Genomic DNA, 72089 nt, shown 5'->3' on the forward strand with positions numbered 1-72089 from the left:
TTGAGAGACACACAGAGCTGAGAGATTCGGAAGGTACAAAGACCGAGGTTGGAGCTAGCACCATCCACAATGGCGTGCAAACTACACACACACACACACTAACACTCACACGGAGGCGCACACACAAGGCGTTTGGCTGTGAGGAGCCCTCAGGTGCATGGACTGGAGTGGGGTGACGCTAAACTGAAAGGTTCGCCTGCAGACGAGAACTGACACAATAACAAGCCGCTGTTACTTTCTAGCTCTTCTTCTTCTTCCTCCTCAATACGTTTACGGCAAGATTGCCCCTCCCCCTTCCCCCCCCCCCCCCCCCCCCCCCCCCCCGAGGATGTAGAACCCCTTTTCCCGCCACTCTTTTACTTTTCTCTCCTGCTCCCCTCTGCCTGTATACACTGTGCAATGCATCCGTCCAGTACACAAAGACACGCCCACTGTCTCAGTGTGTGACGCCATCTCCTCTAGTGACTCAGTATGTACTGTAAAGAATGTGTACATAGCACACTCTGCATCCCCAGCCCCAACTTCCTCTTGCCTTACAGCTTCCTGCCACATAGAGGTCCTTGCGTCGTTGTGTCAAACTTTATAGTGTTAAACTACTTGTAGTCAAACCCCGCCCCCATCTATTCTCCAGCCAATCCGCTGCCAAACCATCCTGCCTCCCATATTTAAGCCAATCAACAATTCCAAACTCCGAATCCCTCCCGGTTTTTTGTTTGTTTTATTTAATATTTAAAAAAAATAAGACAAATGTATGGTGTTGGTTTTTGATGTTGTACCTTGTAACTGTAAAAAAGAAACCTCATAGGTATGATAACAATGAGAGCACGATAGCAACGGATGGACCAAAATGTTTTGATGTGGAATTGAAAAAGGAAATACAAAATGGAGGACATGGAGGAAGTTAAAATTGAAAGTTTGACACGAGTGCTTTTATGGAATTATAAAGATAGACAGTATATTCAAGTACAATCAGAAAAAAGATCATAATCGGATTCTGTTTGAAGTTGAAAGGGTTGATACAAATATGTGATAGAGTTCGGTATTGCTACTAAAACACCCGATCTAAGTGTTTATGTTAACCTAAAGCTGACTGAATGGGGAAAGGGAGAAAGCTGGAGCTCAGAAACCCCTCCAAGCGACACAAAGCTAATTAGCCTAGCAACTCATGAGTGGTATTGAAGGACGTCCTCTGTGGAGCAATCAAAATGAAGGATTACATTGGCTTCAAAGGTGCCAAGGAATACAAACACTTATGATGACGAGGAGAATGGAGCGGGAAGCCATTATGAAGAGACTGACCAGGACGACGGTGACTACGAAGACGACAATAGCAATGACCATATGCTTTGTTTCTATACGATCATGTAAAAACTAAACTGAAAACAATATGATTTTTATTTATGTATGTGAGATACAATACCAGGAGTTTTGTGTGTCCAGTCCTAACCTGCCCTCTCCTCTGTATACACACAAACCCAGGCACACACATTTTACTTTTTACACGATCAATGGGGACATTTCTCTCACACAAACCTTGGGAATAAGACATTTGATCTCTATGACATCGGTGAGGGTGGGGAAAAGGGGGCTCTGTTTTGAGTCGAAGACACCTTGGATACAGCAGTTAAGGTTCCTATAAAATGGAAACATACAATTCCCCACAATTGTAAGGACGTTGTATTCCGTGCCACCTGTGATGATAGCATTATGGCACCTAAGACTGTGAACAGGATAATGTCCCTCCCTACTCTAACACATCATGAAGGGAACACAAGTACAGTTCCAATATTAGGTTCAAGTACTGCCTCTTTGGACCATTGTACATTTTAACATTTTAACTACCACGGCTGGACATTAAACGGTCAGAACGGGACATCCCTTACAAATATGTTAGCATTGGGATTTTTTTAAAGATCTGTCCATTGTGTCGAGGTCTATGGTACGTGTGGTGGCAGCGTAGATACATTTATTTCCATGTTTTAGAAAAAAAATAATCTTTAATTTTTATTGAGTTTTGTTATTTATTGTTTTTCAAAACTTTATCATGTCGTATTTCATCCAATTCAAAATTGCAACTGAAAAATGTATGTTGAACATCTGTTTCCATGGATACAGCTTTTTTAAACGTCCTCATAATGACGAGAGACCAACCTTGCAATCTATGTCCAAAAATGGAAAGAAATGCCAAATTTTTATCTAGAAGTTACATTTCCTGAACAAACAATGTTATATGTAAACACCATAGCATGGACATAGCATTTTTGTGTTAAACGTTTGTACGGTAACAACAATCTAGTTTTTTGTTATATTTTTGATTTTCTTTTGGGGGAGTGGGTATTAGTTTGTCCCTTACGCATGTTGTGTGTATACCAATGTAATGTGTGTGGATGTTCGTACCACGCCCAATTTATTACATGACTGACTCCACTTTGTAACCATCACCACTTTAGTTTGGAGAAAGGTGAGAGAGAGAGCGCAATCCCAAGGTCTGCTCATCATACATATTTCAAGCTACCAATCCACGGCTATGGCATCGCTACCAGTTCACGCTCTGTTACGTACATTTTCAACACCGATGTGACGCACTTGGTCATAGCGGGGGGCGGGCGGGGGGGATGCTTGGCCGCGAGCTACGACCATGTCTTGCCAAGACGTATGTGTTTTATTAATGCGTAAGAATGAGGGGGTTGCGTGTAGTGGAGAGGTCTCTGGTGCGGTCTTTGAACTAGATACAAACTAGCGCCATGGTAATTTTGCAAGCATGTGGGGCTTTTAGCTAGCATGGAGAGACTTTAGTAATTAACTATTATTGCTGAGCATGGTTCTGAAGATCTGTCATGTGTACAATTCTTGGCACTAGAGTTCTGGAACTCGCCAGTCAGGATCTGTCTGTAGAGATTTGAGCTCCAAGTGCTAGCATAGCCAACCAGATACAATATTTGTTTACTATCATTTAGTAAGCTATAGTTTTTAACTAAAACACACACTAAGCAATATTGTGTTCCATCCCATGGGGATGGGTAACAGAGACTGAACATCATACACATTACTCAAGCTTCACACAATGTCAACGTTTTTCCACCAATAGGAAACCACAACCAGACATGAAGAGGCTTGCTGAGATTAAAACTCTGTGCTATTTTAAGGAATCACTACGGGGGCTCAGTACATGCCCTGATGAGTGTGCACATACATGCCAGCACATCTCACTCCGGCCCAGTGAGAAGAAATGGAAACCATATCTGTAACCATTTTCTTTTTTCCTCCTGTTGCTTAGCGACCATTTGTCTCAACAAGCCATTATCTTTTTGACTGTTGAGGGTGCATGTGTGTGTTTGTGTGTGCGTATGAGCGCTATGTTGTTTTAGCACTATTTAACTTTGACGTTAATGTGTCCCTTCTCGCTGAATGACTCTATACTGCATATGCTTCGATTTGACTCATAATATGTGTGTGTAGGTTTGTCTTTTGTCTATGCATGCCCTCTGTGCATTTGCATGTCCAAGTGTGTATGTTTGTGTTTGTGTGTGTGTGTATGTATGCTTTAATCTGCTCATAAGGGCTAACTCAATGTCCTTGGATAAGTCCCATATACTGACACATGAGAGAGGGGGTGTCTGTGTATTACTATTCATTTTGCATTGTGCATCGTGCACAAGTGTGCACTGTGTGCGATGGTTGTGCATACAACAGTTCAGTACTGCGCATCGATGTGTGTGTTATTTTGAGCATCTTCTGTAATGTCCTATACACACAAACACACACACACATTATATAGATCCTATAATTGAGTTGACTCTAGGCTCCTCTCCTTTCTGTTGACCTCCTCCTCGTTCCCTCTCCACACCGTCCCTCCCTCCGTCTCACTCGCTCTCTCGACGCTCCACGCCGCAGTCGTCCCATCGCAGTGCTTCATCGTTCATCCCACCGTCCAATGTGTGTGTCTCGTTCTTTTTCGCGTCATATCATGCAAGCCCTTTTTAGAAGAGGTTAGACACCTTCACAAAGTGCTTTTTTGATATTGATTAATGGTGTTATATTGTCTTCATTATTTCAATTGTCTTTTTACTATTATTTTGTTTGTATTAGGTTGTGTCATTTTGTTTTTATTTCTGTGATGTCTCAGTTATGTTTAAAGTAAGCCCTCAGAGAGAGTATAAGTAGGTAAAGTAGATTATTTATGAATTATGATACAAAAAATGGTTCTCGCATCCACATTTTTCTATGTACCTCAGTGTATGTGCGCGCGCGTGCGTGTGTTCGTACCACTCCATCCCATCCATTGTGTCGATGCATGAAACTTACAAAAAAAACTCATCTTGGATACAGTGTTGACCTTGGAAAAATGTGTTGTAGAAGAGACTACAGTATTTTTAAAAGCGTGGAGATGAAATTGAAATGACAAAAAAAGATATAGATGTTTACGATGACCAAACTTTTTTCTGTCGTTCTCTTAAATGAAATAAAAAAGTTGACTGGGAAAAGCATATTCATTGTGTTCGGTTTCTTTGTTGAAACTCAACAGCACTTGGGCTATTTCTAAAAAGAATATTTGCATAATTTCACTGAGCATCACCAATGAAATCATCACCATGTTTCCATAATACCCAATATAATATATATCCAATTAGTCATTCATTAGTATTTAAGAAATGCTTCTTAAATGCTATATTTTTTATTCCATTCTCAGGGCCCCTCCGCCTATTTTATTAAAAAACACAATCACGACGGGCTCATACATTAAGTGTATGCTGCGGTTGGATTTGTGTCTCGCCTTTGCACCCCAGCCATTTGCACAATCAAAGACGTAAGGTTCACTTCAAGGTTTATAAATAACAATGTCCACGTCGACCGTCTTAAACAGTTTTCTGAACGGGGGACTTTACTCTGAGGGGCTCTCTTAAGGGTTACATTTGGATGCTTTACCTCATAAAGCTGGAGGCAGTTGGCATAGAAACCAAATTTTGCGTCGACTGAGGTCTTTCTTTTTAACAAAGCCGGGGCTACGAGGAACAGGGGTTTTTATAATGGTAACAATGACATGTTTAGTGTTTAAATATCAACCTCCTGACAGGTCATGCTTTAAACCCTTTTTAGTTTTAAAGCTATTGTGGACTGCAATTAATAGGGGGCTTATTTCATTCATGCGTCACTCTTTATGTATTTTGTAACGCTTCTTCAGCCTGCTTAGCCGCGGGATAAAATTGCCGCTTTTGCGATTTGCATTGTTAAACAGCAGCTCAATAAAGCATTAATATATCAAGTAAAGAGAAGGTCGCCAACTCTGTGTACTACTTTCTACTGTATTATGTTGTTGGCTGGGCTTTAAGGGTAATAAAGCATCCCAAAGTCCAAGCACAGCAACATTGCCACCTCCGGTCAGACAAGTGGCATTGCTACGTATGGCAAGTGCAATTTGATATATTTTCTCCATTTTTTTTTTACCATTTAATAAGGTTAAAAATGTATTCAATTAAATTTATACATTGCCTTAGGGAAGGTTACATAAACACCTGTCGAAACCACTTGCCTAATTGAGGAAGGGATGTTGGATGCACCCAAACATACAAATTAACAGCGCGCTTCATAATAAGTTCAGGTGTGAACGCGCGCGTGTATGTGTGTGTATGTACGTTTGTGTGAGTGTGTGTGTGTTTGTGTAAGTGTTTGTGTGTGTGTGTACGCACATTTTCTTTCAAGCATGCACGTTTTAGACAGACAGACAGGCCTGCAGAGAATAGCTCCCCCTCACCCCCTCGCCCCCTCACAAACACAGAGAAACACACACACACACACTTCTCTCACACAGACACACAAGACTATACTTCTGCCCTGTCAGTTTTCTGAGTAGTCGAATGGCAGCTGCTATTCCCACGGCAACCTGCCGGTAACCACAACGGCGTGACGCTAAAAGAAGGAGGGTAAGAGATAGTCGGGGGGGGGGGGGGGGGGGGGCGAGAGGGAGAGAGAGAGGCTGAAGTTAAAAGACAAATGTGTGAATGAGAGCAGAACATGAGATAAAATAACAACAAAAGAATGGAGGACATTCAGCCCCCGAGGAACGGACACTTCCTGTGAGACTACGGGAAGTGACACTCTACTTAACGGTAACTTTTTACACTTTAGTTGTCGTTCACAAGGAAATTCACTGCATAATCTTATTTATATGTATAAGAGGGCACAAAAAAATTGCCATTTTTATTTTTAACTATGATTAAAATGAAGGTCAAACTAGAGGAAAGCACTTATTGTGAGCATCCAACAAGAGAGATAGCACTCATCAGAAGGAGGAGAAGAGGAGGAAAGACAGACGCAAGAGAGAGAGAGAGAGAGAGAGAGAGAGAGAGAGAGAGAGAGAGAGAGAGAGAGAGAGAGAGAGAGAGAGAGAATGAGGGGGAGAGACAGAGGCAGAAACAGGATTAGAAACATCAAAGAGAGAGAAACAGGTCAGGTAGGGCGAGGGAAAGAAGAGAGTAAAAGGAAGAGGTGAAACATACGAGAGACAGCAGTGAGAGGGGAGAGAAATTCAGAGAAGAAATTCGATGAAAGTGGGAAACATAGGAAAGGTGAGTGCTCAGGGTGAGAAATGAGGTGAGAACAACACTAATGGCAGACATACCAATCATCTGTGAGTAGAGGACGGGAGAGGTTGAAAGCCTGTGGACGAAGGCAAAGCAAGGAGAGAGAGGAGGGTTGAGGTGACAGAGAAAGATTGACATAAAGAGAGGGAAAATTACAGCGAAAAAATAGGTGATTTTCTTTATTGACGTCATCTGTTGTCAGTAGTGAGCATGTATAAAGGTGAATATAGATAAGAGTCACATGTGGCATCATTTATATTAACCATATTGCAATATTCTTCATTACCTCATATAGCAATTTGTGTGCACAGTGTAAATCATATTTAGATTATTACACATTCATTGATGACATCGAAGGAACTGCTTGTAAGCTCTCCGATTGGTGAAACATTGCTTAATACTGAGCCATCAGTTAATGAATGAATTAATCTGTAAATCAGTTTAAACTAACTAACGACCCCAATTGGCTATCAACCAATACTAGTATTGGTTGATAGCCAGTGGGGGTCGTTTGTAGTGGCTGACTGCTAGATCTATCAGAAGTACATTACTTGGTCTGCATGTTTGGTTTTAGCTGGTTCCAAGGTGTTCCACAGAGGTCAGTTTGAGGCCCCTTACATTGACTAATGGACTAATCCTCATTCATAATCCTATGGGAGAGAAGACTAAAGAAGCTTTTACATACTCTCCCCGTCTACGAGGGTTTTATAAAATTATTAGAAAATTGTCTGAACTTATGATTTAGTACTTTTACTATATTGTGGTTGATTAAGTGATGATACTTGATTTAATGATTTAGGATAGAACCGTAGGTGAATGTTTATGTGCTTGAATGATCAAGCCTTTTGCCCATGCACAAAACGGACACAAAATAATGTTTTGAATTTTCTACAAACTGAGCCAAGGAAAAGCACCCTATCTATATTTGCACTCCATGTGCTCCGGGCTCCGATGTATAATGTATAAATTAGCCTAGCGCTTAATGTTCACTTGTAAAATGTCAGACTTCTCCTCCTGGCTAAATGGAACATTTTAAGACAAATATTATTAAAAACTTTCCTAGGAGGCTTGAAGTCTGAAGTACACTTACTGGAATGAGAGACACAGCGGAAGAGAGGGAGCAAGTGTGAAGTCACAGTTGTGCCAAATCAATGCAACAAGGTATCACACACACGTACTACACACTGATGGGTTGTAGCCAAACACACACTCACCTGCCTTTACACACACACACACACACACACACACACACACACACACACACACACACACACACACACACACACACACACACACACACACACACACACACACACACACACACACACACACACACACGCAGGAACAGCTGTGGCCAAGTGAGTGGCACATGTGTCTGAGAAAGATATGCCATTGCCTTGATGCTTTCTTCAACAGCGTTTTACTAAGGCACTAACCTTGACCTTGTTAAAGTATGATTATCCACCAAGCGTATGGTTGATTGTCCATTACATGCCTGATCACACATCTGGTTTGACAATCCCACATGTGGTTAAATGGGGGTCCTTTAATGCAGTACTTTACAAGTTGAGCTACAAAGTTAGTAAGGTGTTCCAAATTACAATACCTTTATTTACGATACATCAACACTGTTTTAATCACCTACTTATATATTCATCTCTACCTTTCCCTCGCCCCTTTCTTTCCTGGATAGAAAGATGACGAGTGGATAAGAGGGATGGAGAGATGGTGGGAAGTAACGAAGCAGTGATAAATTAATAAGGAACACAGAGAAGGAACCAGGAACCATGACAGGCAAAGGCCGCTGGCAGTAGGGCTCAGACCACATGCCCCGTCCAAATATCTAGAGCACTGCGTGTTCCTAGGCCACAACGTGACTCGTGATAGAGCGCCGTTTACAGACAATAAGCTCCATCAGATGGTTCTTATGTGTTGAAAGACATGCTAATGCTCCAGGCTAGCAAGAATCGGCCCGCAGGCATCAGTTGTTGCCTGGAAGGAAACAGTTGGGCTAACAACCATGAGCCTAACCTCTTTAAGCCAAACGATTGCACATGTCACAGAGACGGGGAAGGTAATCAGCAAAAATGTGTTCGTCAATCCACAATTGAAGACGTCAAAACTAGTAAATTACCAAGCCTTTCTCTGAAGGGGAGTTCTATAAATTATCCCTTACATAACAGTTACACAACGATGGGAGTAAAAAAGTATCCTAAAGTTGTTGTGGGTCGTCACCATGGGGATAACACGCCCCACTCCTTCCTATAAATCTCTCTTTTTAAATATCAGTGTTGATTTGATCTGAAACAGTGGAGTCACTGGCTCTTTAAAATGGAAAGCCAGAGGAAAAAGTATGCACTAAGGTAACTCCTCATCTTATTTCTAGTTAATTTTATCCCGTAACCTACTTTTAAGGATATTGCATTGTCTACGAAGACAGGAATGTTTAAAGAAACAATTGTTTTGAACTATAACATAATTATTTACTACTTAATTGAGTTTTACTTAATTTTAGTCTTACTCAAATCAACACAAAGTCGACACACAAAATCTTATTTCCACAAATGTTTTTTTCGTTCAATTATTTTATTTATAACTTGGACAAACAGGTATTTTTATATTATTCTAAGTTTCAAACTTATCTTAATTGGGCTCCAAAATATGAACAATTGACATACGATGCTTTAAAAATAAATATGTAAAAAGATATTTTTTACCAACCGATACTGAACTGCCATAACCTGACCTTCTACAATAGAAAAACCAAAAGAGAAACATGAAACCATTGACCTTCAAGTGAAGACCCTTATCAGATTCAACTTTATTGTCATTGGCAACCAGTAGAACGAAAAGCAGTTTAACAGTAGTGCAATCATTAAAAAGTGCTTGGAGAGATGGAGAATGTTTAAAGGAGACATATTATGGTGTTTTTTCCAACAAGTAAACATAGTATTTGAGTTCCAGAAAACATGTTTTTGAAGCTGTTTGCTGGAAATAGCTTTTAGGAAAAAATATCTTGCCTACCGCTATTCCCCTCTGCTTCAGTCCCTTCAGAATGCGCTGTTTCTGGTGTCTGTAGCTTTAATGCAAATGAGCTGCTGCCCATTGACCAATGAGCTGTCAGACTGAACCACAGCATGGAGGAGAAGGAATTGTTGCCGTTTGCGGACTCATGGGGCTCTATATCTATATTATATAATATAATAATAATAATAATATTATAGATGGGTGGGCGTCAGACGTCTATGGTACTTCAACAACAAGTAAAGACTCGTAGTGGGGAATTTCTCGGAAATGGTTGTGAGGAATTGACTCTCTATATTCCATCAACCGCGACATGGTGGAATAATGGATTATATGCCGGGAGCTGAGCTGCCGGACTGCCGCCGAGACCTACCCCGGTCAGCTCCCGGAGTACACCGCCGGAGCTACCGGACTGCCCTGGACGGCTTCGACGGTGGCCATCCGGCGCGGGTAGCTAGGCGGCAGTCCGGCAGCTCAGCTCCGGGAGTACAATCCTTTCTCATCCATGTCTCCTCCTCCGGACTGCCACCAAAGCTTCGGCTGCAGTCCGGCAGAGAAAGGGATTGTACTCCCGGGACTGAGCTGCAGGGCTGCCGCCGAGTTCCCCCCGCTTGAGCTGCTCGTCCGCTGGTCCACAAAATCTTAGCTATGCTCTGATTGGAGGGGAGTGGGAGGTAATCTTTAACTGTGCCCCCTTCCTACGTAGGAGGGGGCGCCGAAACTGACTCGCTTGTTTGGTAACTGTAGGCGGGGTACTTTGAGAAATGTATATCTCACTCAAAAAAACATGTACAGACTTTTTTTCAAGGTTTATATGCGTGTGGGAGCACCAGAGACCAAAAACAGCACCCCAAATCCCAGGAAAAGTGTTGTTTTCATAATATGTCCCCTTTGAAGGAACAATTGTTTTGAATTCAGATAATTATTTACTACCAGTTACCCAAACTAAATAGAAAGTGTTTTGGCCCACCAAAGAAATGTTTTTCATCTTTATGAGTATTTTAGGCGGAATCCACGCAGAGGAAACAAAACCATGTTTTTTTCAACAATATGACCAGTATTTCTTAAAGCACAAACTGAAATGAGATTCAAGAACCTGAACTGAAGCACACCAGCAAAATGAAGAAGTACTGGTTGGCTTGAATACCAACAGACCTCCCCCTGCAATGCATATAGCACAATATCAACACAAATGTACTATTTGGAAGACGGAAACATGTCTAAAGCCTTTCCAGTTATCACACCACATGAGCCCGCCTACTGCATCAGTACTTGGTGTTAATTAAAGCAGCATGGGCGCCCCCCTGTGGAGAAGTCTCTCCACTGCCTGTATAAGGTACAAGATAAAGTTCAATGCATCGTCCCTCATGGTCCCTCACAGAATCATACAGCAATGCACAGCCTTGGCATATACATTTGAACTTTGATACTAAATGACTGAATAATTTGCCCATCTTTATTTCCCCAGATATAAAGCAGAAAGCTCTCTGGGGCAGTATGTCTCGGAGACACTTGAGTACGTTGATGCACTAGTGCACAACTTCAGTTGACAGCAAGTGACTGGAGGCTAGAGACAAACGCGTATTATCTACACTGAAGGAAATCCCAAAGCGTGAAGGACGAACAGCCGAAGAAGCTGGCTACTGTGCTGAGGAACACTGGGGAAGGAGTAGAGGAGCTCACCAACTTCCTGGATGCTATGAAGAAGCTGGCTGTAACTTCTCTGCAGGTGTTCACAGACGGAGGAGAGGTGGTTTAGCTGTCCCTGGGGATCAGCATAGAGAGCGTGGAGGACATTATCTCAGCTGCACGGCTGGTCTGTCCTCTCCTCATGCGGTTCAAGAGATGCTGAGGTCTTCTTCCAGCCCAGCCTACACAACATGGCCGTCTTTGTTAGAAACATACATAGATACCATTGAGATATTCTGTAGGTATTACCTGGTAATTGAGGTGCAGATCGGGCAAATCGATTGAGATAGACAATAGTTCATTAGACACACTACTGAAGCACACCCTGATAAGGCATTCAGAGAAGACCAGACCAGGCGGTCTGCTGAGGGGGGAGCAAAATCAGGGTTGGCTTTGTTGTGGAAGTTAATATCAATTCGCTGACTAGCTTGTCAAAGCAAGATGGTCAAAGGACAGAATTAATCATATATGTTTAAATCATATCTGACCCACTTTGTCCAGGAAGGACAATGACTTCAGACTGATGTTCTTGTTCCAGGTGGAGTCAGTGTCTGGCTTTGTCGAACAGTTCAGCGAGTGTCATCCCAGAATGCTCCAGTTCCTTGATGACACCGAGGGCTGTGCCGTCCAGCTGGACAGGATGAAGAAGGGCTCTGAGATCTCTTAGTGTGGCTGGGAGATAGGTCGGGGCCGTTGGTGGGCTCATGACCCTTGTAGGTCTGCTTCTAGCCCTGGTGACAGTCGGGGGGTCTCTGGCTTTGACCATCGGAGGGTTTTGTCTGGAGGCTACCAGTGGAGCAGCCTCTGCGACACCACAGTAACAGAGATGGTAGTCGATGACGTACAGCAGAAGAAAGCCAGTGAAGGCCTTCAGAGCTTCATGCAGGATGTGAATGGAGTCCAGAGGTGCCTGGATGAGGTCATCAACCAGAGGGGAGAGATATTAGGAGGGGATCATTGGGATACTGCTGAAGGAGCCGCGAGAGTTGTTTCTGCAGGTGGTGGAATTGGCTTCAGTGTTCGTATGATTTTTAAAGCTAGAAAGGCTGCAAGAATTTCACGAATAGCATCACAAGCAGCAAAGTGAACCTTGGCCGCCACCAAGGTTACTGCTAGTATTGGGTTGAATGTCTTCTTCATTGGTTTTGACATCTTCACCATCTGCAAAGAGAGCAGAAATTTGGCCAGAGGGGAACAAAGTGAAGTCTGAGAGTTCATCAGAGCCAGTTCATCAGAGCAACCTAAGTCGAGTTCATCAGAGCCAGGGCTCTGATGAACTTCTGCGCTCAGAAGTGGACTGTTGGACAAGAATTCATGACTCTGGGGGCACTGGCAGGCAGAAATTAACAACAATAATAATAATGGATTGAATTTATATAGCACTTTTCTAGACACTCAAAGATGCTTTACAGTGAAGGGGGGACCTCACAAACCACCACCAGTATGTAGCACCCACTTGGGTGATGCACGGCAGCCAATCTGCACCAGAACGCTCACCACACACCAGCTTGAGGTGGAGAGTGAGGGAAATAATGAGTCAGCCAATTATACAGGAGGATGATTAGGGGGCCAGATTGAATGAGCCTGGTTGGGGTAGGACACCGGGGAAACCCCTACTCTTTGCGATAAGTGCCCTAGGATCTTTTTGACCTCAGTGAGTCAGGACCTCGGTTTTACGTCTCCTCCGAAGGACGGCTTTAAGAGAGTGGGTCCGAATTAAGAGAGTGGGAAAGATGTTCTTCAGAAGCAGTTTTGGATTTCTCCACAATCCAAGTCGATTTCGAATTTGTCAAATATACTGCAAACTAAATGAAACTCAGAAACACAAATCAGAACACGATGACATCGCTAACCTAAAAGGCCCCATCTGTTTTTAGCTGATATTTTCTAGTTTCCTCCTTTTGATGTAAATTGTCCAAATTAGCATAACTTTTTTCCCTAACCATGTGGGTTCTGTAGAAAGTGGAACTCGTACCATTTGATAGTACATTTGAGAAAATGCCTTATCCGAGGTCAAACTAAACTCTGGTTTGAGTGGGATAGTTTCAGACTGTCAAACTGTCTGAGGTGATAGGCTAGACTATGTGATATATTATATCAAGCTCAATTGAAGAGTAGACATTGGGGACATCTATTTTAACTACATTTAACAAAACGTTTCTAGCATTCAGAAACCCCATAGTCAGACCCAAAATACATTGCGATAAAAGCAAGGACGAGAAAAGTGCATTAACATGAACATATAGCCGTTGTTGAAAGACAGATGTTGTATATTAAATAACAAAAAATGGAAAGAAAAGACGGTGGGGAAAAAGTACGTATTTATTGACAGCTTTGTCATCCGGTTGAGGTGGGCCTCAGAATGAGACTACCAAGTGCATCGGACAATGAAAATCCACTGCAACAAAGTAAACTTATTTCAGCTTGGTCGTATCGATATGGAACATGAGGAATGACATAACAAACAAGAAACAGTTTAATCATTTAAATTATGGACGTGAAAATATGTGTATACTCACAAATGTCCGTGCAGTTTCAATCGGGTCTGTTTTTTAACTGGCTAGAATGGAAAACGGTTCGATTTTGAATTAGCATTGGGTCTATTTTTTTGGGCCATTCTTGATTAAATCCCAGGCTAAGTACAGAAGGGGTTTTACCTTCAATATATTTTCTCCCAGTTCTTATGGAAAAGGGTGAATCTCAAAAAGCAATCCTAAAATGCGTTTGAAATCGACATTAAAGGATGGGCGTCTGCCGCCAATACACTGGCGATGACCGAACCTAATCAAAGTGATTGTTTGGGCCGTGAGGGATTATGGGTAATGATGAGAGGCATGAAGAGGCAGGCCTCTCCAAAATGGAGTACTTAATAACTAAGTATTTAATGACAGTAGCTTGTTACAATGATGAAAAAAATAAAAAAGAGAATAAGGAAATACCACTTGACAAAATGACTGATGAAGGTGGTCTACAAGCACAGGGCGGGGATCAGTCAGACAGACAGCTAGTGCTTGTAGAGAGAAGAGAGGAACAATTCCCCCCCTTCCATAATTGGTCGTCCATCCCGTATCGTCCATACACCTCACACTCTCCATCTCTCTTGAGCACTTGTGGTCAGTAGTAAAATAAAAAAAATATTCACATGAAACTTTTTAAACTCAGGATCGAGATTTTTCAACTCAGGATCGAGACACATAAATTATTATCCTTCCCCCTTATGAACAAAACCCAAAAAGCCCAACATAGTAGTTTGAGAATATTTACAGTCTTGGAGCTTAAAAATAGAACATTAAAGAAAAGGTAAATTAAATCTAAAAGCTTTACAGAAAGCAGCGTTTGTCTCTGGCCATCACACACACACACACACACACACACACACACACACACACACACACACACACACACACACACACACACACACACACACACACACACACACACACACACACACACACACAGAGCAAACAAAGACAACAAAGAAAGCCAGACTTTGGGGTAGGGTAAAATAATTTGAAAAATAAATTATAAACAAAATACTTATAAAACGAACCATTAGTGGTCAAAACTAAACATATAATTTGCGTTTGTCAGCTTTGGTTTGTGCAGGGGTCGTAGCCAATGAGAAGCACACACACACACACATGCCAGTTTGAAGGAAAAAAAATAGGCAAACCTCCGATTCTCTCTTAAATAGTGCTTGTTATTAGTGTGGGTGAGGTTTTGAAAAGAAGATTTGTACTACACCGCCCCTTGGTGGCCCACTGGCGCAGTTGCAGTAAAAGCATTTATACTTAACAAAAAATAATAACTAAAACGTTTTAAATCGATATAAGCAGATATTTTCCCTTCCTAGAACTGATGAGTGAAATTATAATAATACCATAATCTACAAATAGACGGGTCCAGCTGTCCAGTTAGGCTCTCCTTAAATTTTAAGGCTTTGTATAATTAAAAAGGATTTGTGTTTGTGTGTTTGTGTGTCTGTGTGCGTGTGCGTGTTTGTGTGTAAGAGAGAGAGACAGAGAGGTGTGCTTCAAACTCAGGTTTGGGGCGAAAGAAATAATATAATAAAAACATACAATTAAAAAAATTAAATATAAAAAAATTAAAACTAAGTAATTATAGGCAGTCTTCGGGAGGGGTCCTTAGATACGAACATTAAAGACTCGCAAAGAGTAGTCTAACATGATGCCCGACTAAACATCCTCTCAATAAAAACAACGACAACCAAAGACAGAAAACCTCTAGTAAGTGACAGAAAATAATAAAATCATAAAAAGTAAATACACCCCATCAGTAAAGTTCATCATTAACATTATCAATATAGACCCCTGTTGAGCATGTGCATTTTGGTAAATAGATTTTCTTTTAAAACATTAACTGAAAGACATCCCGCCCTCAGATTTGCAGTGACTGGTGCACTCCGAGATGGAGTCGGCCAATGAGGTGGTGCTATTGTCCAGGCTTTGGTACCACATGGTGCAGTTGGGCGTGGAGGGGGGGGAGTTGGGGGTGGAGCAGTTGGAGGAGCGGGCGGACCCCGAGCTGGGGCTGCCGTTATTGGTCAGCGGCGAGAAGAGGGCGTCGCTACGGAGGCCCTTGCTCTTTAGCTCCGCCTGCAGGTACTGGCGGATCTCGTCAGGTAAACGCTCCACCTCTGCCTCCAGCTCCCGCTCTAGACGGCACAGGAGCTGGGGGGTGGGGGAGGGAGTGAGGGAGGGGGGAGAGAGGGGAGGTAGAAGAGAAACAGAAAGTTCTGTTGGCTGACACCAGGGCATTTGAACAGAAACAATCTACTAATATCATAAAACGTTATGCTTTTATGAAATGAGGCAAAGGAAGTCAATAGGCCGACTAGCATTTTTTCTGCTATGAAGTCCAAACACAGACATTTGATGCTCATAGCTTCAGAAACACTAACGCAAAAAAGTAATCAATTGATCCATCAGGCGAATTTATTAATTGACGCAAGTTAGTGAATTGGTAAATGATTGCTGGCTCACTATTGGCTGCTCCTCGTCTATGTGCTGCAGGACTTCCCTCTGTCTCAGGACCAGCTTATCCAGCCGATGGGCCTGGGCCTTCTCCAGCTGGAGGACAGAGGTGGAGACAGGTAGAAACAGAGAGGGGGGAGGGGGGGGGGGGGGGGTGAGAGAGGGAGAGAAAGAGGGTGAGAGAGATGCATGTCATTCACCACTAAACTTTTCCTTCCCCTCGGCACAAGTTCATTTTTAAGGTGCCATTATTAATTCCATGCCAGTTTAGTTAAACAATGTAATGACTTTGATAAAAAACCAAACATCATGATTGATGTGTGTTAAGTTACCCCACGGATCGAGGTGACAGAGTCCTGAATATGTTTCCTGTTGATTTCATTCAGCTCCCTAAAGCGAGAGAGACGGAGGCAATTAGAAAGAGGGAGAGAGAGATGCATGGAGACCAAGAGTGTGAGAGAGATAAAGACGAAAAAAGAGAGAGGGAGAGACATGAACAGCATGTTAATAAAAAGTAGATATGCCTATTGTGAATAGTTTGTATGTGTATGTACGTGTACGTGTGTGTGTGTGTTTACGTTTCGGCCTTCTCTTTGTCCCGGTTCTTGGCTTCAGTGATGCTGTTGAGTCTCTTCCTGTCCAGAATCTTCTGTAGTTCCTTCTTCTCTCTGGGGAAGACAGTGTTTTTTGTAAACATCTTATATACATCTTTTCTGAACACTTATTTGTAGATATTTATGGTGGTTTTGTTTATACTTAATATAAAATTTCATGCTTTTATTTTCACTTAATACATCCCACGATTTAACTTAATTTTTTGGATTTGATCAATCTTTCCACGCCCTTATATTTAGTTCACACATCTTTCCACGCTTTTATTTTTCTTTACTTTTCACAGGTCTCCCTGAGCTTCTTGAGCTGGGTGGCCTGGCACTCATGAGCCGTCTCCTTCAGCTTCTGGAAGGCCTGGGAGGAGCACACACACACACACACACATACTCGTTAGGACTCACCACTGACCCTCGGTGTATTGTATGCGTGTTGTATTAATTCTAGGACCATAACCTCTTGGAGTGGCAGTTGCGTGTAATTGTAGGTTATGTTCGTAATTGTGTGTATGCGTGCATTGTATTTATAGCCGCCCATTTTAGTTTAACTAGTGTGGATTTCACATGAAGGAAATGTGGAATGTGCGTCTATACGCCTACATATTTTTACTTAAAAATAAATAAAACTATAAATATAAAGTTCAGTGTTTGTAAGGGACCAAACGACTTTTGATAGCGGGTGTGGACAATCTCAAACTGGGGTGTTTGGATTTTACTTCAGGCACTCACCAAACATTTCCCCTCATTTCCTTTCTAGGGACAATTCCTTTCCACCTTCAAGGACATTATCGGTCTGGGGGATCAAACCATCGCACCCGTCTCCCCTGGCCTCAGTAAAACATCCGGTACCCATATCATTCGTCAAAAGGACTACCTTGTACTGATTAGCGTTTAGCATGAGTGAGCCGACCAGGAATGTAAACAAGAGCACTTGGGTCTCTCTGATCGAGTACTCATATGGCTTCCATGTTTGCTCTCCAAAACCTCTGTTCTGACCGCTGCACGTCGATGCCAAAAGACGAAAGCGTGTGTGAACAATGTTTCCGTTGTTTAGCTCCGTTGCACGCTACAAGCTCACCAACAGAATCTTTACAAGTTAGGAATCTCGACAAATATTTATTAATTCGTTTTAGTGTCATAGGGAGACATGGTTTAGATGGCTTGATCCCCCCCCCCCCCCCCCCCCCGACACGTATCTTCCATTAATCTGACGATTTTTACTTTATACATCTCAATGCCCGCCCCCACTTGCCACGGGCCCCCTGGTGGGTGCCCCCCCCCCCCCCCCCCCGGCCCCCAGCGCCACTGACCTCCTGGAGGTGTGTGTGCTTCCTCTCGCTCTCCAGGGCGTGCTGCTCGCGCCGCAGCTCCAGCAGGGCCTTCATCTGCCACTCCCTGAGCTGCACCGTCTGCTGCTGCAGCTCCTGCTCCAGGCTCCTTAGCTGCTTCTGGGCCGGGTCCGGGGACTCACTGGACCCCACGAGGTACCACGCACACACACAGACCGACACACACACACACACACACACACACAGAGACGGACAGAGACAGACACACACAGAGACACACAGAGACCGACACACACAGAGAGAGACACACACACACACACACACACAGACAGACACACACAGAGACGGACACACACAGAGAGAGACACACACACACACACACACACACACACACACACACACACACACAGAGAGACCGACACACACACAGAGACAGACACACACACAGACAGAGACCGACACACACAGAGACAGACAAACACAGACAGAGACCAACACACACACAGAGAGACAAACACACACACACACACACAGATCGACACACACACACAGAGACAGACAGAGACACGGAGACAGACACACAGAGGCACACAAAGAGTAACACACACACAGAAATAGACAAACACACACACAGACACACAACAAGCAGAAAAATGAATCCGTGATGGCGGTAGCATGTAGATTGAAGACATTTTGGTTGTTATTTACCATACATCCCTCCATCTGCCTCCCTCCTTTTTCGCCCCCCTCCCTCCCCTCATCCCTCCATCTTCCCTCACCTTCACTCACCTCCCTGTTCTCTAAGCGCAAACATCCCACTTCCCTTAATCTCTTGCCCCTCCCTCTGCCTCTCAGTCTCTCCCGTTAAACCCTCATCCCCGGTCAGGTTCTACTCTATCTGCCCCCCCCCCCCCCGCCTCCCCACCCTTTCTCACTTCTTCTTGATGCTGTGGTTCAGTTTCTTCTCTATCTGGCTGCGTCTCCTCATGTTTTCCGAGTGGAGCTGGCTGCACTTGCTCTTCTGCTCCTTGCTCAGGGTCCACACCTGCACACGCACACGCGCACACACACACACACACACACACACACACACACACACACACACGTTAAAAGCAATTATATTCTTTATTTATTAACCATTAAAAAAAAAAAAGAAGGTAACCAGAAATAAATAATGCCACACATGCTCCAGCCCGGGACTGTGACCCAGGGACGCAGGAGACGGTACCTTCTTGAGGTGTTTCTTGTGCAGGTCCTTCAGGTCTTTGCTCTGCTTCTTCAGCGTCTTCACGTAGCCCTTCTGCTGTCTCAGCTCCTCGGTGGGCTGCACTAGCACCTCTAAACACACACACACACACACACACGCAACCACGCGTCCCGTCCGCTTAGTTCCTCCCTTTATGGCCCATACGTACACGTACGTCGATGTCTCGCTCTTCTATCCCTCCCTCTAAATAGTAGTTGACATGTTGGTGTTGTCATCACCAGCCCGTTTAGATCAGTTATGTTCACGCTCCCACAATGCAATACAATTTCATGTTGTAGTTGGGTTTTCCATTCTCAAGTATTTTCCTATATTGTAGATTGCATATTTCCTGTTCTAAATGACTTGTTCCATAGATGAATATGATTAATGGCTGAACACATTGCAACAACATGATGGTACATTATACACACACACACAAGTTCAACCCTAACAACATACAGTAAGGTGAGCCATGTCTGCTAAGTCAGAACACTCAGGGGTGGCAGTGGATGACCTTACCTGTTACAACAGAGGCTATGAAGTCCTCCCTCGGACCTGACACACACACACACACACACACAAGATGCAAGAGACACGAATGAAATGCACAATGAATGTGTGAACATTGCCACGATGACATATTTAACAGTGTGCTGTATCGTCATCAAGAGATACACCCTCAACAAAAAAAACTACAAGTAAAGTATTGAGTAGATACTGTAGAAGCAGTGAAACACACATTTTAATGGTACATCTCTGATATCACGGAAAGAATGATGAAGAACTTGAAAGATTCTTATTTTCAACGGGTTTTTTCATCCCCTAAGGAGACCCCATCTAAACATAAAACCGGCATTGGTCGATGCAGGTTTTGTGTTTAATCCATCTGGTGCTCATTGTTTATCTTTCAGTCCATCCTGACTTCAGCTTAGGATCGGTCTGTGAGTCTGTCCGTCTGTCTTACTTCACTGAGTGCGGTGTGTGAGGAGGGGGAGTGTGTCCGTGTGCACTGTGTGAGTGTGCGAGTGTGTCTAGGTGTGTGTGTGTGTACCTGGTCCGGGACTGGGGATGCTGTCAAACGACTCATCCCCCACGGCGGGGGGGAGGTTGTGGAGGGGGGAGGGGAGCCGACCCGGGGCCGCCTCGCTCTCCTTCTCTGACTCGTGTACCTCAGGCTGCTCCGGGGCGAGCTACAGACACAGACACAGACACACACACACACACACACACACACACACACACACACACACACACACACACACACACACACACACACAGAGACAGAGACACAGAGAGAGAGAGACAGAGACAGAGAGACAGAGAGAGAGAGAGGATATGAGACCGCTGGATTTGGAAAAATGTCTCTGTGTCCTTGGAAGTCTAGGGTTAGGGGGGGGGGGGCTTCATGTGTCCTGTGAAGTCCTTTGAGACTGGAACTGTGATAAGAGCCAGACTAATGAGAGCCGACCTGACTTGAAACCAGGGTGGCTCTTTCTAACCCGAGGCCTTCTCACCACCCCAGCGCTGGGGGCTGTGTGGCCGCTGAAGGTGTGAAGAGCTGACAACCTGGCAACGCGGACTCCTCTTCTCTGGCTGCGGGATGGACGACGGCCTCCGCTACTGAGCTCACTAACGTGTGAGTGAGTGAGTGAGTGAGTGAGTGAGTGAGTGAGTGAGTGAGTGAGTGAGTGAGTGAGTGAGTGAGTGAGTGAGTGAGTGAGTGAGTGAGTGAGTGAGTGAGTGAGTGAACTTCACCTCGCTGTTCTCCTCCATCAGCACGGCCAGCTGGCTCTCCCTCTGGTCCAGCAGGCTGACGTGCTTGATGGGGTTGGTGAGGGCCTCTGCATACTCTGATACACACACATACACACACACACACAGACAAACATGAACAAACACACACACACACACACACACACACACACATAAACATGGACGAACACACACACAATTAATAACGTAAGCCTTTTTTATTGTCGAGTTGGAGGGAAAATATAATGTACTGAAACAACGGAAACGTGAAGTTAAGTTATGCAGCGTTAGATCAATTTAATTTTGGTTAGGTTGAATTAATGCACCCCCACCATCCCGCCTAACACATTCTATCACGTCTAACATATGGACTGCTCACTGTGAAAAAAGGAAAATAGGTATTTTGCAAACAGCAAACACTCTCAATAATTACTATGGCTTGTAGGACTAGCAGTACAGTAGCGGACATAGAGGAGGGATGTTGTACACAAGCCCTTTGGGGCAGTGTCAGCTGCATTGTGGGCGTTGTAGTTCCCTCACCCTGGTGTTCGTTTGGGATGTAGTCCTGGGCCTCGGTCTTGACCAGCAAGGAGGGCAGCAGCAGCGGCTGGTTCAGCTCGTTCTTCAGGTTGATGTAGTGGTAGCCTGCAGCCCATGAATGCATGTGTGGAGGTCCACCTCTTGGTTAGTGCATGAGCTAACACGTTAGGCTATATAACATCGTTTCGTTTATTGAGCTTACACTTTCGTCCAAAGCTACCACATTCGACAATGAAGATACAACCCAAAGGTTGCTAGAATCAGTCTCGTATGTTGTACGTACGTCATGCTCTGTCCAACATGCTAACGGGTCTGTGCGTACGACGGGTGAGTGTGTGTGCGCGACCCGTGGGTGAGTGTGTGTGTGCGACCCGTGGGTGAGTGTGTGTGTGCGACCCGTGTGTGAGTGTGTGTGTGCGACCCGTGTGTGAGTGTGTGTGTGCGACCCGTGTGTGAGTGTGTGTCGGTGTACTGACCCGGTCTGATGGCCGACACTGGGAGAATGCGGTGGCCGATGAACTTCCCGTTCTCCTCGAACACCGCTATCCTCAGGGACGCTAGGGTAGGGAGGATCACCTGGGGGGGAGAGAGGGAGGAAGGGGGAGAGGAAGAGATTTGTTAGAAATATCTAAGATTATGACACAATGACCAATTAGCTCCACGATCCCCTCTCTCTCTCTCTCTCTCTCTCTCCCTCTCTCCCTCTCTCCCTCTCTCTCTCCCCCTCCCTCAGAACAAGCTGTGGTAAATAGTGGCGGTCCACAGTAGAAGAACAACAACACTTCCAAAAAATCTGTCACGGTCTCTCAACGTTTCCCTGGTACCTCGGGGCATCTTCGTCTTCTGAAGTTACCTTGCTGAAACCAGCCATTTCATCGTCCCAGACCGGATCCAGAGAGTTCCCATTGGACGTCTTTGTTCTGTACTTCCTCTTTGTGTCGGCAGGAAGCCCAAATATGTCCACTTCCACGTACACGCCCACTTTCTTGTCGGTCAGAAACTGTCCGGAAATCACCTGCAAACCATGGTTGTTGGTTAGCATATATATATATATATATATATATATATATATATATATATATATATATATATATATATATATATATATATATATACACATATATATATATATATATATATACATATATATATATATATATATATATACATATATACACATAAACATACATACATATATATATATATATGTATGCATGCATTTATTTATTTTACTACTTAGTGGTACTTGGTGGATTTAAGTATGTGTCTTTAAGGGGCAGGAAGGGGTTAGGGGGCATCTTCTTCCAGGATGCCCACACATATAAGCATGTCCATATTGGGAATTGTACCAAGAACCTTTCAGCTGGGCTTTGCCCACGCTGACCACTAGACTATTCAAAGCCCCAATAAGAATGTTCCCTTAAATGTTGTACGGATTAAGACCCACCTGTATCAGCTGTTGTCCGTCAACATGCAACATTTACTAATCAAATTCCGGCACGTGAAATTTCAAAAGGGTGTTAAAAACACAACAATAAGGCGTGGTGTCCTTAGACACGTGAAACACCCACCCTGAGTGTGACGGTGTTGGCCACGATCCCGTCCACGATGTTCTCGGTGAAGGGGTCAAAGTGCTTGTCGGTTCGCCTCATGAACTCTGGCTTCAGCAGGTAGCCGGTGCGACCGTTGTACTCAAACACGCCCATGTTGAGCTGCATGGGCAGGTCTGAGGACGAGAGAGCGACACAGACACAGAGAGACAGAGAGCGAGAGAGAGACACAGACACAGAGAGACAGAGAGCGAGACACAGACAGAGAGAGGGGGACAGAGAGCGTGAGCGAGAGCGAGAGAGAGAGAGAGAGAGAGAGAGAGAGAGAGAGAGAGAGAGAGAGAGAGAGAGAGAGAGAGAGAGAAGTCTTATAGTCTTAAATTAATTTGAGACCACAGAGACTCATTCATATAAAATAAGTACCGGTATATCTAATTAAAAATGTATCCATTTCTTTTTTTTTTAGAATGATGTTAAGAAACCGCAAAAGCATTGCACTTGAGATTTTTGACCTTGAGGTCAGGGCAGAGATAGAGAGAGGGAAAGAGAGAGCTAGAGACAGAGCTAGAGCGCGTGCATGTTGGCCAGCTAACCCACCCAGGGTCTGGAAGTTGAGCGCCACCATCTGGCAGCCCATGTTCCAGAAGAGCTGAGGGTTGTAGTTGGAGCTGTCCACCCGGGTGCCTTTGGGGTAGATCCTGCTCAGCTGGTTCTTGTTGTACCTGGGGGCCAACGCTGTCAAGGGCCAACTGTTGGGACGCACACATGGTGGCGAGAAACGGTGGTGAAAGGGTTTCTGCCATTAGCGCCTGAGATAAATGTAAATGCAAACTACAGGTCATCAAGGGTGGTCTTAACTATCCGGTTATGCTGACATTGTCATGCTTGTCCAACCCGACTTTTGCTAGCATGAATGCTAAATAATGTCAAGGGCAACACCTGATGGTTAGAATGAATGATAACGCTTTGAATACGGAAGTTAGGATGAAAGGATACTCGACAAACTCGATGGGCGCACTCTTAAGTGTGTCCATGCCTTTGGTCTCCACAAACGACGACATTTCAAAAAACTTCTTCCTCTCTGGAGAAAAAGAACAGAACGAAACAGTACGAAAAAAGAGAAGTTAGTCAGCATAGGCGTGAACTATTCCATGAACTGCCACACACACACACACACACACACACACACACACACACACACACACACACACACACACACACACACACACACACACACACACACACACACACACACACACACACACACACATCTTCGTGAAGAGCAAACGAATGAATGAGTAACTTTGACACAAACACACACTTACTGGTGGCGACCTCAAAGCTCTTGAACTTGACGGGTTCTATGTAGTTCACCAGCGTGGACATCTCCTCTGTAGCGTTCACTTCACTGCTGGCCGTACCCTGGTAGATAGAGGGCGGAGAGAGGGAGAGAAAGGGGGAGGTAATGATGCATAGGTGCACAAAAAAGACAAAGGGGAAAAGGAGAGACGGAAAGAACGAGAAAGAGAGAGATAAAAAGAGATCAATTGTTATTAATCAAAAACATATTTCTTCATAAAATCGAGCCGTCATTCAGAATGTTCGTTGGTTCGTTCGGACGGTGAGCTTAAGGTCTCTCACCTCGTCAGAGTTGGGTTTCTTCAGCTCGGGTAAGGTGTCTTCCTCCTCCTCTTCATCACTCTCACCCTCGCCTCCTGGTGGATCACAGAAAGACAACACAAGCTAGTGACATACACAGGGAGGAATTACTAAATATTACTAAACAGCATAAACAGACTGACACACAGATCGTTGTCAATCTTTGAAACTAATGCTAGATTTGCGGACCGATGAACCCACCAATAGACTTGCGGGGTTCCGATTCCTTGACCATCCCCTCAGCCAGCTTCTCTTCTCCATTGGACAAGAGCTGGGCCCCATCGCTGTCCATCAAAGGACAGTCTGGATACAGACAGAAAAAAAGGACAAAAGTCAAATTGTCTGAAAAATCCTAATTTAAAACCGCCACAATCGGAAAACACGAATTTGCTCCATCTCTCCCTTTTCCGTTATCTTTTGTGTGTGTATTTAGTGTTCATTGTGTGTGCTTTGAGTGTTCACTGTGTGTGTATTTAGTGTCCATTGTGTGTGCATTTAGCATTAAGTGTGTGTGTGTGTGTATTTAGCATTAAGTATATGTGTTTAGCATTAAGTGTGTGTGTGTGTGTGTGTGTGTGTGTGTGTGTGTGTGTGTGTGTGTGTGTGTGTAGCTCCACACACCGTGGTTGGGCGGGGACTGCCCGTCCAGCTCCCGGCGGCGGATGCTGCCCCCGCTGGAGGGCCGGTGGGGGTGGTGGTGCTTCTTCTTGTTCTTGATCAGGATCTTCCCCATCAACTCCTGGGGGGTGGGCAGGGCCAGGCCCGGGAGCAGCTGGGGGGGGGGGGGGGGATGAGACAACGGGGTGAGACAACATCGGGTGGGGGAGGTGGAGGGAGAGGTAGTGGAGACGGAGGAGGGGAAGGCAGAGGAGATGGAGTAGGAGGGGGAGGCGGAGGGGTGGAGTAGGAGGGGGAGGCGGAGGAGGGGGAGGCGGAGGGGTGGAGTAGGAGGGGTGGAGTAGGAGGGGTGGAGTAGGAGGGGGAGGCGGAGGGGTGGAGTAGGAGGGGGAGGCGGAGGGGTGGAGTAGGAGGGGGAGGCGGAGGGGTGGAGTAGGGGGGGTGGAGTACGAGGGGTGGAGTAGGAGGGGGAGGCGGAGGGGTGGAGTAGGAGGGGGAGGCGGAGGGGTGGAGTAGGAGGGGGAGGCGGAGGGGGAGGTGGAGGTGGTCGAGATGGAGGACGATGAAGAGGTGTCGTCTCGGTGGTCTTTTGCAAATATTTGATTGCAAGCTTACCGGGTATTTCTCCAGGGGGTCAATGAGCAAGGCATCGCCGAAGATGGTCCTGCAGTACTCGGCCATCTTGGCCTGCTGCTTGGCCCTGAAGAGAACGACAGAGGGATGTGTAAAGAACACATTGCAACGCTGTAGCAGCCCCTTTGTCTCTCTACTCTGCCCACGTTCTTAAGAGTAGTAGTAAACTTACAGTGACATGAGATCAATTATACTCAGGGGCAGGTAGGGCTCATTCCGCTCCTACAGGTTAGACTGTCGACATTGGGGATCGAACCCAGTTCCTTTCTGCTGGGAGTCGAACACCCTCGTCGCTAGTCTATCCTGACCCTGTGTGTGTGTGTGTGTGTGTGTGTGTGTGTGTGTGTGTGTGTGTGTGTGTGTGTGTGTGTGTGTGTGTGTGTGTGTGTGTGTGTGTGTGTGTGTGTGTGTGTGTGTGTGTGTGTGTGTGTGTGTCTAGTGACTAGTCTATCCTGCCCCGTGTGTTTGTACGGATCTGCAATTCTCACGAGTCCACGTGGTTTTCGAAGGAGAGGATGAGAGGGTACGTTGAGGTCTTGAAGGCACTCTCTGCGATGGCCTCAATCACCTCCTTCAAACACAGACAGACAGACGGACAGAGAGGGAGAGAAGTTAGGAATTGATAAAGCGGATGAATTTTTTTTCCTAAAACCTGAAGTTTATAATTTCTTTATTGTAATTTTGTCATTTAGCAGACACTGCAATCCAAAAGGTGCTCATAGTCGATACAGAAACATGTATTTTGAAGGTACGTGGGCAGAATTTAGTGGTATCTAGCCATGTATTTTGAGGTTGTTTCCCGGCACGATTACTCGAAGTAAGCTGTCCTTTTTACAGAGAAACTTTACTTGTAGCACAGACTGCTACCGAGACGAATGAGGATATGATGAATAACTATAGCGGATGGCAGTAATCATAGGTCTACCACTATGGTCTATAAAAATAGGCCGTCCTCCTCTTCCTTGCCCTATAACACATACTGGGACCATGGTGACCAATGCAAACATACCCGATTGTGATTGGTTAAACTGATTTAGTTGCAGGCTAGACCTGTCAAAAAGTGACCTTGGTGCGACTATAATTGATGCGAGTCATGTTGCTCTATTTGTTTTACGGGAATACATGCCGGTGTTAGCAACCTCGCTGCTAGCTGCTACTACATTATACACACTGGACCTTTAAGGTAACGCCTCCTTCCTCCATCTTAACCAAAACCCCATCCAACTATCACTGTAAGGCCCAATCCCATTTCTACCCCTTACCCCTTCCCCTTCCCCCTTCAAAACAAGGGGGAGGGGTAAGGGGAAGGGGTAAGGGGTAGAAATGGGATTGGGCCTTAGTCTCCGTAGCATTCAAATCCCGCTCCCAAGACAAGCCCCACCCACCAGTGTTGCCAGATTGGGCAGGAAATATGGCCCAATCAGGCAACACTGCTCCCCACCCCCCCCCCCCTTGTGACCCGGTCGGCCAGTCCCATCACCTTGAAGGGGATCTCGGTGGTCATGGTGAAGCCGTGGGTGATGTAGGGCTCCTCGTCCTGGGGCCGGCCCTTCCAGCAGTCCAGCTCGATGCAGCGGCAGCCCGTCAGCAGCACCTGCCGGTACATCTCCACCGAGGAGGGGCCCGTCAGCTGACCCACTGGAGGGGGTGAGGGGGGGGGGGGGGCGGGGGGAGAGTGAAAGCCGCAGAGAGAGGCAGGAGAGACGGGGGGCGGCAAGAGAGAAGCGGGAGAGAAAGGCGGGGGGGAGAGGAGGGAGGGGGGGTTAGAGAGAGTGGGGGGGGGTTAGGGAGAGTGAAGGCCGCAGAGAGAGGCGGGGGAGTCAGAGGGGGGGGGGAGTCAGAGAGAGAAAGGGGAGGAGGAGAGAATGAGAGGAAGGATAGAGAGATAACAAGAGAGGAGAAAATAAAGAGAGACAGACCATTAAGGACTCATGAACAACAGATCATAAATACACATTAAAGATAAGACGGGGACAACACACAGCTAGATGTGTGCAGGAGTAGATAGCTGTAGGACCCCAAGCTGTCAAAATAAACAGATAAAAACACACACTATAAAGAAAAGAGGGGGCTGGAAAGATACAAAGAGAGAGCGAGAGAGAGCGAGAGAGAAAAGAGAATAGAGGCCTGAAACGCTTCAAGAGGGTCAGTGAATCTCTGCACTTAAAACCACATGTTGGCAATTACTGATCTGGTCTCCGTTTATGTTGTACATTACTGTGAGCTTAGTTACCTTTGAGGTATGTTAGTTACCTGTGACATGTATTGTGGCAGGAGCTTGTTGACTATGAGTTGTGCAGTGGGCGGGGCTTAGTTACCTGTGAGTTGTGCAATGGGCGAGGCTTAGTTACCGCTGACGTAGGTGTCGGGAGAGGGTTCTTAGTTACGCGTGTTGTGCAGTGGGCAGGGCTTACTTACCTGCGAGGTAGGTGTTGTGGGAGGGGCTTAGTTACGTGTGAGAGTCCAGTGGGAGGGGCTTAGTTACCAGAAACATTGGTATCGTGGGAGGGTCTTAAATACCTGTGCGGTGTGCAGTGGGAGGGGCTTAGTTAACGGTTGTTGTGGGAGGGTGTTATTTACTTGCGAGGTAGGTGTTGTGGTTGGGTGTAAGTTACTTGTGCGGTAGGTGTTGTGGGAGGGTGTGAGTAACTTGCGCGGTAGGCGTTGTGGGAGGGTGTGATTTACTTGCGAGGTAGGTGTTGTGGGAGGAGTTGATGAAGTAGTGAGCCAGGGGCTGGTTCATGTCGTCGATCAGGTCCAGCCTCTCTGGGGGGACGATGGTGTTCTCCTCCCCGTCCAGGTAGCGCGTGAACGCCAGCAGGCTGATCTGGTCTGGAGAGAGAGAGCACGTGGCAATGAGGTGTGGAACAGGGGGAAAAGCATTATTTTACCAACGTAACGTTCTCAACCTCTTTTGGCCAATAACGCATGAAAAATTAAAATTTCATGCAACCACAACTTCGTCTGTATTTATGAACGAATCAATGAGGCATCAAAGTGAATTGGGACCCACCACGTAATTATTTTTATTTATTTATTTTTAATTGGGCACAGAGGCCCTTTCAAACCTCTAGACATATGACGTCCGATATTTAGCGCTACCACGGCCATGATATATGTAAATCGGGCCACCCAATGTTGGGTCCCGACCCGCAGGTTGGAAACCACTTATTACAGGAGCCACAGCCCTGCAGCTTTGCAGCTGACTGCTTAAAACAAGTTAACATTGAGGAACCCCTTCTTCATGCTCACCAATTAAACTCTTCTTTTGGCAAGACAAAAACAACAACAACAACACACACATCCACCCACAATAACCTCCCCACACACACACTAACCCACCTCTCTCCAGCTGGCTGGCGTTGCTCTCGTACTTCTCCATGATCTGGCGGATCTGCTCCCGCTTCAGGGGGGGGTAGAGGACCTCGTTGAGGCGCGAGTCCCGCTGCAGCTGGTTGATGAAGTCCATCAGCTGGTCAAGAGAGATAAAGGGCTTCCTCTTAGAGCCGCTGGACAGGGGGGAGGAGGGGGGAGGAGGGGAGGGGAGGAGAGGAGGAGGGGAGGGGAGGAGAGGAGGAGGGGAGAGGAGAGGAGGAGAGGAGAGGAGGAGGGGAGGGGAGGAGAGGAGGAGGGGAGAGGAGAGGAGGAGAGGAGAGGAGGAAGGAGAGGAGAGGGGGGAAGGAGAGGAGGAGAGGAGGAAGGAGAGGAGAGGAGAGGAGGAGGAGAGGAGAGGAGGAGGGGAGAGGAGGAAGGAGAGGAGAGGGGGGAAGGAGAGGAGAGGAGAGTAGGAGGAGGGGAGAGGAGAGGAGGAGAGGAGGAAGGAGAGGAGAGGAGGAGAGGAGGAAGGAGAGGAGAGGGGGGAAGGAGAGGGGGGAAGGAGAGGAGAGGAGAGGAGGAGGGGTAGGAGAGGGGAGGGGGGAGAGGAGAGGAAAGGGGGTGAGAGGGGGGAGGAGATGAGAGGGAGGGAGGTGTTTAAATTACAGAAGATGAACCGGGAATCGTCTTTCTTTATTTAACTCGTGCATAATGTTCTTTGTTAAAAAGGTTCTGTGAAGAATGAAGATTCTCATTCATTCCAGGAATCAGGGTGACTTTACACAAGCTGAACACTAGGGGTCACAATATGCACTCTTTCACCAGTCAAATCGGACAGAAATTCTATATTTTTTTTCGTTAAATAAACGAATGTAATTTACTCATTATATTCAACGGCCCTTACTATTAAGAAATAAAAAGCTACATACAACAAAAACAATGTGAGTGAGTGAGTGCATATGCTTTTACATGTCCTCGAAGATGCTCTGTATCTCAGGTCGCAGGGACAGGCTGTCGAGAAACCTCTGGAAGGCCTCCCAGGTGAAGTCTTCTACCTTGATGCCCTCCGTCTGAGGCAGAGGGACAGGGGGAGGGAGAGAGAGAAAAGAGAAAGAAGAGGAGAGCAAGAAGAAAAGAAGAGAGAATGTGTGAGACAATAGTACTGCCAAAACAAAACGTTTAATTCAAAACTAAACAGACCCGTTCAGCTTGTTTCATTCCGCTTCATCTTGTTTGTTCAAAAAACCACAGAGCTTGGATAAATAGCTTGACTACTTGTAGCAATATTAGACGTCTTAACCTCTACCTGCTCCTATATGCGTATACAAAAAAAGTAGCAATCCATGTTAAGCTAAATGTTCCTTCAGAAACCTAACCAGGGCAATTATTTGAATATACTGTGGAGTACAGCTCCCGATTGGAATTCAGTTGGAACTTGCAAGTTCCCTAAACCCACCACAGGGGGCGCCAACACCCAGCACAAGTGATGCCAAGAACACCAAAGCACACTCTCCATATCGGAAGCAAAGATCAAATGTACAGGATAAAACACATTGAGCAGCCGTCGTTACCTTGTTGGTGGCGAGGCCGCACTGCTCCAGCGCCATCTCTACTCGCCGTTTGTCTGAGAACATCTTCAGGATGCTGAAACAGCCAAGCAAAACAACCGTTGGAGCAAGAGCAAGCCTGCGTGCCGCTCTTTTGTGCTAGCTCACACGCGCAAGCTAGCTCCAACACAATGTGGAACCAAAACAGAAATTCTGAAGGTTTTCTCCTCCGCTGCTTGAGGAGAAACGTACGTTGACTTTTACTGAAAGGCTGAAATGATTAAGTATGTTTAACCACTTTTAAGAAATGGCATCCGATGGGGACATAGGGGTGAAGTGTGTGTGTCTCTTACTGCTTCACTGGGAGTTTCCCCTCCTGATTCATCTGCAGAGTTAACTTTGTGTACCTAAGGAAAACAGAGAGAAAGAGCGAGAGAGCTCATTGGCTGTAGTCGCATTGTCCCTGACGATTATCATCTCACATTTGTGTGCCTATTAATATTCTCAAATAATCCATTTACTTAAGAAATCGCTTACGCTTTGCGAAGGAAGGTGTTCCGCGATGCATTCTGGGAAAGTATGTTTGTAGCCAACTTAAAGAGCTCCTCCGTCCATATCTAAACACACACAGACAGACACACACACACACACGCACAATTAGTACAGCCAAGTGGAAAGAGGCACGAGGAAGTTTATACAGCACAACAAACAGGGACTTTGATTGGCTGTAATCCTCAACTATCTAAACACACTTGGAAGGCGATGGTGGAGGTGGAGTAGGGATAGAGGAGAGGAGTGGGAGGAGGAGGAGGAGGAGGAAGGCACGGAGTGCGGCACTTAAGCCGACTGCCCGAGATCACAAAACAAACAGGGCCACAGAAAACAGCTGCGCCGCTACGACCTTAACGCGTGCACACACGCACAGTGTCAACATCGTAGAATTAAGGTAATATGTAGTTCGCTATACACCCTGAGGGGAAAGAAAGACAGAGAAGGAATGAAAGACAGAAAGAAAGACAGAAAGACGGAATGAAAGACAAAGAGAATGTGCGTGAGATTATGAATGAGAGTGTGGGCGTGATTGATTGTGTGTGTGTGTGTGTGTCTGTGGATGCGTGCGTGTCTCTGTGGTGACCAAGAGCGGCAGAGCATGCTGGGAGATCATAGGCTCCCCTATTGCAGGTTACCTTGGCGACGGTCTCATGTTCCACGGCCTGGAAGTTTAGGAAGGAGACGTTGACCAGGTCGTTGCCGTGGACGATCGTGACCAGCTTCGATGTCATCATCGTCATGTCTTCGACCTTGCCAATGCCCAGCACCTCACGCACTCGTTGGTCCTGAGACACAAGCACACACACACACACACACACACACACACACACACACACACACACACACACACACACACACACACACACACACACACACACACACACACACACACACACACACACACACACACACACAGTTTTATAAAACGTAAAAAGGAAAGGCAAAAAAACTAAAAAATATGCCTGGGAAAGATTGTCTGAGAACTTTGAAAGATAATCTAGAATATTTATATTTTATTATATTAAGAATTAACATTATTAACAGCTATATCACCAATAATAATATTTGTATATGAGAAAACATTGTTTTTTATGTTCATGGAGGGGTCAAGTATCATTACACTAGCAGCTGCAAACTGCTATCTCTGGTGATAAGATAGCATCTGACATCTAGTGGAAGGACAAGTTTGTGTTCTACAGTGTATTGGCTATGAACATGACCAGCTGGTCGGACAAGCCTCCAGACACCCCCTGAACTCTCAACGCTCACTTCCTTGTCCTGTCAGTCCACCTCGTCAACAGCGTCTGTTGCTATGAGACCATAACTGTAGCTTCTTTTTCAGCCATATGTCTTAAGAAACGTCTATTGTCAATCAATAGTGTATAATCGTCCAAAACCTAACTCAGACATAAAAAAAAGCTAAGTTAATATTTAAATGGCAGCAAATAGATAATGTTTACATTGTTTATTTATTTTATTATTAGTTCAAAAATCTTTTCCTATGGTGAATTGTGCTTTGAACATACTGTAGTGTGTGCATGCACGTTTTTAAGGTTCAACTGCTCCCTTACAGCAGAGATTCAGATACTGGGTTCACAATGACTGAAAGATCTGCATTTCAAATAAAGAGGTTGTTTTACTTCACACACACACACTTTAATTAAACACATGTATACTACACAGCATGGATAGATGGAAGCTTTACCCTGGGAGTTTAACAATAGACATTCTTCATCAATTCATGTTCCTCCGCAATGTTAGCCAGGACATGAGATTATGACTAATTAAACGGATAGTGTGTGTGTGTGTGTGTGTGTGTGTGTGTGTGTGTGTGTGTGTGTGTGTGTGTGTGTGTGTGTGTGTGTGTGTGTGTGTGTGTGTGTGTGTGTGTGTGTGTGTGTGTATGTGTGTGTGTGCGCGTCCGAGTTAGATTTATTTTACAGCCCAATAAGCTCCAACCCTTGGAAGTTCCTGTGTGCTTGTGTAAGTTAGGCAGAACTTGATGTCCACGTTACATAAATCAAACACTCCCCATCTGGCCTCACTGGCACTTTACTGCAACCTATGCTGTTATCTGCGGAGATACACTGTACACAAGAATACAAATTGACACACAAAAACACACACACACACACACACACACACACACACCCACACACACCCCCCCCCAACAAACGCGTGCTGACACACGCACAATCAAACACACACACACACAAAAACGCATGCTGACACACAGACACAAATGCGTGTGCATTTGTGCCTGTGCGTGTTTCAGCACACAAACGCACAATCACACTTGCACACGTGTGCTGACACACACACACACACAATCACACACACTTTCACAGACACATTCTTTGCATCCCATAGTCGGTAAAGCATGGCGTAGAAAGTTCCCAGGCAGGGGTTTGATTCCCACTGGGGCCTCCCGCGCTAAAAGATGTATGCACTCCCGGTATTAGGACGCTTTGGATAAGAGGGTCCACTAAATGGAGTATATATTATTCATATTTTAATCTATAGAGCACTTTCCGTTCTCCATGCCACATCTCCCGTTCACTTCTGTCACTCAGTCTTTCCCTTTTATTCAATGAGCTATATTAGCAGGAAATATAACATAATGTGCAGTGTTGCTAATGCATTTTAGCATTGTAATACATTCATTCAATTCTTTCTCACTATCAATAAATATCATCTGCCTCTAGTCTCTACATCTCTATCCCTGCACACAACTCTCTCTCTCTCTCTCTCTCTCTCTCTCTCTCTCTCTCTCTCTCTCTCTCTCTCTCTCTCTCTCTCTCTCTCTCTCTCTCTCTCTCTCTCTCTCTCTCTCTCTCTCTCTCTCTCTCTCTCTCTCTCTCTCTCTCTCTCTCTCTCTCTCTCTCTCTCTCTCTCACAACGACTTCCTCTGCTAGCCGTCACTCTGTATGTCACTTCCTGTCAGAGTGTTCCATCTGTCAACTAGAGCTCATTAGCACAATGTCGCCTTTGGACGCCGTCAGCTGAGAGAGGCTGAGGAAATACCACACGGACAATGCACATGTCAGACACACAGGACCCTCACATGACACAAACGGCTTTTGGGGACAAACACATCATCGCCCCGCTGGTATGAGGCAACAGACGCGTGACTCTATGCGCACACACACACACACAGAGACACACACACACACACACCTTGGGCAGCTTGGCAAACTTTCCCGTCCTGGTGTCTCTAATGGTGCTGATGTCCAAGATCTCCCACTCCTAAAAGAAAAAGGAAAGACAATAACTGTTAACACCTTCATCATCATCGGCATCATTGTAATTTCCTTCACCGTTCGCAACGGCTTCCGTCATCTTCACCACCCAGATCAACTTCATCGCCGCCACCGTCAACATGTCCCGGGCTGGACCAGGGGGTGTTTCTGTCTTTCTGAGGGTCCACTGGGTGTATTGCCCTTCACGGGTGGTAATAGCATCAACACATTGAGTATAAGACTAAAGGGATTAGGCCCGCTGAATCAAACCGTCTTGAGCCTTAATCTGTGTAGTCTTCTTCTGCCTCGATTACCATTTTGGAAAATGCACCTTGGCTTGTCTGAAAATAAATAAATTGGGGATCTTTCCCTCACAAACTGTATTACCGTCGGTGGCGAGACGAGGCCCTAGAATGACGTGCGTTTGCGTGCCGAGTTTTGTGAAAACATCAAACCGACCCGATCCAGGACCTGCCTCAAACATGGAAACCACCAAATCATGTTCCAGTGATCCACAGGAACAGGTGGAGATGGACAGAGGTACAGACGGACGGAGAGAGACAGAGCGAGACAAAGCACTAGACCAGGAAGGCATTCCAGAATATTGTCTGGTAACTACTCTGCTTTGAGATGTGATCGGACTGGGGGGGGAGGAGGAGGAGGAGGAGGAGGAGGAGGAGGAGGAGGAGGAGGAGGAGGAGATAAACGAAGAGAGAAGGAAAACATGAGGGCAGGAACAGAGAGGGAAGGAGGAGGGGGAGGGAGGTCGTAAAGAAGAAAGCCATAAACACAGAAGAACAGACTGTAAATATTTGCTCTGCCCTACACGCCATCACTCACCTGGCTGGTCCCATCATCGCTCCGTCTCCCCGTCTCCACCGCCCTCTCCCTCTCTGCGCCCATCTCCCTCTGCCTTTATTGCTCTCTCCCTCTGCCCCTCTCCGTCTGTCTCCGTCTCTCCATCTCTTATCTCTAATCCCTCGCGATCTGCGCCGCGCTATCCGTCTTCATCCTCTACTGTCTGGACCGCTCTTCGAGGAGTTTCTAGTTACATCCACATGGCATGGCTCCAGAGATTCCTTTCAAACAATGGGCCCTCGTGTCTCTCTCTCTTCCCTCATACCCCTACCCCTCTCCCTCCAAGTATGTACAGTATATAAAGGTCCACAACATTCTCTTCATTCTCACATTCCGACACTATTACTTATCATTATAACACTAACATAAATCCAACTGTCACAAATTAAGAACTATATTAAAGCCAGTAAGTTCAATTTGCACCTTGAATTCAACTAAATTAAACTTAAAACAACGTTGTCCTAGGTCCATCCTAGGTCATCTTGTCGGCTGTACAATCATATCCTAGCTTAGCTTTAATATGGTCTCTAGGCACTCATGGGTCATTGTACCTTTGATATATGCTTTGCTATATTGGCTAAACCCTTACTTTGCACTTGTAATGGATTACTTTTTGGCTGTGTCCTTCATCCTTTCTCTCCTATTCTCGCATGATTGTCGTCTTCCACACAAGTCCCATAATTTCCTTCTATATTTATGTTGTCTCTGCACTGGTGATATCCGCTCCCTGGAAACTCTCAGAGGTTATAAGGTCACGGCTGCATTCTGATTGGCCCCGCGAGAGGGGCAGCAGGCCTGGGGAATAGAACCGCTTCTGGGTCTCACACACACACACACACACACACACACGTGTACACACACACACACACACACACACACACACCCTCCCAGAGGCCTTGGTTTCATTCCACCATTGCCATGGCGACTCCCTCTAGACCGCAGCACTGTGCCTGCTGTGTGTGCGCATGTGTGCATGTGTCAAAGTTAACTTTAGCAGGTCTTTGTTCCTGAAAAGTTTGAACTCCACATTTGAACAGGGAAGCACGGACAAATACACACACACTTGTAGAACTGAGCAGCAAACATCTCTTGTGCAGGTCCTGACTTGTGAAATATCCTGACTTGTTGAGCAACACCGTGTGTGAGGTTGTGCGTGTGTGTGAGGTTGTGCGTGTGTGTGAGGTTGTGCGTGTGTGTGTGTGTGTGTGTGTGTGTGAGGTTGTGTGAGGTTGTGCGTGTGTGTGTGTGTGTGTGTGTGTGTGTGTGTGTGTGTGTGTGTTCAGTGTGTAGACTGGTCACATTTTGCAGAATGTCGTGCAAGAAGGAAGTGTGCAAAACTCAAAACAGACGGTTTGCGTGTAGTTGAATCACACACGCACAAACTCACAATTGATCAAACAGTTAAGAATACAAAGACAAACTGGTTAAAAATAAACAACTTAAGGAAACAAGTTATGTCATGAAAAGTTGAGACACTTGAAATAGTGGAAGCTAGCTTGCTAAATTACAGCTGGCCTACTGGTAATCCAATGAATGACCAGGGCTTGAATAGGAATCAGAATGGTACCAGTGCTCTAAACCAGCATCTGCACTGCATGGCTTTCATGGGTAAGGGCTGTTTTTGCCTGGTTCGCTCGAATAAAGTAAAATCCACTACGGATAGGATATACTACAAGTTCATTATTAACATATTTCTCTCTCTAAACAAAAAAACAACAATCATTTAAAAATAAAACAATTCTTCAAATGTTTTCTACTAATCATTAATTATGCCTTCTCGGCTTGCTCCTTGTCCCAGGCAGCCATCTCTGATCAGCAGAGCAATAATAGGCATGGGGTCACGTGAAGTTAGTAATGGGTAATGGTACATCCAGACATCATTGGCCAAGTTCAAGCACTGTGGAGGTTCTTTCAACGTAACTGGCACTGTATCAGAGAGACAGACATTATGAATTCTGCCTTTAGGTTGACACATTTTCAACGTCAGTGTTCAGCTGGACCGTCTGACAACAAAACTCTCCGTCTTTCAACTCACAATACTTAACCTAAAAAATAAACTATAAAGAGTTGGTCGGACTGAACTTAATTATTTTTAATTGAATATAGCATTTGAATAATTTGTTCCACCTTAAGATTTCTTTGCGACTTCCCCATGAACCTTGGCTGCACTATGACTAAAAGGTACTGGGCTGGAACGCACCACGCTACACCAGTACTCCCACAGCAGTACTGGGTGTGACTGGTACATCAAGGCGTGTCCTGGACCGGGCATTGGCACTGTTCCAAGCCACCACAGAGAAGAGGGAACGATAAAAGCAAAGTGAAGCCTGCATTGATTCCTTTTTGAATTGACTAGATATTAGACAAGCCATAATACCTAATTCTCCCTCCCTCCCCCCCTCTCTCTCTCTACCTTTCCCTTGTCCACCGATTTCCTTACACAAATCTCTCTCGCATGAGTTTGATCAAATGTTAGGAGCACAATAAAGGAGGCACCCCGCCTATCCTGCAACGCATGCGTGTGTCCACAATCACTTAGAAACACACAAGATTACAGAGCCACACACACACACACAAACCAACATCAACTAGATTCCACTTCATGGAAAATAACAGGTAGGAAAGGTTAGGAGGCGGGAGACGGGAGTGCTGGCACGGTGTAAAGAGAGACAGACACAGACAGAGAGAGAGAGGGAGACGGCGAGAGTGAGAGAAAACCGAAGCAAAGCTGAATCTATAAAGTGATGGAAGGAGAAAAAGGGATTGTTTGACATCGCAATTACTCAGCAAAACAAATATATAACATAAAGAGGCGGAGAGAGGGACGGGGATATACAACACGAGACAGCTCGAAGGCGAGGAGCAGTGAGGGGGAGCTCTAAGGGACCAGAGGGGGAACACCTAACTCTCCTGTACAGTCTTAAAAACGCTGCTTCCCTCCATCTCTCCGACATGTAGGATAAACAAAGGGTCCAAAGTGAGAACAAAGTGTCAGAGTGCTGTTTTAACCCCACGTCTCTCTCTTTCTCCCTTCAATACCTCTTTCCCCTTTTCTCTCCCTCCGCTCTCTCTCTCTTTCGCCGCTTCAATTTTCTGTTCCTGTTTGTCGTTGAGGAGACGGATGAGTGAGGCTACATTAAGGAGAGCAGGTCTGTCCTCACTCACACGTCTAGCTCTCCACGGCAGACAGCCTCTAACAAGGGCCGAGAGAGAGAGAGAGAGAGAGAGAGAGAGAGAGAGAGAGAGAGAGAGAGAGAGAGAGAGAGAGAGAGAGAGAGAGAGAGAGAGAGAGAGAGAGAGAGAGAGAGAGAGAGAGAGAGAGAGAGAGAGAGAGAGAGAGAGAGAGAGAGAGAGAGAGAGAGAGAGAGAGAGAGAGAGAGAGAGAGAACAGCAGGAGAAGGAAGGCAGAACAATGAACTTGATATGAAGAGAAAGACGGAGATAGTTAGACATTAAAATTACTTCAAAATAAACATGTGTAAAATTATGTAATTTATGAGACAGCAGACTCACAAAAACTGTATGAACACACACACACACCCACACACACACGGGTGCGCTGAACTGAATAACTGGATAATAAACTCTGGCACACACACACACTTTGACATTTCACTATTGTTCAAAGATCCAAAGACAGAAATACTACAGTATTGCGCACACACCCACACACTAGAGGAAGTGCTGCTCGTAGCGAGGGCGTAATACTGTACAGAATCCCAAATTCTTAATCACCGAAGGGAAGAGAAAGCCAAGACTCATGCACGGTGTGTGTGTGTGTGTGTGTGTGTGTGTGTGTGTGTGTGTGTGTGTGTGTGTGTGTGTGTGTGTGTGTGTGTGTGTGTGTGTGTGTGTGTGTGTGTGTGTGTGTGTGTGTCAGACTGAGACAGAGAGACGGATAGAGATAGAGAGGAGAATGTGAGAGGGACAGGAGGGGAGCCGAGTGAAAGAGGAAGCCATCATGTTATCAACTGACAGAGTCCTTTCCCCTCCCTCTGAACTCAGGCCCAATCCAAAGGCTGGCCGCGCGCTTGTGTGTGCATACGAGAGTGTGTGCGGGTGTACGAGAGAAAGGCTTAATGTGTGTGTGTGTGTGTGTGTGTGTGTGTGTGTGTGTGTGTGTGTGTGTGTGTGTGTGTGTGTTCATTTATATTAGTGATGTTATCTCTAATAACAACAGAACTAAGTCACATTAATAGGACAATATAACCATAAATGGGTTCTACTGAAACCCATATTTCACCCTCACCAAGGTATTGGGGAGTTTATTGGTCACATTACAGTCTCATTTCAAAGAAGAATGGTTGGACTTTCACTCGAAAACATTTGCTAAATCTGCTACTAAACTCAAATACTAGTCTAAAATACTTGTAATACATGTATTTGACTGTATAATACATGTATTTGACCGTAGTGGACCATGGCCAGACCGCAGCCAGCTCTGTTTCTTGTGGTCTCCCAGGGGAGTCATACTGCAGCCCCGCTATCGTCTGATCCAGTCTTCTGTTTATATAGGCAAGGCCCTTTCAAAATAACAGTCTGACCTTTTCAAAATAAGAGTCTCAGAGGGCACCAGAGGCCAGCAGTCGGATTATATTCAACAGCCGTTCCTGACCTTGTGTCCTTCATTCAGACTGGTCCCAAAAACACACAAGACAGATAGACAGAGACAGACAAACAGCCAGACGGACAAGGAAGTGACCAAACGAAAATAAAAGTTATAAAGTAAAATAAATAAATAAAGACTCGCAGACCAGATAGACCAGGGGTTTGATATACACTTGATATTCAAACGACCAGTTGGTGTTGATGATACATTTTGTTATATGTAAAGGGCCATTGAACATCACCAGTCATTTCAACTAACTCTGGATTTGTAGATATAAGCAAAGGAGTACAAACTGCTTCACTGGGAGATGATGTCATGGGATATGCTGATGCTAAGGAGCATCAGCATATCCCATGGAGGAGGAGCCTAGGTCAGTATCAAAGAAAATGGGGTCAGGGGGGAAAAATATGGAAGAGTGAAAAATACAGACAGATGGAGCTACACAGGACATAATCAGAGAGACAGACAGACATCCAGCCCTACACTGGACACAGAGAGACAGATCTACACTGGAAATATACAAACAACATCCCAGAAATGCAGACGGACAGAAAACCATCTGGCAAGGGTACGGCGAGAAAATATGTGATGGAGCACGCACGCAAGGTGGAGGAGGAAGAGGATCAGGGAGAGAGTGAGGGGGCACAGAATTGTTCCCCCCAGCCAGAACCCCCCTTGTTTCCAACCTTCTCTCCAACTTCCTGCACAGTTTCTCACGCTCCGAACGAGAGAGGGAGAGAAAGAGAGAGGGGGAGAGACAGTAAGCCATGACTAAGAGATTACAAGTGTTGTTTCTAAACATTTTACTGCAAGAGAGAGAGAGAGGCCGAGAGCGAGAGAGCAAACGCCCGTGAGATGAATAAGGTGGAGAAGAGAAGAAGAGAACGGAGGAAACATTTCCTTGTAGAGAGATAGAAAGATGAACAGAAGAGCGAACACACTCAGGATGGGAGAGGGGGAGAGAGATATTGGTAAAAGGCCGGGAGGGAGGTGAAGAAAAGGGAGAAAAAAATTTGCAGTAGTTTAAGAGGGGGCGAGAAATGAGAATGGTAGGGAGAGAGAGAGAGATGGAGTGCAGGAAGTGTCATTTCTCAGTTTATATTTGAGAAATAAATCACACACACACACACACACACACACACACACACACACACACACACACACACACACACACACACACACACACACACACACACACACACACACACACACACACACAATCAGGATTAAAAATATTTGGAATAAAAAAGGAAGGGATGAGGGCGAGAAAGTGAGAGAATGACTATTGGAGCCGGGATTACAACAAGAGTGATGAAAGAAAAGAAAAGGTGTGAATAAAAATAAACATTAAGTAGAAAAAGTAGAAGAACGAGAAGCCAACTGTCACCAGGAACAGCTGTAACCGTTTCCCCCTCAGGCTGACTTTGAAAATTTGGTTGGACTGGAAGCTAAATATGCTAAACAATAACATCAAGCCATGGCTAGACCTATGATGAGTAAGTCATTTTCAGAGGGTGGTGAACTGGAACTTTGAAAGGTTGGCTTTTAAAAGACTACTGCTTAATATTTAGTAATCTAGCTTTCGGTTAGACACTTCATAAGGAGAGAGGTAAAGGATGCCTATAGGTCAGACCGGGGACATTTGGGGATCAAACCCGGAACCTTTCGGTTGGGAATTGAGCACCCTAACCACTGCAGAGAGAGAGAGAAGGAAGACGCAGAGACAGAGAGCTAGAGGGAGCGAGGGAGCGAGAGACGGAGAGAGCAAGGGAGCGAGGGAGAGCGAGTTAGTGAAAGAAACCGATCAAATTAGTTGTGGCATCTCGTGCGGCAGCTGGTGGAGGCCGATCAGGATTCAGACAGGAAGTGGAGGGAGCGGGTGAAGGTGCGGGCGTGCGAGCAAGGGACAAAGGAGAGTGAGAGAGAGAGAGTCAGAGACGGATCTGACAGGATGAACCACACGCAGGGCGTGTCTCCAACGTGTTCAGGGAAACATTTGCGTGTTTGTGCATTGACCCCCTGTGGGACTCTGGTTGAATCCGTGCACGTGAGCATGTGCACACAAAGCAGGGGAAGAAAGAACAGCAGCACTAAATGTTTAAGAAGCAGGGAGAGGGCGGGAGAGAAAGGGAGAGAGAGGGACTCCAGAAACAAGAGAAGGTCAAGCTGGGCAATGGATGGGGTGGTTGGTTGAAGAGATGAATATCCCCGGGGGGTGGAAGACGTGAGATTTGAGCGACCGATACTCTGAAAGGAAGTGAGAGAATGGGGCAAATTTTGAACTTAAAATATTGCTTTACACCCCTGTTAACCCATGTCATAGTTAACAATGAAAACGGGGCCGAAAAGGGCATAGATTCAGTTACATTTAGAAAAAACAACACTTCTGTAAAAGTCAAACTGACGTCATGCTTAAAAAAAAAAAAAGCAGTTACGAATGACGGAACAACATCGCAAGTGTGTGCAATATTATCCTCAGGTTTCACAAAGCGTTTGAGATGATAGCTGGGGGAGACAAAGATTCAAAGAGAAAACAGCAGAAAGGTTTTCATGCTGAACAGAGCTGGACAGGGCGCGGCGAGTAACGTGTGGGCGTGCAGAGAGAGGTGAGAGAGAGACGGGAACGGAAGAAGAAGAAGAAGAAGAGAGTCAAATAGAGCCAGATGAAAAGGCTGGAGTGGAGAGACCCAACGGAGGGATGGATGGGAACCTGATACACAAAACCAAAGCTTTAGCTCCCCCACTGGTTCGTCCCCAGCACCAGCGCGTGTGCGTGAGTGTGTGACAAAGTACGAGGGCTTCCAAATACAGACCAATGCAGTTGGTTTCCCTGGCGTAGATTTGACATTTTCCCGGTCTTCTCTTAATAAAAACAAACCAATAATTAATGATGGGACGAATGTGCCATGTGAAACAAATGGAAACAGACACTACATCAATGTCTGGCGACAGTAGGAACTTTGAAAAATGTAAAAGTCCCTGTAGGGAAACACAAGCCAAGGGTCAAAGGTCAAATCCATGAAGCTCAAGGTCAAAAGATCTCTCTCTCTCTCTCTCTCTCTCTCTCTCTCTCTCTCTCTCTCTCTCTCTCTCTCTCTCTCTCTCTCTCTCTCTCTCTCTCTCTCTCTCTCTCTCTCTCTCTCTCTCTCTCTCTCTCTCTCTCTCTCTCTCTCTCTCTCTCTCTCTCTCTCTCTCTCTCTCTCTCTCTCTCTCTCTCTCTCTCTCTTTCCTTTGATCCACTTCTTCTGCGTTTTCCTCAGCGCTTCCTGAAGAGTTTGACCCACCAGCTACGCCAGTGTTCAGTCAGACGAGGGGAGGAGGAGGTGAGGTATTTGGGCTGCACTTAATAATAACAGACACGAGCGTCCTCCAGAATAGCTCCATCATTGATGGAGATTAGAATGCTAATTGCTAATTGCCGTTCGCTAATTTGAGCCGAGACATCCGTTCCTACGTGTCTCGTTTCCACTTGACCGCCATTTTCCAGATATCTCCAAGGGGGAGGGGGGGGGGGAGGAGGAACGGGCGATTGATGCATTCTGGGAAAACACCGAAAACAATACTATTGAGGAACTGTTCCTCCTCTGTTACGAGAACAAACCTCGAGCAACAAAAGGTCGCCCGTTGTACAGTGAACCATGTGGGCGTCGCCAGCCGTCGGCATGACATCGGATCCCGAGCATCTCGTCGGTTGTCCGGATCCTTTGTGTTTTGACGTGGTTACCGTGGCGCTGGGTCAAAACATCGCCTACCCTTGAGCAAGGCGTGAGAAGAGATTGGAAAGACGTAGAGCTACACTGTACTCCTAAGCAGCGTCTAACGTCTGGGAGTGTGACAGGAAAACAAGACCCAGTGCCGTTTCAGGTGAAGCGCGTCGCTTGTTTTTGGACGAGGAGTCAGAGTACAGGATTTATACACGACGCGCGAGTCCCAACCTGTCCCCCGGTGCACACCTGTCACCTAATATCAGTTTGCTTTTCCAACTTTCTGCATACAGTATCAACCGTCTCTCTCTCTCTCTCTCTCCCTGTATCACCCTCTCTCCTCCCTTTAACTCTACTCTCGTCTCCCCCTCTAACCATTATCCCTCCCTCCCTCCCTGCCCTTCTCGTGTTAATTAGGAACAAATCAAATTTTTTCGAAAGTGTTTCAAGGTCGTCCTCAGTTTTTTGCGACGTCGTCTCCGGTGTTCAGCGTAATTGTAAAGTCCCGTTTTAGCCGACATTCCAACTGTGACAAAGCCATCCCCGCGGCAACCAACGGCCTAGTGTTCCAGTACTGTAAAAAGACACACACACACACACACACACACACACACACACACACACACACACACACACACACACACACACACACACACACACACACACACACACACAGTAGTGCATGCAGCGAGCAGGGCTGTTGCAATGCTGTGTGTGAACAAACATTCCACGCATGCCTGGAGTGTAATCAGGGCGGCCAAAAATACAAGGGGAGAGATGGAGGGAGATACAAAAGGCAAGGGAGAGACACGGAGAGAAGGAGAGACCAGGACAGAGAAAGAGGCATTTGAGGTGAAGAGAAAGACGCAGAGAAAGACCGAACGGGAGAGGCAAAGACAGAAAGATAAAAAAGAGGAGGCCGAAAGAGAGAGACAGTGTGATAGAGAGAACAAGAGAAGGACAGACAAGAGGAAATAAATGAATACAGACCGAGCAGGAAGAGATTTACGCAGTTTGAAGGGGGAAAATAGGATAAGGAAGAAAAGTGGAGAGCACATTTGTTTTTTATATGCAAAAGCCATATCTGACTGGTGACATGTCACTCATCCTCAAGCAGGTGAACTAAATCCATAGCCGACTGCACGAGACGCCTGCAGGTACGGGGAGGACTGTGGAACCCACCTCGCTACGATACTGGGAGCAGGACTACACTATAGGCCCGCCACCGCTGCTCTGCTCCCAGTCGACTTACGGTTCTTCTTAGAAACTCGCCGGTGCCGTTCATGGGGTTTCCTGTCGCGGCTGCAATATTGATCCTGTGCTTTGATTGTTCTGAGCCTCGCTTGGAGGAGAGACATCAGACTCATTGGCCAAGTGTGTCATGCAAGGAACTTGGCTCCAGCTCCTGCTTGCTCTCAAGGTACTCTCACCAGAGTAGACGTACAGCTAAAACAAGGCTGCAACTAAACAAAGGTAAACATAAACAAAACTACCATGTACACACACGTAAACATCAACAAACTTTGTTGCAACGGTGCAGAGTGCAAAGGTAAACACGGAGTGCTTACAGGGTGCGTTATGAGGGAGGTGGGCACGCCAGTATGGTGACCGCCCTCATACTCTCCCGTTGGCTGTAGGTTCAGTGGTTGGCGAGAACAGCCATCAGCCCTCTCTCCCTCTCTCTCTCCCTCCCTCTCCCTCCCTCCCCTGGGTTATTGTCTGACACGTCGCCGGTTAACCCAATAGGGGAATCGTAACTTTTTCTACATCCCCTGGCCCTTTGGCTCGCTTCACGTTGCTGTCCTCGGCTCCTCCCAGCCTCGCCTTCCAGCACCTTCTACCACTTGAAGTACGTTGGAGGGTGCCTAGTGTGAGCGCACCTTATCTGTTCAGGGAGCCTGTGGACGTAGCCCAGTGAGTCACATTCACATTCTCTCTCTCTCCCCCTCTCCCCAACTCCACACAGGCAGGTTGGCTCTCTGTGCGAGTTCCTTTTCCGCTTTGGTTTGGTTTTGTTGTGCCTTTTGGGCTTCTTCTTCTGTTTACTTCCATGTTGTGTTTACAACAGACAAACAACCCCCGCAACACACGCTCCAATCATTCACAGGCTGAACTCACCACTGATATTACAGAAAACAGGGTACATTCCTATAATAATACTATTATTATTATTATTATCTTGTTTCTTATGAATATCCTAGTTTATCATGTGTAGACTCAGTGGAGTCAGGTCATACCAGTGCACGCATACAATCTAAAGAAAATACAACGCACTTACGTTTATAAAAAGGTTTGTAAAGTCGCTTTGGGATCATCAAACCCACTGAGGTGAAGAAAGGGCAATAAAGTGTACGAAGGATAAGGAGGAGGAGGAGGACAACTGGTCAGCCTGAAGCTCAGAGCAGTAAAGAGAGAACGATAGAGAGGGAGAGTGCGAGCATTTTGGAACTCAACTGAATACACGCTTTGCTTATTCTCCTATATTTGATACTGTATTCAGCTGTTTGTATCTAATGAAAATCACTTAAAGAACATTAACCGGGGAATGATTCTGGCAGCATCTCTCTCAACCAATTACCACAAAACCAGTTCCTTCCACTTTCTGCACTGGGCATTAGAAAACAACTTCCGTTGTAAATACCTTGGAGCTGGTCCTGAGTGGCTAAACGATTAGCTCAATTAGAGCAATTAACACTTGCAGGGTTTGGGGTTGCATATCCTCTTTGGCCACTCCTCATGCCAGGAATGTGTCCTCTCACGTTATTGGTGTATGTTCACATTATTAATAAATTATTTCACCACATATTCGGACCCAAAGACAGAGAGAGAGAGAAAGGGAGACCGAGATAGAGAATGTTGATAAGGTCAACTGTTACTGTGTGAGCAAAACATAATGTAAGCAAAACATGCTTACATTACAAGACGACAGTCGCCCGTCCAGTTTGCTTCACGTGAGTGTGTTTGTGTGTAAGTGTATCTGAGTGTGTTTATCTCTCTCTGTCAGTGTATCTCTCTCTCTCTCTCTCCGTGTGTGCGTGTGCGTGTGTGTGTGTGTGTGTATGCGCGCGTGTCACCTGGTTGGCTCCACTACTCTTCCAGCGGAGGAAGAATCCGTTGGGCTCCACCTCCAGGGTGACCAGGCTGGGGGGGCCGCTGTTGGGTTCCTGCAGGAAACCACCGATACAAAGAAACCATTATGAAAGAGGTGGCAGCGGGAGAGATGGGGGCGGTCGGTCCGTCAACCTGTACACATCGGTTACACTTTAAAACGGACCGCCGCCAAACAGCAACGTAAACATTAAGGAACTTGCCGAAGTATAAATGAGCCTTTAAGCTCAGGCTTCTTTATCATTGAGCAAGGGCCTCCGGGCTGAATGCTCAAATACATTGGAGATCTAATTCCCCGACCAGGGGCTTTTATTTTGGAAGCAAACTCTTAGAGGAAAACAAGTCCTCGTTAATGCTTAATGGGAAGGCTCGGCGAGGATGGGTCTTAATGAATTGCAATAGAGTAGCGCGTAGTGTTTTAGTAGCGTTGTTATCTGATTAGCACTATGGACAAACTGACATATCAGCAGAGAGAGAGTAAGAGAGAGGAAAAAAGAGTGAGTAATAGAGAGAAAAAGGAGAGATAGGCACACAAACACAGAGCGGCCATTTTCCAGCATGAGATGTAAATCTTAAATCTAATCAATACGACATGACAATGATGCCTCTTCATCACCATGAGGCCACGAAGACTGACAAAGAACTCAGCCTCACAATCTTAAATTCCTATCATTAGCTATAAATGATAGTGGTTGATGATGTTCTACAAGAAAACACCCAACGGTCGCTGTGAGGGTGTACGATGGATGCATCATCGTCATCATCATTGTCTTGTCCTGCCATACTCTTTGTTGTTACCTTGATTCTTAGCTCCACTGCAGGCTAGCGGAGACGCCCAACAAATGTAAACGATATTACGATCTATTTCTAATTAATTTAATATAATACAACTATATCAAATATATGCTCCAGACTATAATACTAACATGATATACGACATAGCTATAATCAGGGGCGGGTCCAGGGAGGGGCTGGGGTGGCCCCACATTGGATTGGCCAGCCAGTGCCACTTCGAAATCTGACAGTTGATTTAGGATTTGAAGAAATCATTAATCACATCGTCAATGCCGGCGTGATATTCTGGGCCACCCCTAGTGATTTTGTCCAGACACACCACTGACTATAAACGTACTATTGTCACTAAATATACATACTATCTTACTACTTACTATTTAATACTTTCACCAAACCCTCTTTTAGAAATGGACTTTAACACTGGCAAATACATTAAGGAGGTTGACTGGCCCGAAACTCAAAACAACCGCCCACCGCAGGATTTAAATAGATTATACATTTAAACTATGTTGGCATTCATCCTTCACAAATGATAATGGATACGGGTACTGCTGCCGCGAGCAGACAGGGTGTGTCTATGAATTAACAAGCACGATAATAAACTAACTTATAATGTGCCTTTCAAGAACCACAAGACCTACCTTTAGTTTAGGCTCGACGGTGGGCTAAGAGGGGGGGGGGGACAAAGCAGAGAGAGACAGAGACAGAGACAGAGACAGAGAGAGTGAAAGAGAGAGAAGGAGAGAGACAGAGACAGAGACAGAGAGAGAGACAGAGACAGAGAGAGGGACAGAGAGAGAGACAGAGAGAGAGAGATTTGTCAGAGGGAAAGGAGGATGAGTTAAGTGGATTAGAAATAAATTAATAAATGGAGGGAAAGGAAGAAGGAAGAAGAAAGGATAGATGAATGCAATTCAAAAAAGTGGTCAGAGACCCAAGAAGAAAGGCAACATTTTTTAAATCAACGTGAATCTTTGTGTGGCTACGGGTCTGGAGTTTTCTAACCCAAAAAGTACGGCCAGGCTCTTGACGCAATCAATCAACGGTGAAAATGAATTTTGGTGGTCAGGTTTTTTTCTATACGACACGTATACAGGAAGTAGCTCTGAAATTCTGCAATTTCAAATCACTTAATCTTCTCCTGCACTGGTTTGTTGTGCTGTTGTTTATATCTGGTGCTGAACAATTTCTTCAAAATGACTCATCTCATAATGCAACCAGCAAGATCGTCCAACAATGAATACATTCGCATGGCAGGATCAAACATGTGACTTTATTTATTTGACTCCAAGCTAATTAAATGTATCTGATCGATAATGAAGGTTTGAACATACATACCAATACCATGTGAAAAAAAGAAATATATAAAATATAAATAAAATATTTATACAATATAAATACGCCCAACATTATACCAACTACTACGCAATTGATTTGTTGCAGCCTGAACATTCTCCATTGTTTCATACTTTATTCGTTTTGAAATCAAGTGATGATTCAGACCAGCGTTCACAACACAGGAAAACAAATGTCTACAAAAGAAAGACCCACCCTGGGTAACGTGTTACTATTGCTCACTAAAAACTAAAATAAGTCACTACCACTCTGACCCTTGGGCTGACCTTGCCCTTCAACCCTGCCCCAGAATAAAACCTTGCTAAGATGTCACTGGCTTAGGAGGTTGGTGCTCTCTCTCTTCAACCCTATCTCTATCGCTCCCTCTCTTCACCCCTTTCCCTCTCGCTCTCTCTCTTCACCCCTTTCGCTCTCGCTCTCTCTTCACCCCTTTCCCTCTCGCTCTCTCTTCACCCCTTTCCCTCTCGCTCTCTCTCTTCACCCCTTTCCCTCTCGCTCTTCACCCCTTTCCCTCTCGCTCTTCACCCCTTTCCCTCTCGCTCTTCACCCAATTCCCTCTCGCTCTCTCTCTTCACCCCTTTCCCTCTCGCTCTCTCTCTTCACCCATTTCCCTCTCGCTCTCTCTCTTCACCCATTTCCCTCTCGCTCTCCTCAACCTACCGCGGAATCTTTCATTGGAAGCAGACAAGAGGAAGAAGGAAGTCAGCTTATCTGCAAGCCAGCTCTACTTTACATACTCTGCGGTCTTGTTTTCAGTATAGACTTTATAGTGCAAAACATTGTTTTTATCTTTCCCGCTCAAAGGGACCCTTTTGTCCTCCCAGGTGTGATGTTGGTTAGTCATTAAAAGCCGTTTCAAAATCGACCCATGGGTGAAACCACAAGTAGGGGGGATCCAACCCAGGTATATACAATGGGTAGACTAATCTATCGGTTGGTACAGCCCACTGCGCAGCATAGTAGACTGATCCAGCCATCACGGTCTATAGGGTCTATATTCTGAAATGCTGGTGTTTAAATAGGGGTATTTTAAGGTGTAGGTGAACCCTTTTTTCAGCTTGCATTAAAAAAATAAATGCTTAAGGCAGCAGAGATGGATGTAGGGGGGGGGGGGGGGGCAGTTATTTAAATGATAACGTCCAACACTGACTTTATTAAACCTTTTTAGTACCCTTGATGTGCATGAGGGATATAATGAGCAATGTTACATATAAAATGTCCCAAACACTGTGGCGTCATACATAAAGTGTCAAAGAAGCCCAACCCGCTCTCGGATGTGGACATCAAAAATAAACCCTCGCCCAGACAGAGCTCCACACATTCAAACAAACCGTAGCATTACACTAGAAGTGTCAAAGAAGTTTAGTGTAGGACTGGGTGTTGGACTCTTGGTCAACAGGTTGTGGGTTTGATCCCCGATGCCTGCCCTCTAACCAGTAAGCATCCTTAAGTAAGATGACACCTTACTTCTTGTAGCAGGTCCTTGATAACACCCATCTTCAATAATGAGCTGTCAAGAAGTCCAAGAAATAGTTCTAATTATGTTTGATCTGTGCTTGTAGCTGTCCCACATTCTACCGAAATCTGTTTTTTTTTTTACCCCAAGCAACTCAACTGAATAAACGCTTTGCTTATTCTCATAAATTTGATACTGTATTCAGCTGTTGTTTGTATCTAATGAAATCACTTAAAGAACATTAACCGGGGAATGATTCTGGCAGCATCTCTCTCAACCAATTACCACAAAACCAGTTCCTTCCACTTTCTGAACTGGGCATTAGAAAATAACTTCTGTTGTTAATACCTTGGAGCTGGTCCTGAGTGGCTAAACGATTAGCTCAATTAGAGCAATTAACACTTCCATGGTTTGGGGTTGCATATCCTCTTTGGCCACTCCTCATGCCAGGAATGTGTCCTCTCACGTTATTGGCTCAAACACTTTGGATAAAAGCCCTCAAATGGTGTATGTTCTCATTATAAAATATTTATTTCACCATAGATTCTGATAACATTTCCCGAATTGACATTTTAGACAAACTTCTGTTGTAGAATCGTTGGTGGCCTTGCCATCAAAGTTGACAGGAAACAACTTTATTTACACTTTTTTTCCACTTGCAGTGAGATCCATAAGATCCATGTCATGAAGGAGCATGTAGCGGTTAGGGGAACTCTTGCTCAAGGATGCCCAGGGGTTGGACTGCAAACGTTGGGATTCAAACATCCACCAAGCAACTCCGCTATCGTGCCTTCCTCTGGCTTTTACAGCCAACATCCCTTCCACTCACAGAACAAGTTTCCTCATACGCCAGTTGATCCACCAGACCAAGACACTCTATGGGCGCCAAGAACTGGAAGAGAAGTCGTTGATGTGGTAAGGCAGGAAACAAGTGGTTCAGCACACACACCTTGTTAAGCACAAACACCAGATACGTGTGTGAGATAGATATCTCTCTCTCTCCCGCCCTCTTTCCATCTCTCTGAATCCACACTAAGTGGCTTTGGCTCATAGCATCTGATAAATGACTAATTGGTTCATAGTAAAACATTCGGTGTCCGGAGCAATTCATTCTAATTGCAACGACAAACTAGTTTCCATTTGATGTTTAATATACGATTAATCAATTTTGAAAATCGTATTAACGTGAGGAGGAAACGGAACAGGTAATGGCGAGGTCGTCTCCAGGGCAACACTGTGTATCAAACGGTTATCTCTTCTTCTATTAGCGCTAGTTGGAATCATTGAGAGGATCCGTCAACCAGAACTCCTCTCTGCCTTGACGACTGAATTATTTAAATGCTTATTTTTGACCGCTGTATCATCGTTGTAACCTATGGTTAGGGACCGTTATTACAAAATAAAAATATATAAATTAAATAAATATTATCAGTATATATATTTTTGTGTATTTTTGTTGAGTGACTCACTGTGGATTCAGATAGATGTTTTTAAGTATCAGTTAGGGATATGGGGTGAACTTTCTGTAGGATGTCTACAGGTTAAGCCTCCGAAATAGTCGCTATTCCGGCATGCGTGTGCGGACATTGATTATTTTTTACCACGTTTTACAAATGTTGACCATATAGTTTTATTGCGGAGGTAAATCGGCTTTGAGAGAAATTCCATGAAATAATGCTGCTTGTTTATGCAAGCATAAGCTAGAACGATGGCCGTGTCTCTAACTAGTCTGTGTGTTTTAAAGTGCACAGTCGTAAACCACGGTGGAAAAGTGTATGCACAAACTGTAGTGTGTGTGTGTGTGTGTGTGTGTGTGTGTGTGTGTGTGTGTGTGTGTGTGTGTGTTACTTTGGCAACAAGGTAAAACTTGATAACAGCTGACCTTCGTACCCCAGGGCGCGAGAGCAAGAGGTGGTGACGGAGGCCAGACACATTAAACGGGCCGCGGATAAAAACCAAACACAGGATCATGCTTCACCAGTGACGGCAACAATCAGTCCTGAAACTATGGTTCGCTCAATGGATGTTCAAATCAGGCCAAAAAGTTCTGGGTTCGATTTCCAACCAGTGGGCATCAATGCACAAGAGCCCTCCGACTCCTCCTTAACGACATGGACCTGAACTAAGTCAGGTTTTCTGTGACTGTTCATTCCAGAAGACTACGTTGCCTTTAGGGGCAGAAAGGTCGCGGAACAACGTGTCCACGTCAAGCCTTTAAATGCAAACAGACTACCGAGTGAAACGGCAATCGGTTACAAATATAGACTCCTGACGCAGAGGTGGTGCTCAACCTGTTTTACTGCAATATTACTGCATATGACATTAGTCATGTGTGGTTTTGTCAGTACTACAGGAGAGCGCAACATAATGCAAATTTTCCGTTGTGTCAACATGTTTTTGTCACGGAGTGAATCCAAACCGAGCCGCGTCTGATCTTGGATTGTGGAATCTAGAACTGGAATGAAGCCGATGACATAATGAGGCAGAAAAAAACATATAAAAACTAATACAATGATACGTCCCAATTAATTGACCTAATTAAAATGCGATTCATTGTACTTTTATATCTTGCACTTCGGTCCCCAGGGGTCGGAACAATTCCTCAAGTGCCGACATTTTTAATCTTTGAGACACATGAGAAAACATCTTCACCATCATCTTCATCAACTAAAGAAGGTTACAAAAGAATGATGAGGAAAGTCAAGATGACAAAGGTGAATTTTCTGAATAATTTGATATGAGAGGAAGAGGAGGAGGAGGAGGAGGAGGAGGAGGAGGAGGAGAATAGAATGGGTGAAAAGACAGAGGGGGGAGAGGGGAGGAAGATACGTGGAGAAGGAGATAAAGGAGTTTTTAACCAGAATACAAAAAAAGAAGGGAAGGAACCCAGAAGGCACCAGGGAGGGCAAAGTTGTTTCCAGATGTCAATCCTTCCCACCCTCCACATGTGGCTGTGGTTGACACCTGACCTCCTTCCCCCACGCCCCCCAGCCCCTAAACCTCTCAGGCCTATTAGCAGCATCATTAGGAAAGACCTCCCCCCACCTCTCTCTCTCTCTCTCTCTCTCTCTCTCTCTCTCTCTCTCTCTCTCTCTCTCTCTCTCTCTCTCTCTCTCTCTCTCTCTCTCTCTCTCTCTCTCTCTCTCTCTCTCTCTCTCTCTCTCTCTCTCTCTCTCTCTCTCTCTCTCTCTCTCTCTCTCTCTCTCTCTCTCTCTCTCTCAAAAAAAAAAGATCTCCAAATCCACCTGATCTCAACCTTTGAAAAGGCCGGAGTTGCATTGTAGCCGTGGAAAACGCATGGCCGCAGAAGCATTTAGCTGTGTTAGTTTGAATCTTAATCATCATATCTCAGCCCTCACTCTCTACCATCCTCTTCTACGGCCGCTCTGCCCCCTTCTATCTCTACCTCTTCGTCATCGTCTTCGTCGACCCCCACGACAAATCGTCTCACCGGCGGTCGACCTCCTTGCCGTCCCCAACTCAGCCGTAACCGACGGCAACCGGCACTTGCACGGGATGGTCGGGGAGAAAACGACGGCGGCTGAACCTCCCTGGCTCGCCGTCGGCCCCTAGAGCGGAGACGCGTGGGGGAGATGTGCGCTGTGTTTCGTTTTGTTTGACTTGACACACACGTGGCCATGTTTCACTGTGATGTGTGAGGTTTCTCAAATACCCACTGGCTGCACTTCTGTGTGTGTGTGTGTGTGTGTGTGTGTGTGTGTGTGTGTGTGTGTGTGTGTGTGTGTGTGTGTGTGTGTGTGTGTGTGTGTGTGTGTGTGTGTGTGTGTGTCTCTCCCCCTCTCCCCCTCTCTCTCCACCTCTATCTCCCTCTCTAGCAGAATATTTCCCTTCCGTTTGCATTCCTCTTGTAGCCACTCATCCAAAGCGTAGTACAAGTGCTGTGGAATCAGATTTGTAGCGTCAGAAGCGCCCTGAAGGATCCTTATCTGAACACCCCGAGTATGTAAATGCCTGGTAGTCCGGTCGAGGAATGTGACGTGGATTTGCATGTATGTAAACGTATGTAGCGGGAACATAGAGGGGCGGGTGAGGCAGGGCGGAGCGGGAGAGAGGGAGGGAGGGAGGGAGAGGGGGAGGGAGGGAGGGGAGAGGAGCCCATAACAAGCTGGAACAGGAAGTCGTTCAATGTAAAACAAACACACACACACAACCTAAACAGCCTCCCACAAACACATGCAAAACCTCCCACACACCCTCCACCAAACACATGCACACGTACACACAAACCTCCGAAACACACACACACACACACACACACAACTAACCTCACACACAGAGCAAAAACAACATTTACAGTGCATTCCTTTTCCTCCACACGTTAGTCAGTGTGTGCGAGTGTGTATGTATGTGTATGTCATTAGGCCACAATGCACTGCATTGGCCGAAACTTCCTCCAGCTACAGACATTGTATGAGTAGGGATGGGAACCGAAACCCGGTATCCAAAAAGGCCCCAGGGCTAAATTATTAAAGACAGTGGTATCGATAAGCTCCGACGTACCCGCTGCTGCCATCGCTATTGAGATTATTACTGCTGCTTCCCTGCACTCACATATGACATTTCAGTTTTTCCCCCCCCCATTCGATTTCTGAAATGGTTGAATTGGTTGAAGACGTGTTTATTTGAATGACGCTTCAAATAGGCGAAACATCAATAACACGACAAGGTGCGGCGGAAGTCCGCGGCTTTCGGACCCACCCTTGGTCCGAGTCGGACCACGGCAGAGCTTCGATGTAGAGCGGCTCGCTCCCCAGAGCAGCGGCGGAGCACTGCGCCGCGTGATAGAAAGACAACACGCGTCGGAAGATCAGGTCGGAGGTCACGCTCCTTGTTCGATAGGATGGGCGGTCAAGGATGACGTTTTCAGCAGAAAAAAAATACCAAAACATCTACATTTTCACAACATTATAGTCTGTTCAATTATTCTTAACATTGTGAGCTAGTGCTGCAGAAGAAGGTTGACATATTGGGAGAAGAATAAAGCAAGGTGTTGATGTTCTTCGTTTTGTTTTCCTTCAACAGGAGTTGATAAGAGTACCGTTAAATGAGCGGGTAGACATGCAGTACCAATAAGAGCGGTGGCCTCGTTTACATCTTACAGATGACCATCCCTAGTGGGGAGGGGCAAGTGAATGAACACCATGAAGGAGTGAAACCCGAAAGGCAGAAATAAAGACGGAATATAATAGAAGAGATGCATTAAGAAGGAATGAGTAATGAGGGAGAGAGGAAGGATGGAATGAGGGTCAAAATGGCACTTCAATCTAAACACCGCGGGTCGGTGTGTGTGTGTGTGTGTGTGTGTGTGTGTGTGTGTGTGTGTGTGTGTGTGTGTGTGTGTTCTTTTTTTTCTCTAACTTTTCTACTGGGAATAACAACAAAGTGGGGGCCAGAGATGGAGAGAAAATAAGAGAGAGAGACATAGACCGACAGCGAGAGGACATGGCTGTCATGTTTGCATAGATAATCACTAAAACAAGCACATTCCCCGGAATCCCCCTTGAGAGTAAAAGACGGAGAGGGAGAGTAAAATAAGGATAAGAAGGAATGAATGAAAAACAAAAGAACGAGCGAGAGAAGCCACTAAATATTGAGTCATTAAAGTACAGTTAGGGGCTGGACAGTGGATACAGAGACAGGTCATTGAGGAGCAGGTAGGGGTTAGACAGTGAATACAGAGACAAGTCATGAAGGAGCAGGTTTTGGTAAGTACAGAGAGACAGATTCAAATTTGGAAGACCGACAATGGATTACTCATTGACGTGTGCGCGTGTGTGCACGCACAATAACAATCATTATGGTCAATGACACCGCCCCATATCGGCGTTGCCAGTCGTAGGGCAAAAATGCGGAAAGAAAAAAAAAAAAGAGGACAGCACAAATATTTGCGTGGGGTTAAACCTCATGGACAACAACCTCAGGAAAATGTGTCATTTCGAATCAATGAAAAGGAAGAATTTCAAACCACAGTTGGGAATTTAAAGTCGTATCTGTCACATTTCAATTCCATCTTTCTGCCATGTACAAGTGCACTATAAAAATGTTTACAAAAATCACATAATGCAAACAGAAACAGGTGTCTTGTTTGACAACAGAGCAGGAGGGGAACGGGTAAATACAACAAAAAGGGGGAAGAACTAGGAGGCTGTGGAGACCTGGGCACCTCACCCGAGACGGTGGAAGAACTGGCTCGACAGGTCGTGAACACAACACAGACTGCGCCGGACCTTGGGGAAACGACCCTGTCCCACCTGATCGTACTACAATCTTTTCACGAACCCGCTGTGTGTGTGTGTGTGTGTGTGTGTGTGTGTGTGTGTGTGTGTGTGTGTGTGTGTGTGTGTGTGTGTGTGTGTGTGTGTGTGTGTGTGTGTGTGTGTGTCCTCGTGCCATGGTACAACCACACGCACAACCAAAGTGCAAAGAAGCTCTTCCGTGCATCTGGCCCCCGACCAACAAGGCAAATCACATTATAGTTTTCCTCAAAACATCGGTACAAGTGTCATTCGGACCGATTTTTCGGAAATAGTTTTGTCTACTGTAGCCCAGAGTGGTAGCCCTACGCTGTGAAAACATCACGCGTGCGTGCGTGCATGCGTGTGTGTGAGTTCGCGGCGCCCGTGTGTGTGTCTGTGTATGTGCTCCTCTCACCTCGTCCCATTTGATAAACTTGCTCCCAGTCTTCAGCAGCTCGTGGACGGACACCGGTTTGAGCTGCAGAGCGTGCACCCCGGGCTTCGCCCCGGCCATGGCTGGGGACGGTCTTCCCGGGTGCCAACGCCTAAACCTCGGCCACAGCCAGCAGCGAATCCTCGGGTCGAAAATGCAAGTCGCCCCGTCGTCCTCCTCCTCCTCGTTTCGACTCCGGAATCCTTCTTCCGGGGAGAAAGTTAATTAGCCTAGATACTTTAGGCGGAGCTTGTTTCTCTCCGTCTCCCTCCCCCGCACACGTTGAACACGAAAAAGTTCACAGCTAGCACCCTAAAACCCGCGTTATCGAACGGCCACTTGACGGAGAGTCCAAAGAGCTCCGGGAGGACTCGGAGTGTGAAAGCACGCGAGGGACGAGACTCCGCTGGGCGCGTCACCGCCACTGTCCTGTCTTGTCCCCGTGCGCGCGCTTCTTGCGCCCGAAGGCAGTCCAGTCCGCGGTTTTATTCGAACTTTTTTTTTTTCCCGAGAGTTGTTTATTTATATTTCCTGCGATCGCACACGAACGAGCAACCGGGGAGAGAGTGATCTTTTCCTTCCTTCCTCCTCTCCCATCTGTTCTAAACGGTTCGTCCCCCTTTTCTCTCTCTCTCTCTCTCTCTCTCTCTCTCTCTCTCTCTCTCTCTCTCTCTCTCTCTCTCTCTCTCTCTCTCTCTCTAATAATCCATAATAGCCTATTATGTATACGGCTCGTTCTTATATGCCTAAGGCACAAAAGTGATTTGTCAACATGAGAGTGAAATGCCTTAACGATAAAAAGCAAATAGTATCTTCTGTCTTAGTCTTTAACGTAAACATTGACTTTTGATTTTCTTGGCTGTAAATTAAGTGTTTATAAATAGGTTTAACAAACTTAGTTAAATACACTTTTGGCCTGTATTCCATAAAACACATGTCTATTGATTATATTGAATACTATTGTCCTGCTATACTAAGTAGGCCTAGGATCTGTCAAACACAACCTTCACATCTTAGGTTTCCTCCCCCCCCCCCCCATCACAGTAGCATGGGGTCATCATCAATAAGGTCAAGTTGAAGGTGTAGCCACCTGTTGGGGTGTGTCCTGTACAGACAGCTGAGGGGATAACCCCTCCGCCGGGCTTTAAGGACACGTTCACAATGACTACACTTCAGCTGAGGATCGCTTTATCAAACCAAGTTCACAAACAAGGGATTTCAATTGACTCGGAATCAACAGAGAATCCCCAAATGATGGAAGCTGGGGACGCTTCAACACGAGGAGGAGGAAATTGCAATTGATTGACGAACACGAAAGTATGATGAAATAAAAATACATCTGGGTTGTAATTTGAGACATCAAAAGATTAAGAAAAAGAGGAAACATGCAATAGTTCGTTTTTCTAATAGTCTTCTGAAGTCATCAAGTCAAATAAGTCAAAGATAATACAATTAAGCTCCAAGTCCGAATTATCGAAAAGGAGGGAAAAGAAAGGAGACAAAACAGAACGACATGCCCTCCCAAGCAATGCAAGTACACGCAACAGGAATGTCTGCTATGCATGTGGTCACTGCTGCTGAAGTGAGTTTGTGTGTGTGTATTCATGTGTGTGTGGTCCATGTGTATGTGTGTGTGTGTGGGTATACTTTTTTGGGCATTCTGAATCGAGTCATGCAAAACGGGCCCTTTTAAGAACCTATAGAGCTACGTGAACAACCTGTGATGGTTGCTGTTGGTGCTTTTACGTGACATTCAAGCGTGTGTGTGTGTGTGTGTGTGTGTGTGTGTGTGTGTGTGTGTGTGTGTGTGTGTGTGTGTGTGTGTGTGTGTGTGTGTGTGTGTCAGTGTGTGTGTAACACAGAAACAAGGCATGTAATTGAAGCTGGCCAGACCTGTTGATTAATGGAAGCGAAAAACCACACGCACTCACGCACGGACACACACGCATGCTCGCACGCACTCACTCACACACACAGAAACACACACACAACTATGATCAAACCATTGTCTTTCTTCCGAATTTGAATCTCTGTCTCTCTCTGTATTCACTGTCCAACCCCTACCACTCAAACACACATACACACACACACACACACACACTCACAACCTTTTCTAATAATATACAAGAAGCGCAAATCCATGCAGATCCATTCCTTCAGCGCTTTGCTGAGCAGAGTGGTGGTGTTTCCCTGCTGAATATTAAATATTGAAAGTGTAGACACACATACACACACACACACACACACACACACACACACACACACACACACACACACACACACACACACACACACACACACACTCATTAACCTGTACGATGGTGTCCTCGCATGCCTTGTGTGGAGGGCAGACATCTGTGATGTCAATATTACCCCCAACCACTCATCCACTATGCACTGTCTATTTCTCTCTCTCTCTCGCTCTCTCTTTTCTCCTCCCATGTCTCTTTCTCTCTATCGCTCTCTCTCTTTCCTCCTCCCTATGTCTCTCTCTCTTTCTCTCGTTTATCCGCCCTATGTCTCTCTCTCTCTCCCTCTCTTTCTTTTCTCCTCCCATCTCTCTCTCTCTATCGCTCTCTCTTTCCTCCTCCCTATGTCTCTCTCTCTCCCTCTCTCTTTCTTTCCTCTTCCCTATGTCTCCCTCTCTCTCTCTCCCTCTCTCTTTTATCCTCCCTATGTGTCTCTCTCTTTCTCAATCTTTCACTTGTTTACCCTTTATGTCTCTCGCTCTCTCTCTCTCTATTTGTGGGGGTGTGTCCCTCTCTCTTCTTGTCACTCTGTCTCTCTTTCTATGTATTCTTATGTCTCTCACTCTCTCTTCCTGCTTCTCTCTCTCCTAAGACTAAACATAGTTGGCTGCTGCAGGATAAGGTTACTAAATTCAACCAAGTACAAGTGCAGGATCACTGGAGGAATCAAATGACGGGTTGGTCTCTGTTTTTCTCACGCACTGGTTCTGACAAGGCAGTGTCATGTGTCAAAACAACATGAACATATGCTTGCAAAAGGAACAAGTGCAAAAAATTAAGACGTAAATGGAATTCATTAGAATAGAAGACACCAGACACACACACACACACACACACACACACACACACACACACACACACACACACACACACACACACACACACACACACACACACACACACACACACACACACACACACACACACACGCAACCTCTCTTCATAGTCGTCTGCATCAACGCAAACTGATTCTGTTTTCGGTCCCAGGGGCAACACAGGTGACAGTCTTAGCTAGCTGGCTAAGAACGAATCTATCCCACCGAATCTCAGATTGTGTGGATGAGAGGGATAGATATATGGATGGATAGGTGAAGAGAGAAGAGGGGGATAGGAGGTTAAAAATAGGGAACAGGGAAGAAGAGGAGGGGGGAGTGGTCAACAAGGGGAAAATCAGCATCTCACACACACACACACACACACACACACAGACACACACACAAATATATACACATGCACAGACGCAAAAAAAACAAGCAATTCACAAAAATATACACACACATACTCACATAATATTCTCTCTCTCTCTCTCTCTCTCTCTCTCTCTCTCTCTCTCTCTCTCTCTCTCTCTCTCTCTCTCTCTCTCTTTCTCTCTCTCTCTCTCTCTTTCTGTCTCTCTCTCTCTCAGAATTCTCTCCTCCCCTCCTCAGAAGTATAGGGAGACCTTTCTTCAGACTTCAGGCCCAACACTAACAAAGACACATTGTGTGAGGACACACTGGCATATTATCTGGCCCTCTCGGGCACTCACACACACAGACACACACGCACACACACACACACACACACACACACACACACACACACACACACACACACACACACACACACACACACCAACAAACGCGTGCTGACACGCACAATCACACACACACACACACACACACACACACACACACACACACACACACACACACACACACACACACACACACACACACACACACACACACACACACACACACCAAACGTTGCACGTCCTACGCTCGGACACTAATGGCAAGAGCCTGACTCGATGAACAGTGAGCAATTAAAGCCTGATCAAGTTACTCTTATAAAATGCTACTGAGATGCTGGCCGAAGATAGCACGCAGTTTATCCAATAAGCCCCCATCTGGTTTATTCAACTAACGATGCTATGTCGTTTTGCAAGTTGGAGAACAAACCGTAGAAGTGTTTAATTCAATGTTTAGGAAGATCTGGTTTGGGAAGAATATTTGAGTCCTACACCCCCTTCTCGTTTATATTTCAGTTTTGGCGGGGGGTTCTTAAGATGTGAAATATTGACCAATTATTTTTCTTCAAACGGATATTTAATTATGGCCGAATTTGTAGGAATCATCGTTCTATTTTGTTGTAATGTGTCGTAAGCCACGTCCACACTGTATCGGAAGACATTAGGCCTACTCCATTGTTTGTTTATTTTCTTTGGCTGTCTGTCTATTTGTTCCACTTTTGTTCTATATTCTGCTGCCCCCTGGTGGCAGGTCTGCAAGGGCGTCATCGCCACCCGAGACAGTGTTGCCAGATTGGGCTAGATCTCCCACCCACTCTTGCAATACTGATCCGAGAACTGCTCGAATAAGGAACTTCAGAAGACGACGCGTATCGATTTGGGAACGACTGCAACGTAGTACAGTCTTTTTTTATTTATCTAGGAAACAAGGTTTATAGTTCGATTAAATTACAGATGTAGAAACAGGCCTTGAAACAGAAAGGAGGCCAGCTGTCTGTACAGGACACACCCCAACAGGTGGCTACACCTTCAACTTGACCTTAGTGATGATGACCCCATGCTACTGTGATGGGGGGGGGGGGGGGGGGGACATAAGATGTGAAGGTTGTGTTTGACAGATTCTAGGCCTACTTAGTATAGCAGGACAATAGTATTCAATATAATCAATAGACATGTGTTTTATGGAATACAGGCCAAAAGTGTATTTAACTAAGTTTGTCCAGTCTATTATGTTCCTTCTATTTCAGAAATTACTACATTAATTCACTGGCAACTAGAGAACTGCAAGGACAAGGGACATGACAAATATAGAAAACCATCAAGGCAACAGAGGGAGTGAAGTGGCATATAATGGGAGAGACTGAGGTGCAGGTGGGAAGATTGTCAGAGAAGCTCAGGTGAGAGGAATGATCTAAGGACATCTGGTGGACAGCTGGAGAAAGGAAATTAAATATAAGAAATAGTCCAGTTAGAGAACAGCTTAATGTAATCAAATAAGGAAAGTACAATGTAATAATATTTATTGTTATTAAGTAGTATTCTAATACTGTACTTTTCTCAATTCAAGGAAAAAAAACGATTCAATTTCAAGATAAAATGCACAATAAACCCTTTGAAAGATCGAATTTTTCCTTTTCACATCAGTCTCAACCAATAATATAACCGCAAGCGGTGATTAACAGGGTCCGAGCAAAATTAAAACTCAAGAACAAACTAATGGAAGATATATAAATGAGTGCTGTCAAGTGATTAAAATATTTAATCGCATTAATGTCATAGTACATGTACCTTTGCCTTTTCTTCTGTTTTCCAAATTGTTATTTGATCCGATTCAAATAATTACATAATTGGCTTGGTTCCAATCTTAAAACATCTGGATTTCAATGGAGAAAATGAACTTCCGGAACCAGAGCCTTTCAAAAAGGGGGCGGTCACTGTTTCGCTCTACATAGACTGAATTTTACCTGGTTCCATCTCCAGGATGGAAGCTTGCTTATACCCTGCATAATATTTACTATTCCCTGAGTCATAACTTGCCCAAAAACATGATACCACAAGATTAAAATTACGTTTCATCCCCATGCAACAAGATCGTAGATCTGCCTCGGAATCCGCCATCTTTATAAATGGCCTTTTTCCCAGTTTGAAAAACAAATTTGTTTGAGGAGATCGTTATCTCAGGAGCAGAGGGGAGCAAAAATGGCCCCTCACAGAACAAGTTGGGGCTCGCCCATAGAGGGCGCTGGGGCGCCGCCCTCCCGCCGACCTGTTTTTCTTTTCTTTTAATAATCTTTCTCATTTAGAAAAATAATAAAATAATAAATAGTATATAAATAATATATAATAATAAAAGTCTTTGGAACTCTCCAGATTGATATTTCTATCCACTTTCACGTTCAACGGTTCAAGTTTATCATTTGGTGTAGTAGCCAGTGGGCTGTCTTCCAGAGGCTCCAGTTCGCTCAGCCCTCTCTACTGGAATTTAATCCAATGGTTCCCTTGTTGCTATGTAAAAAAAGTACAACAAATCGCCAATCAGCGTTGCCAATTGTATGGTTTGGGTGCTCTGAAAATATCGCCCCTTGTATCAAGATTAGAGTAGTGCATCACAGGCAGCACGTTACCTGACATTGACATGACCTCAGAGAGAAGCAATATGGCTGCGTCAAGTAGCACCAATGTAGAAGTTCAACTAGCACAGAATTTAGTTAAATCACTACATCTGTATCCCTTTGAAAGACGATCATTCATCAAAAAACTCCTAGCACAATTGGTAATGCGCATCTACATTTTACCCGACAGCCAGACTGTGATGGATCTCAAATTATTGATGGATGGGAACTCCCACGATTTGACCCGCCGGAAACGGGCGTAAGCACCAGTCCCGGGGAGTTTTGATATATTTTTTTTTATAGATACGGAAGAGGTTCTCCGAGGGGTCCCTAACGAACATAAGGCCCCGCAATCAGATAGCTGCAGGATTTGAATCGGTTCTGTTTTGGTGGTCCACCATTAATAAAAATGTTGATTGGATAAATTATATTGACTAAAATCAGCTACGGTTTGTCAATTTTACAGAGGATGCAGTCAAAGGACTGTCCGAACAATTAGATGCCACCTCCAGAATGACATATCAGAATAGGCAAGCCTTAGATATGTTATTAGCAGAACGAAGAGGGGTGTGTGGGATGATAGGGACAATATGTTGTACTTTTATCCCCAATAGCATAGCTCCGGATGGGTCGGTGGCCAGGGCGCTGGCAGGATTACAATCCCTCAGGTTAGAATTGGCAGAGAACTCCGGCATTAATAACCCTTTCTCTGGATGGTCAGAGAACCTGTTTGGTAGGTGGAAGGGCTAGTCAGTACTCGTCGCGGGAATAGTAGCAGTAACCGTGTTAGTTGTGGTCGGTTCTTGTATTCCAGTGGCGGTGTGTCAATAGAGGGCAACGCCCCTCCGTGAAATATTCACTTCAATATATATCTGCCAACTATTATCAATACGAAATAAATCAACAAAAATACATAGCGTTTATCCTCGTTTAATTGTGTGGTATACTTGTCACGGCCAGCAAACATTTAAATGCGTCTGAACGTCAATGATTTGGGCTAGACTAGTTATTGGTCATTCGAAATAAAGCCCTCTACCAAGTCAGGGGCGCCGGCCACGTTGAAGTCAATGTAAGCTCGCTAACTTTTTGCTGTCTATTAAGCAGACAGCTTTTCATTGGCGCAAGAAAATTCGCCCTTGGGTCGCACCAGTGTGCGCCCCAGGCCAATGGTATTGCTTTTCTTTTTTGTTATCACCATATGATTGGACAATTCAGCGAATTAATCAAATAGGCGACCTCCCTCAGCAGCATTCGCGCAACAAAACTGCATGTAGAGAAGAGATAGATCGCTATCTAGCAGAGAGTTGTAAGCACTTTCCACCCTTTTCAGTAGAGGAATTGGACTCCATAAGCATTGTTGTACTTAAAAGGAGCAAGTAAGTTACATATTCATTTAGTCTTTCGGCCTGTAGCAAATTTTGGCGAGCAGTGCGCGAAGGACGAGACGGGAGCCCAGGTTAAGCGATAACTTCGGGCACCCCATCCTCCGCCACCCTCCGACCCTTCCGACGGCCATGCCGGCGGCTGGGACGAGGATGGGTGCCACGCTGCCCCGTCCACCCGCAGTCCTCGACCAGCCCCAGCTGCCGACACTTCTGCGATTCATGGTCAGCCCTGTCATGCCGCCACAGCGCACGGGAAGCCTCAGTCGTCTCGGTGGCCGTCCAGACCTGGCTGGACATGACCTCTGCCTGGACTTGACCCCCACGTTCGTTGTCCTGGGGAGGAGGGCTGCCCAGCCGCGTCCACGGATGCACCACCGTGACGGCGGCAGAGCTCCACCTCAGCCCGTTTGGCCTGGTCCAGAGCCGCATCGAGGGTCTGGGGCTCGGTGAGGCGGACATGCTTCCCCAGATACTCCGGCTGCAGTCCCCGCAGGAAGGCGTGGAGCGCCAGGGCCTCCCGTGCAGCCGCGGAGAATTCCAGGTAGCCGCGTCGTGTCAAGAGATGGACGTCAGCAGCATAGACCCCCAGGCTCTCTTCCTCCCTGCGGCGGTGAGAAGCCAGCAACTGCCGGCTCTGGTCGCCGAAGACCCGTTCACCGAACCGCCTCTCCAGTGCTCTGATCAGGGCCTGTAGGTCTCGCTGGTCCGCTTGGTCCAGGTCGAGCAGCACCCGTGCTGCCGTCCCCTCCAACGCCAGAGCACGGTCGACAACCGGCACCCCAGCCGTTGTGCCACTCTGCAAGCCGGAACTGGGCCAGGTATGGCTCCAGCTGCGTTACCCCGGAGAACTTCGGCAGCCTAACTCCTGTCCTTGCCACCAGGGAGCTGTTGGCTCTCCGGCCCTTCCGGTCGTGGCCACAGGGGGGCGCTGCACTCCCTTAGCGCAGGGTGCGTCGTTCTCCATGGGCTCGACCGTGAAGCTCAAGTCCCTCTCCGCGGGCGCAGGACATATCCCACTTCTGACACCAATGTGGCGAGCAGTGCGGGCAGGACGAGACGGGAGCCCAGGTTAAGCGATGACGCAACTCTCGTGCCCCATACACCGCACGACTACGAGAGCTGCCTTTATTTAACACGAAACACAACACACAGCGCGTACACCAAACCAACAGACATGTAATTCTCGGTAACGGTGGCGGCAATGCTACACAAATCAAGTAAACACTCAACAACACACAACTACATTCTACCGAGCACACACCCCAAACCCGTTAACCCCAACACAAAAAGACAATAAAACCCCTTTTCCCCAACCTGCATCTCGGATCCCCAGAATCCCCGGCGCGACCCCCGTAGAAGTCGCCACAATATAAACAAAATGAAGCAACTGTCCCATATTTCCAACTGAATTTGAAGTAGACATTGAGAGTCACAAAAAATGGACGCTATGGGACAGTGATCATGATTTGTCTCAATAACAGAATAACAACAATGGGTCAAATAGCAATGGCTGGTGGAATGGCCATAAAGTAGGTCTGTATATGCATTGTAAGCTTGTCCAGGCCCTGCAAGTCAGGATGTAGGCTATGAATCTTAATGAATAGTAGGTAAATAGGTAGTGGTGTTACGTATTTTAAGAATCTAAGCCACCCACACATAGACCCAATGATGCAGGACCAAACATATAAGCTGCGTTACCCTCACATAGCCACAAGGTGAGCATGATGTTACTGAAGGCTGCTCCCTCTTCACCTTTAATTAAGTGAAGAAGCCGAAGCCATAACGTCACCCCGGCCACGCCCACTAGGCAACGCCCACTTGACGTCCTGTACGGAGGACGTCGAGTGAACAGGCCAGAGATCAATAGGTAGACGGCGCAGCAAGCCACCCGGGCCTTAGCCCGGGGGGCTTGAAGTAGATCACGGTATTTTCCTCTCACTCGCGTTAGAAACAATTCCCTCCGTATAGCTTCACTTACCATGCCGAAACATGCCGACTTTATAATAAATGAAGTGAGTTAAAGCAACCCGGGATTGGACAACTTTCTTCGAGAATATGCAACAGTGGCCATCCCCAAAATGCACCAGAATACAGGAAATCAAATCTATTAAATTCCAATTTTTTCATGGGGGGGGACCTCAGACCCCTGTCTATTACTGTGCCCCACCAACACTTTTGATCACCAGCCCTGCGTGCGAGGGCTACTGAATCGGCTGATCACCACAGCAGTGGGTGCTCCAGAAGCGCCAGGTGCCATCCAGGCTTACATGTGGATCAGATATGATCCGGTGAACACGGACAGGATATCACCTGAGGGGCCCGTCCCTATCCAGCTGCAGTATGTAGAATAGTCAACACCGGTAGTAACGCCTGTATCTAAGAGAATCAATATTCCTGGTTTACTTGAATGAAGAATTATTAAACAACCAATGCGGGTTGTTGTTTCTGTATCACTGCACTGATAATGGGACTGTTGAATTTCTTTGAGCCAGTTGTTAACATGTTTCTTGCTACTGATATGACCGAGTTGACGATTGGACGCCCGGAGGAGGCTCACATGATGTGCTAGTAACCTCTCTATGTGAGCCGCACCCTTGACAGAAAGGGACGAACATTGGGTTCATGAATTACAGGTCCTGATGACAACAAAGGAAACAGGAGCTGTGACTACAACAATGTCCAATAGCCCCCACGTTCATGCAGCGCACCAATACATGAAGTACACCTGAGCCATTCAACTCCATGCGAGTCTGCGACATTGTAAAATTTAAAATTGTATTCTTATGTCACTTATTTTTTTTACTTTTCACTTTCAATGCATGCTGAAAATGTATAACTTTCTGTCACATATACCTAGAAGTATTAGTTAGGATTTCTATTAATGCATTTATCTATATGCCTTATTGACTGATTGTAGGCCTATGACATGATTGTATGACACGTTGGTTATATGTCTACTGTTGTATTGTTGACATTGGCCTGTATAACCTATGAGACCCACCAAAGTGAATCCTGTATCCTAAATAGTGGAACGCGATGTGTTTTTTTTCGATCTCCTTAAGAGTTTTCTCCCATTTATTAATCGGTTGGTGGTGTTGAAGATATATTCTATTTTGACTTCATGTGTTCGGTATGGTACGTGGTGCTTATTGCATGGAAATGTCATGAAGGGAATTGTCATGAAAATAAGCCAAGTAAGCTGTAATAATTGCACATAGCCACAAGGGAAGCAGGACCAAACAAATAAGCTGTAATAACTGCTCATGGCCAAAAGAAGGGAGCATCATCACACATATGAGGAAGTCGGAGGCAGGCTCTCAGATCATAGCCACCAGAGCATGTACTACGTCATATAGGGCACGCCTACTCTACACAGGAGCAGAGAAAGGGCAGAAACTATGGCAAGCCGATTTGACATAAATTCGCTAGACTGGATATGTGTTGCAGATATCTGCAATTCTGTTTCGCCTAGTCAAAACTAACATTTTGGATATCCGCAACTACATTCCTCCTATCCACAATTGTCATTTCAGATATCCACAAAGACATTCCTCCTAGGCGAAATGACGTCATTTTCGCCATTCATGTCTATGGGGTTTCTCATTGCAGATATCTACAATTCAGTTGCGGATATCCACTTTGTGAATTACGGATATCTGCAACTGAATTGTAGATATCTGTAATTCCAGTTTGAGATATCTACAATTTGATTCTGACTAGTCATAATTCCAGTTCAAGATATCTTTAATTGACCTCAATTCAAGATATCTACATGTCCCTTTTCAGATATCTTAAATTAAGTTTTGACTAGGCGAAATGACGTTGTAGATATCTCTAACTGGAGTTACGACTAGTCAAAATGACGTTGTAGATATCTATTATGAAGTTATAGATATCTTGAAAGGAGCTTTGATTAAAGATATCTACAATTGTAGATATCTGTAACTTTCATTCCGCCTAGTCAAAATCTAATTACAGATATCTTGAACTTGAGTTTTGACTTGGCAAACTGACGTTTGAGATATCTGTAATGACAAATTATAGGACCGCCTCCCGCTTTAGGCGGGAGCGGAGCAGGTCGTTGTCGTTCAAAACATCATTCACTCGTTCAATTTCATGGCATTTTCTGATGTTTTTTTCAATAACAGCCACCGTACTACGGTGGCCGAGAGGGGTCACAACACATGCAAACGCCACAACACCTGCATAGACAGAAAACACCTGCAAATTCAGAAAACACCTGCAAATTCAGAAAACACTTTCATCAATTACACAACACGTGCGCTGCAAATGCCAAAACACATGCAAATTCAGAAAAACACCTGCAAATTCAGAAAAAACACCTGCAAACTCAGAAAACACCTGCATCGACTTCACAACACGAGAAAATAGGGAAACGAACAGCAAGTAATGACAACGGTAATGTGTCCTGGGGGACCATAATCAGTGACAGACCCATATCCGGTTGGCGGTTATTTTCAATTACGAAAGTGTTAAGTCGTTCGATTGTGCTACAAGAGGAGCAGGGTACGTTTTATTACTCTGTTTTCTGGGAATAATTGACCTAAGCAGAAACCAAAAACCAGCCGTTTTTTCGTTTTGTTTATTCGCTGATTTCCGCCGGTGGGCGGGTCCTCTTATTGGCTAGTGTGCTTCGTTGTCCTGTGCTCTTCAAAATAAAAGTTCTTCCGTTTGATAATGTCGACAAAAATATTACTGTATTATAGACAATAGCAGACACAGAGGACCACACCACCCACAGTCAAGACTGACACGGCTTCAAATAACAATAATAGTAATAGTAATAATCATTTGAAAATGAGAACTTCTGAAGTTATGATGACTTCAGTGCAGTTGATATTTAGCCACAGTTAATACATGCAGAGTAGACCTGAGGGCTTTACTACGACATCAATGTCCGGCTTTGAGCTTTACGCTCTGTGCGCGTTCACATCAAAGGAGCTGCGATCGCGGGCTGCTGATTTCCTCACAGCCTGAGTGCTATGAGGAATACAAGTGATCACAACACATTTCTGACAGCTGAAAATTTTGCATCTCTTGACCTTTATCCATTTACTGTAAACAAATTATTTTTTCTCGTTGAAAGATATTTGATATTGTTTTCATATTATTTACTGACGGTGATTACAGAATGTGAGTGTGTGTTATATTGAAAGAAAAAAAGAATTAATACAAAACATGATGGTAACTCTAAAGTCAAACCGTCCAATCTGAAGGCTCTACTTAACCACTTCCCCTACTCACTTGCACTTACCAATGCAAAGCGAACAGAACTGAGTAGGGGAGTATGCATGAGGCTTTAATAAAATCCCGGACGATATCGAATTTTTCCCCGGACGTATTTGATTCCTGCCCTTCCACTGTTAAATAGCGGCGCAAGTTGTTGGGCGCTATCCTGGTAATTTCTCTGCGTGAGAAATACGAAGTGTGGCGTGTGAGCGTGTGCATGGGTTGAATTGCGTGTGTCTCACGTGTGTCTATGTACAAATGGTTTTGCTCTTTGCTCATGGCAGTTGTGACAGTCATTTTAACATGTAAGCAGGCAAGCTTCACTCATTCCAGGATGTATTATGCGTTGTCCTATAGCCTACTTGGAACATGTTTTGAAATGGATCTATAGTAGCCTATAGAAATTTGCTCATAACAGGCCAGCTGGAATACAAAGCAAACTCTTTTGTATTCCAGCTGAATCCCATTTCTACCCCTTACCCCTTCCCCTTACCCCTTAAAAACAAAGGGGAGGGGTAAGGGGTAGAAATGGGATTAGGCCTTACTATGCTTAAAGGTTGGTTTTTACACATTTGAAGATTTTATTTGAAGTTACATTTGTCTTGTTATCTTTTTTGTTGTTGTTGATATGAAAGTGACTCAAAAACCGTGACACGATCCTAACCGTGAGTTTTGGGATCTATTGCCCCCGAATAGTCTGTGTTCTTTACCTCTTCCAAAATGTGCCCTCGCAACATGCCCGCATACTAAAAGTTTGATTTTAACTGTTTTTGACGTACCTTTGAAGACGGTGGCATTCTTCAAGTGTTCCTCCAACACACTGTCAATGGAGGTCATCAGATTGACTAACCCCCGAAATATCCCAGGGTTGTCAGATGAGTCACGTTCATCTTGCCCACGTTCATCTTGCCCAAAATTCATTGCAATCAATTCGTTTTGACGAAATTTGTCATTTTTGTCAACCTATTTGTTGTGTCAGACAACGAATAGGTTGAAATTGCAGACCCCCCCTCTTCCGGGACCTCCATTGGCTCCCTGTAGTAGCTCGCATCAAATTTAAGACGATAGTACTGGCATACAAGGCAGTCGATGGAACTGCCCCTGCCTACCTCCAAGCATTGGTAAAGCCACACACCCCAGCTCGATCCCTCCGCTCAACTACCTCAGCTGGACGTCTGGTACTGCCATTGCTAAGAGCTAGCAAAGGTCGATTAGCAAAGTCACAACTTTTCTTGGTTTTGGGACTTCAGTGGTGGAACGAGCTCCCTGCCGTTCTCAGGACCGCAGAGTCGTTCACTATCTTCCGAAAAAGACTCAAGACTCACCTGTTCAGAGTCCACCTCGACTCTACATACCCACCCTCCCCCTTCTGGCCACCATTGTACATTGTATTGTATTGTGTTGTATTGTATTATAGTACTTAACTGTGTAGCAACTGCAGTAGCTGCTATCATTGCTGTAACACGGGGAATTGGTTAGCCTAGAGATTGATGTAAATTTAGTAGCCTCAAATTAACAAAAAGGGGGGGGGGGGGGGGGGGGCTGTCCTAGGTGGTTGGCTGAAAGTTGGCTGCACGGATGGACAGCCAACTTTTTGAACAGAAAATCAATAGCCTAATTTGAACAGCTGCAACATGTGTAATTAAGGATGTGACTGCCTCAAACTCC

The 72089-nt window shown here is 45.5% G+C and overlaps 1 protein-coding gene across 1 annotated transcript; it reads right to left on the reverse strand.

The window, feature by feature from the left end:
• Nucleotides 1-13593: 13593 nt before the first annotated feature.
• plcb3 (phospholipase C, beta 3 (phosphatidylinositol-specific)) lies at nucleotides 13594-58006 on the reverse strand. Its single transcript, XM_030339192.1, has 34 exons — nucleotides 57395-58006; nucleotides 47082-47171; nucleotides 34775-34843; nucleotides 32233-32382; nucleotides 31583-31662; nucleotides 31399-31452; nucleotides 31070-31142; nucleotides 30468-30568; nucleotides 29526-29692; nucleotides 28869-29015; nucleotides 27664-27821; nucleotides 26672-26754; nucleotides 26166-26250; nucleotides 25554-25704; nucleotides 25134-25235; nucleotides 24915-24988; nucleotides 24599-24695; nucleotides 24270-24354; nucleotides 23871-23995; nucleotides 23295-23449; nucleotides 22577-22738; nucleotides 22200-22299; nucleotides 21724-21828; nucleotides 21187-21281; nucleotides 20483-20621; nucleotides 19951-19986; nucleotides 19414-19523; nucleotides 19121-19230; nucleotides 18207-18366; nucleotides 17178-17254; nucleotides 16867-16956; nucleotides 16621-16678; nucleotides 16298-16384; nucleotides 13594-15985 (listed from the first exon to the last, which is right to left on the reverse strand). The coding sequence occupies exons 1-34, from the start codon at nucleotides 57491-57493 to the stop codon at nucleotides 15671-15673; spliced, it is 3789 nt and encodes a 1262-aa protein (XP_030195052.1). The 5' UTR covers nucleotides 57494-58006; the 3' UTR covers nucleotides 13594-15670.
• Between the last annotated feature and the right edge of the window lie 14083 nt (nucleotides 58007-72089).

The sequence above is a fragment of the Gadus morhua genome, chromosome 17, assembly GCF_902167405.1.
Source record: "Gadus morhua chromosome 17, gadMor3.0, whole genome shotgun sequence".
In the NCBI taxonomy this organism is placed as follows: Eukaryota; Metazoa; Chordata; class Actinopteri; order Gadiformes; family Gadidae; genus Gadus; species Gadus morhua.

Coding starts and splice junctions, on each gene's coding strand:
- plcb3 (XM_030339192.1), bottom strand. CDS start 57,493: ATGGCCGGGGCGAAGCCCGGGGTGCACGCTCTGCAGCTCAAACCGGTG. Junction 26,251..26,671: donor TTCGAAAACCACGTGGACTC/GTGAGAATTGCA, acceptor CGTTCTCTTCAG/GGCCAAGCAGCAGGCCAAGA. Junction 21,282..21,723: donor CATCCCAAACGAACACCAGG/GTGAGGGAACTA, acceptor TGTGTGTATCAG/AGTATGCAGAGGCCCTCACC.